Consider the following 72,089-nt stretch of genomic DNA (forward strand, 5'->3'; position numbering starts at 1 on the left):
GATTGCAACAATAACCATAATTTTCAACAATAGAAGTGTATTTTGAATGACTGTATTGATGTGCCTCATTTCTTTCTAATGGTACCCTTGTGCATCTTTTTGACTGATGCATAGGTTTTTACACATTTCTTTATTGTGATATAATTGTGTCATGATGAGGCATTTGTATTGCAATGTATCACAATAATCAAAATCAATACTGGTGATTGACTTGACAATTGTGACCCTACCGCCCCCGTTGATACTTGTAGCTTAGATCTCTAATGATACCAAATGGATCTTTTTCACAGCAGACATTTTGGCATGTCACAGCAGGAAAAGTACAGTTGTAATCAATAACAACTTTATTCCATTTACACCAGCAGTTTCAGTTCCCTGCTATATTGCATGCTGGTTTACTGTCATATCTTACTGGGACATTTGATGGAATTGAGCCATTGTTAATGCTATTAGTTCCCCCCAGTGCTTTTCCTGCCATGACTAAGTCAAAATGTCTGCTCTGCCGTCTACTCACCGTTGATTAAAACCGCTGCACGCCCACACAGGTTTTCACTTATTCTGTCTGATTAGACTTCTACTCATGTTGAAGATAGGTGGAGCTACGCTGGAATTACAGAAGCTCACCAAACCTCGCAAACCAATAAAAGTGTCAGGCACATTCTTTACACGCCCACATAGCATGAGATGAGGTCTAATCAGGCAAAGTGAGGGAAACACCTGTGTGCACGGACCACGGGTTTGTAGGACCTTTAAATTGGCTCCTGTTCAGATTTTACTCACGCTATATATCTTAAATTAAATCTCTTTCACTCTCTGGATCCATAATTTTTAATTAGTTTTAGTGAAAGATAGCATCATAATTTCAGACAAGAATGAACAGGGCAATAAAGCATAATGCTTCATAGTCCTAGAGGGCCCATATCCATTTGCACAAAAGTTCAAAATAAAAGCCAACAGACTGTGTATCCGACATTTACAAATGATGACCCCTGGTGTCATTATTATAACATCTCTGCCATGTTTGAACTGCTACTGCAAAGGAAATCCCTATACTGTAGTCAGCTTGGATTCTCAAATGTTCTAAAGGGTGGCAAATCTGACCCAGTTTTCTGGTGTAAAAATGTCTAAATGTCCATAGAAACTTCTCAAACTTCTCAAACTTCTCCTGCAGTGTAATCCCGCTTCTGTCCATCTCACTCTGTTTCAAGCAGTCAATAATTAAATTTTTTTATTTTATTTTTTAAATCTTTATTTTCTCAGCATCAATGGCATTATGTATGAGAGAAACATACAATGCTGAGATTTTCTAAGAATAACCTCTAAATGCAATCAGACACAAGTGACTATAAATAAATAAATAAATGTTTTTTTTTTTTTCTCCTTTATTTATTTTGTATGAGTTGTTTATTTCTTTGTTCTTGTCAGGAAAATAAATGCCTTCTGTGCTTTGTGGTTTCAGATCAAATCATACATATTCACAAACACCGACCCACACAAACACACACGCACAAACAAACACACACACGCACACACACACAAACACACACACACACACACACACACACACACACACACACACAAACACGCACATACATACACAGCAGAGAGCTAGGCTGATTGGATGGTGGACGGCTGGAGTTGTTATTACAGAGCATCCAGCAGAGTCTGGTTTGCAGGATAAGGACATCCTTACAGGGCATTTCTCAGTGTGAATGATGAAGAAACAGCCCCCTGTGTGTGTGTGTGTGTGTATGTGTGTGTGTGTGTGAGAGAGAGAGATAGAGACAGAGAGAGACTGAGAAAGCCGCAGAGAAAGTCTGAAAGAAAGGAATAGACAGAATGTGGACAGATGCATCAGTCTGCCTACATATTTTGGCCCTCAAATAGAGATCTTGGCAGTGCTTGCTAAAAGTGACTTTCCCCATTGGAATAGTTGGTGTCAAGAACTCGCCTGCAGAGAAGGAGACTGGAAAACAAGAGAGGAGCTCACAAGGCTTCACAAACTGTTACAGGATAGCTGCCAATAAACTTTGTTCTCTGCAAAGACATCTCCATCTTTGGTGTCGGCGAACAAGAGTAGGAGGAGGGCCTTTCAGAGAGAGACATGGAAGTGTAAACAAAGAATGGACACACATGGGTGATTTGTTTACATCTGGGGCTTTGTGAATGGGTGCCTATAGCAATAACTCCTCAGTATTTGGTCTAATTCTCACCATTTTTCAAACCACTGACAAAAGAGACACAGAAAACCACCTGTAAATGTGAAGGCCACCATCATATGACACTATGCAATATAAAACTAGGCCTATGAGTAATAGCAGGAAAAGACATCTTTTCAGGTGTTTAATACCTTTACAAGGACTTGGGTTCACACTCCCAAAGACAAAGGGAAGATTTGGAAGGAATGCCTCAACTTTTTCATTATAATATCTGCTTCACATGCAGTTACACACCTGATTTTTTTTTCCTCTCAGTGACGGGTTGTAGCAGGCAAACATCCCTGACATTTTTAGGCTTCCATCTCAGTAATGCAATCCACTCTCTTTCCACGAAGATCCAGGGATCAACTGTTGCAGCTGGGGATGAGAGGGCCCAGCAGTCGCCTCAGACATCCAGGATCAGAAACTCCAAACAGGGATAACAACCTCTCAGCATTCAATGTTTTCAATCAAGGGATCAGCTACTGTGACTGGAAACAAAATGTCCCAGACAGCTATCACACAGGAGTTGCCGGCAGGCAAAAGCTGGCACGACTAATATGGCTTTTCAGAGTGAAAATAGCCTGGTATTGTTCTCACCTTCCGGAAAGGTACAGGCATAACGCTTTTGTCTTGTTCATCTCTCAGGAGTCATGCTCTAATAGCTTTTCAGGCTCATATTGCTTTGGTAAGGGGGATTTAAAGTTGGTGTTTCACTACCCAGACACTGTAGTGATGGAGGCTGAGCTATTCATTTACACGTAATTCAGCATGAATCAAATTTATACCATCATAAATGTGATAAATTTGTGTCTTTAGATTAAATGGCATTTGACGCATGGATTTGAGAATTATCAAATTGCCTGGTTGGGGATTTATTAAAAATAACTCAAGGTACATGGACTGTGCCTTCTACAGCTCAAGTGCTTTCATGGTTTGCCAAGACTGCAGTAGCACCAAAATATATTGGACAGATAAACAGCAAAGCTAAAAAGTGTGACGAATTTGTCTTTAAATACAAGCTCCAGTTGTTATGTGGCTGCGTAAAACTGTGATAGATTTAAGGACATACAAGATGTGTTCAATTGCAACAAATGTAACAACTTTCATCCCCTAACTATTAATGTTAGTGACAGAAAGACATTCATCTCTTTTGGCTTATGCACACAACAGAATTCACTGTATAACAGATGAACTGCTGCATTCTGAACATCTTGCTCACAAATCTACATGCAGACACCCTTCTGCTTCTCCCACTGACAAAATGGTCATTTCAACATATTCAAGTCTCAAGTCTTAGATTACTCGCTGTTGTTTCTCCTCCTTGCACAAATCCTCTGGGTGGTTTTAATAGACAAATACTTGTTACAGAGGTGCTCGGCATCGAAAGTGAGCCCTGCACAAAATCCACCCTGCAGGAAAAATGCTGCCACCTAAGCCTCCGTCAAAACCCAGGGAAAAATATGGACGTGGACCAGCAGATAGAGCGTCAGCGAGGAGACATTAAGAAGAGTTTGATCTCATTTATGCCCTCTCTGTTCTGTGGGTGATGAAATGAGGACGGTCTCGAGCTTGAGCGAGGTCAGTCCTCTCCTCTCCTCTCCTCTCCTCTCCTCTGCACCATTAATCATGTCTGTACACACGAAAATGAGCTTAACCCTTCTTCTTGTGCAGTGCTCTACTTCCACTCAAGGACACCTTGCGATAGCAGGTATAAGTTGGATCTCTGTGCATGTTTTCCTCCTCTATTTACAGCTAATGGACACCCCTCAATCTTGATCCAACTTGATTTAGTGATGAAAACATGCTCGATGGGGCTTCATCCTCCCTTATTAAGCCTGTCACTCTTCCCTGTGTAGCCTCTTAACAATTAGCACTTCCATAAACCCTTTTGTCAAATGCTTAATAGAAAAAAAATGAAATTGAGGGACTTATCCTTACCCCCTTGAGTCTAACATAATTCCACTGACAACTAAACTATGCAAGGGAAGGCTGGGTATATAATATAATGTATATGCTTATGAAAAAGAGAGAGAAGGAAATAGAGAGAGAGCGAGAAGACGGTGAGAAAGAAAATAAAGACGCCGAGGGAGGGAAAGAAAGAGAGAAAGAGAAGTAGGTAAAGCATGAGTAAAGAAGAGAGAGGATGGGAAGAAGAAAATGAGCTTGGTTCCCTTTGTGGCACAGTGCCTCACCACTTAATCATCCCCTGGTCTATAAATAGGCCTTCACAGCCATGGAATATTGGGAGATTAATGGAAGAGAATGGAACGCCATAATGCTCTGAAGCTTCAACACTTCTGTTGTACTTCAGTGGTGCAGATTTCATTTTACTTCACCACCACTGGCAGAATTTTTCCTCTTCAGTTTTATCATGAAAAAAAAATAATAAAAAAGTGAAGAGGGAAAGTTTAGCAGATTGCATCCAGTTTACTCCCTCCCTCCCTCCTCCTCCTCGTCTCTGTCTCTTCATATTTTGCCTACTTCAACACAGTCTTACTGGAAGACAGACATGCATATTCGAAGCTAAATAGCAGCAAAGTATATCATTTCTCTGCCCTTATATATATATAAGGGCAGAGAAATGATGCATTGCCAGCATTACCAAATCATCCAAAGAGCACAAGGTTTTCCCATAAAAGAGAGAAGAAAAGCTTTCGTCCCTCATTTTACATTCTGGGCAATGCACTGCAGTTTCTTTCCAGCACCTATCACAAGTGTTCATCTCCTGAGGAAACGTTGATGGTGTTGAGGTGCAGCAGGAATCACCTTGTATCTCCCCGCTCCCCTCCCTGTGTGTGTGTGCGTGTGTGTGTGTGTGTGTGTGTGTGTGTGTGTGTGTGTGTGTGTGTGTGTGTGTACGTGTGTGGCAATGTGTTTCTGCATGTGTGTGTATGTTCGAGGGTTTGCAGGAGATTGTGTGGGTGCAGGCTCACATCAGGAGCGTTTGACTTTGAGGGAAACATGGCAGAGGCGTGATTTAGGTCAGAGAGAAGTGAGTGAGGTTGTAAGGACACCAGACCTGCGCTGAAAGCTATCACTGCTACAAAAAGGAAGAATGTTAGTTGAGAAGGAAGAGACAAAACACATGCAATTGCACCTGTGCTTGTTAGCATTGCCATGCATGTTTTGTTTTTTTTTTTTTGGTACAAAAATTTAGATTCACTGACTTTTCCACATTTCCCGCATTGCTGTTGAACAGCAGTGCTATCCAGCACCTCCTACTGTCTGTATATCGTATCATTTCCCACCATCTGTTGAGAAGACATATGTCTGCATTACTCACACCAAATCACAACTTCATGTAAGCCTGTGAGCCCATTAGTGCCGTCCTAATAAGCTCTGTAGAGTGGAAACTTAATGAGAAAAGAGATTTGCTGTTTATCAGTATTTTTAATGCTGGTGATTTGTTTTCTACAGTCGTCATACAAGATAATGATTTCATAATAACTATAAAGAAAAGATCAACTGATAAACCACCTAATAGGCCCTTTTTCCACCAAAGATAATTTGATAATTTGACGTTGAACTCCATGTAGCTGATTTAGTTTCAGGGTCCTGGTGTCATTCATGCTGGCTCACCATCACATTGGGCGACTTGAATGGATCAGAGCCGTCGTTAACGCTATTAGTAACACGGGTGCTTTTCCAACTATGACAAGTAAAAATGTCTGCTGTTAAAAAAAACAAAAACAGACCTAGTTCTACATATTTCTTCAATCAGGAACAGTAACAGAAGAATAGAAGAAAAGAAACATCAGAAAAAAATGAAAGTGATAAGAATTGGAACGTCTTCTCTCCCCATCCCTCTCAGCATTCTTCTTGACTTTTATCACTGCATGGGCATCCAAACCGAACTTTGTAGTCACGGCAGGTGTTATCTCCCTGGTCCTTTTTGCGGCACACAAATCCTTCAGTTGGATTGAAGCTGAAAAATGATTCCCAAGTAGTTAATAAATTAGAAAAAAATTCAAACTGATTTTTTTTTTCTTGTTTTAAAATGGGGCTCATTGCCATAACCCTTCATTATTTTATTCAAAAATAATTTTAAAATCATTATCTGGTTTGTAAAGGTACTGCTGCTAGGTTAAATAAAGATGAAATCTACACTTATCTATTCTTATTTTGCTCTTAATGTGAGGGGTCAGTTCTTTTTTAAATGTGAAATATCTCAAATCTAATAATCAAATCACAAATAAGAAATAGCAATACGCTGATACATTCATTCGTTTCTTCCTCCACAGAACACACAGACCATATTTTCTCAGTGAAAGCAGTTAGCACAAGAATAAAGTAAGGCACAGCTAGGTTTAAAAGTTTCAGACATTATGTGCCTATTACCCAGTTTCCTCATGGGGCTCATTAAAATTTCATCTTATCTAATGTAAATGTGCATCTACAAAGTTCCCATTCTCTGTTTAAGCAGTAGCTCCAGGCAGTTTATCTTGATGACTTGGAAACTTTGGAAAAGAAGTGTTAATGTTGAGAAGTAGTGATTGATTGGTTAGGTAAACTACTGCATGTAAACTTTTATGTTCTTCCCCTATAATGCAACTTACATAGAGAAGGTCTCCCCTGTGTCGAGGGCTGGGGTCATTGTGTCAGTGGTGACAGCTTCGATGAAAAGAGGGTTTTCACAGATTTCATCTGGGTTTTCATTCCTCAGGTCAGTCAAAAGCTCCCAGTCCCCGGTTCCACTGGGGTTGTCGCGGTCATACCACTTGGTCCAGCACACTGCGGGAAGCAATAAAAGACAGACAGCATTACTCTTAGTAAACTGCAAATCTCAAAAGCCCCATTCTAGATGAATGCTTATGCACACGGACAATAAAAGAGAAGAGGGAAATCCACTTTGCATCAGCAGCTTAAAACTGCATGTGCTCACACAGTACCTCCTCCGCCACAGAAAGGGGGATGGCAGCTGAAACGAACACGATAATCATTGCACCTCCTCGTGGCTTGGTCCCTCTTTCTGCAGACGAATCCTGCAGTTGTGTCCATTCTGACAAAAGAGACACGGAGTATAGTTACTAAATATAATATAATGGATGCATCCACTTTCTGTAAGTGCATTTTTTTTTTAGGGATGGTAATATCAGTATCTCTAAAACCACTATGAGTTTGTGGATTTGAGTGAATTGCCTCAAATTTTAATCAGCCCAATACTTTATAACCAAATACCTGCTAACCTAAACTAATGACATTGCTATCAGTTTATTTAGTGCTAATTAGTAAATGTTAGCATGCTACCACGCTGAAATGAGGTGGTGAAACCTTAAACCTGCGTTTTGTACCATTATCTCTCTGCGCATGTTAGCATGCTGATGTTAGCATTTAGCTCAAACCACTGCTGTGCCCAAATGCAGTGTCACAAAGTCTAGCATTTGCATGTTTTGCTTTATTAGTGTGTAGTATAAAACATATTAAATTATATACATTCAGTATCATAATTGCCAAATGACTAGACCGTCTCTAAATAGAAGAGAATTATGTCCAATTAACATCTGTGTATTGTACCACCTAACAATTGTTCAGATGAATAAATAGTCTTGCTGGGTGTGTCTGATGCTCAATGTTTACCAGGTACATGACTGATCAATGGCAAAGAATAAAACATGAAAAGTGGAAACATTGGAAATATTGTATTTGGTCTCACCAGGTCCACAAACACATACAGTGACAATAATACTGTAATATAATAATAACACTTTCAGTAGAATAAAATATGAATCCCTACATAAAACACATTTAACTGTATCCATAGAGTACTTACTTATGAATCACATCCCCTGCTGCACTCACACTGAGCCCGGATAGAGTTCTGGCCTCAATATCTATTGGGTTAGCGCAGATCTTTCCTGGGTTCTCACTGCGAAGTCGGCCGAGGGTTTCGAAGTCTCCATTTCCACTTGGGTCATCTCTGTCAAACCAGTCTGTCCAGCATCCTGGACCACGGTATGTAAATTGAGATAAATTGTAACAACATGACATTAGAAACCTTTCTGTAATTGCACATATTGCAATTTCATCTAGATGAGTAAAATTTACAAAAAAAAGATACTAAGACAGATGCAATGAAAATGTAAAAACAAAAGGTGTAATCTTCTTACGAATGTTGGTGGGATAGTCGCAGGGGCAACCTGAATTGAGTCAAAAACAGACAAACAGAAAAACAAATTAACAAATCAGACCTATACAAAGTGAACTGCTGAGTGGTTTAGTTTGTGCTGTAAATGTCAGGATTGCAACTGAAGGAAATCTCTAACTGGACAAATGAAAATTCTTACTTTGGTAACACCTTTCAAGAAAAAGAAAAACTTGCAGCTTCAAAAAAAACACAGCAGTTCAAGTGCTGCAGCACCTGATTCAATATTGACATTCATTCAGTTTTCACAACAGTCAGAGCATTGCTCTGCTGCAAACCATAGTTTCAAAGGTGTTTCCACACACATATTATACTGCACACTGGGTGTGAATTTGATCACACTATCAATTTTTATCAAAATACAGTGAAGGCACTTACTCATTTGTGAAAGAGCTGGTGATTCAGAGTCCTGCTGGTTGCTCTCTGGTAAAGGTAATCAGACAGATGTTATGTTTTGTGATGGTGAACAGTGCTGAGAGATTGCAGTGTCATTAGTATTGTGCAAATGATCATGGTATTGCATTTATTGATATGAACCTACCAAAAACCAATCCCGCAACAAGGGCAACAGTTAACTGTAATAGAAAACAGAAATTTAAAAGGTTGACAAACTGTAGGCTACATATACAGAAATTACCTAATGAATAGAAAATGTAAAAAAAAATGCATTTATGTTGAAAAACTGGAAATATGATACAAAAGGTCGCACATTACCAATGTGATCATGACTGCAGATAAAAGTGGAACTTCAAACTGTAAAATAAAAGAGAAAGAAATGACTAATTTTTGCATTATCAAAATATGTTCTTAAATAGTGTATGAAATAAAAATGAACAGTATGTACTGAGAAAAACAAATATAACATTTTTCCCCCGTTTTTTATATTTAACAAATCAGAATTTTTAGTTGGAATATTTTCCAGATTCACAAAATGTCACTTTATGTAATAGCAAACTAAATTACAAGAATATGTTGGAGCACATTACAAGACATGTGTTAGAGACTCACCCGAAGAAGCTCTCAGCAGGACAGAATGACTGTGTGAACCTCTGCCTGGCTTGTTGCATCTCCTTGCCTAAATATATATACACCTTAACACACCTTAACATACCTTAACATACCTTAACATACCTTAACATACCTTAACATACCTTAACACACCTTAACACACCTTAACAGTGGAGATGGGCGCTGATGAACACACCCAAAGAAATTCTAGAACAAGATATGTTTGGAAATAAAACACAGGTTTGAACAGAAAAATAATAGCGGGAGATGAGATGTACAGCTCCACATACATGGGATGCATACGTGTTGGTACACAATAGGTTGAAGGGACATATCCTGTTTCTAAAATCTGTGAGTGGCTCATTTCAGCTCCTTTACCGTAAAACAAGCTCAACAGATAGTGTGGTCAACCAGATCATATCCCCTAAATCAGTAAAAACAGGTTAAAGGCCCCACATCCTCACAAATGTTTGAAGTGTCGTTGAGCAAGCTTTAGACCAAGATAGATAGATAGATAGATAGTGGGCTAAAACAATGCAAAATCCCACATCTTTCAGACTGAACACCATTTTCATTTTCTGAAGCTGTGATGATAACGAACATTTACAACTGGAGCAGTTAGCACCTTCTTGTCCTTTACAGAACGGTGGGTGACAGCTGAAACTGCACAGCTGCAGTGAATTCCATAATCCAGACATAAATTTGGCTTCCTCTTGGCAGTTAAAAGCATCTGTCATGCTATCGCTGCAATTAAAAAAGCATGATCAGAGTGCAAGTGGCTGACAGGAGTTAGTACATAGCACCTACACTCTGCACCAGTAATTATTCTAGAACCTGTTTAGGTCTGGTGGTTATATAAGGAAGATAATTTGTCTTGTAAGAACAGAACATTCCGATGCCCATTTGGGTACATGAAAGCTTCTTCTGTTTGAAGTGGTAAACTGAATTTGTTTTGTTGTTCTTCCTGTGTTGTCCATGGACCAACCCAGATTCATTTCATACCAGTCAGTCCAACTCTTCGACTGAACAAGCCGTCACAGTGAGACAGAACAAACTGGAAACAAAATAACAGTGACATACTGTCAGTGTAGTCAGTAATAAAATTGATGGGGTGAATATATTAGCCTAAAGTAGCTTTGTAGATGTGGAGAATCAATAGCATTCAATGGGTGTTGTGTTTCTGACCACGTGATGAAGTTCAGTATTTGAACTCCTTTTAGCTCTGTGTTGCTTTCCACCAAATATCTGGCTCTTTAGTAGCTATACTCCAGTGTATTAGCTAGCGGTGTCTGCTATTGGTTGTAGGGCAGATTCTACTGCTTTTACTGAAAATAGTTGTCTGATGTGTCTGGAAATGATGTTTACGAGAGCAAGAGTAAGGCTACATCCACACTATTGTTCCAGATGAGCTTTTAGTTCCATATCAGAACTTATCTCCATCCACACCATCACACCTGAAAAAGTTCACTGGGTATTTGCGTTCTGGTGACAGCTACTACTAGCAAAAATAATCAAGATCAGTAACGCTTGTAATTTGTTATCCATTGCTACGTCCATACTACTACATTTTCATTTTAAAACGCATTTCTTATGCTACATTTTTACATCCCGTCCACACTACTCCGATGTTTTCGAGCACTCAACCAGGGAGACTTTTGGAAACGCTGCTGGCCCCATTTTAGATTGAAAACTCTGGGGTTGCGTTGTAGTCCGGACAAGTGAAAACGGAGACCTTTGGAAAAGATGATGCAGACACCCACAGTCGCTCCCTGATTGGGTCTTATCTGCCTCCAAGTGGTGAAAGCAATAGGATAATGAAGTACAAGCGTTGCTGACCATGCTGTCTTTGCTAGCATCTGTTGTGCAGTTAAATTCTGCATTTTAACACTGCAGCTGAAAATCTGCTTCCTGTTCACACTGGCTGACGTGTGCCTTGTGCATGTGGCTGATAGGAGTGAGTGCATAGCCCCTGCACTCTGCACCAGTAATTATTTTAGAAACTGGTTAGGTCTTGTGGTTATATAGGGAAGATAATTTGTCTCATAAGAACAGAACATTCGGTTTGGGTTGGGTCTTATCTGCCTCCACTTCAGGTGATGAAAGCAATATGATAATGAAGTACATACATAATATCTTTTGCAACAAATTACCTGCAGAGTAGACAATCTGCTTCCTGTTTACACAGGCTCACACATGCCCAGTGTATGTGTTTGTATGTATATGCTCATGTATGTGTTTTCAGGTGTGAGACTCTGGACGGACAGACATTTTAGATGAAAACGTACTGGTATGGACGTGGCCCACATTGCATTCACCACAGTTGAGGCTAATAAGACTCAGAGAGGGACCATGAGTGTCTATCTATGTCATTGTTTCCAAAAGCCTGCATTTCTGCCCATCCAGACTAAAACGGAGTTTTCAAACTAAAACCAAAACAGTTCCAGCAGCGTCTCCAAAAGTTGTGTAAAAGTAGCGTGGGTGCCAGGCGTAAACATGGCAAAATAGATTGTAAAACTAAAACGTAGTAGTGTGGACATAGCCTGAGTGAACCAAACCTGGAAAGCAGATGTAAAACCAAAACAGTGATTTTTTGACACTAATAAACTCCATATAGCTGAGGGAAACTGAATAGTCAAATAATAATTCCATGTGGATGAGCAACACCTTTCACATTAAAGAAGTTAATTTTTATCACTGTTAATGTACTGTAAAAATATTGATTAAAGAAGCTTTGAAAAAATTACTCTCAGAATCTCTCACTCACAAATAATTAGCAAATGACCCGCAAATGACTGAGGCATCACAGAAAAAGTAAGAGAATCTTGTTCTCTCATTTATCTAAATAAAAACAAAAGTTAAGCTGTAAAAATTCTAAAAGGAAGAGGAAAAATGTGCAAAATCGATAAAAAGGCTTTACATGCCAGGGACTGTATTCTCTAGAAAGTTGATGTACTGTGAAAACAAAGTAAAACAGTTTTTCAAAAAACACAGTTAATCTCTCATTATGTGATGCATCGTGTCAAAAAGGTTTCTTCTAGAGCCCCAGAACTCTTCGGGTTCCCGCCTTCTCGTCTGTTTTTTCTTCCAATCCTGATTAGTACATGGACTCGTTGTTGTTACACATACAAGAGCAGAGTATGGTTGCCCCTTTTTCAGTGTCCATCGCCTGCAGTGGTCGTGTGTGCGCTAATTAATTGCCCTTTGAGAAGAATGGCTACCTCCTTCTGTTCAATAGCAGCTGGGGATAGTCTCTGTCTGTTCATACATCAGCATTAAACTTTGTCATCTGAAGGGGCTGGCGTAATATTTTACACTAAATTGTGCTTTGGACTGGATGCCAAAGTACAAATGACAGCATGGTGTAGACTCATTTATCATCCCCCCCTCCCCTCAACATACACACACCTCCCTCTATCTCTCTACCCCCACACCCCCCATTCTCTCCCCTCTCTCTCTCGCTCTGTCCCTGTCTCCATGGAAATCATTGGTGCCTCCATCCTCCTGTGGTGAGGGAGCTGACTGCAGACTCTCTGTTGACCATCAGCCCCATTTACATGGACAGAGCTCTGAGAAAACGCAATTTTTAGGTGGCATCTTCAATACATACACACGCTTACTTTCTCCTCACTACATTTATTTCATAGCACCAAAGACGCAGATGCCCTCCACTATCATTATGCAACTCTAATGCAATTAATGCAGGGAGCAGTGTGATGGTGAATATGATGCAGTTATCAGTAAGCGTGTGGAGGTCGGGTGATGAATGAGTGTATACCTTAGTAGTCAACACTGATTTGTACAAGGGCACTGACAAGAAACGATCTTCATCTTGATCCTAATGACTGAGATAATTGTAAGTAATTGAGGGGAAAAAAACTCATTTGATTTTTGTTTTCTTTTTGTGTGTCTTGTGCATGTGCTACATTACACTCTGCTTACTATAATTCAGTCGTCTTACAGCGGTTTTTAAGTAAAAGTCCTTGCCAGATAATGAGCTATAATCTCACCTTTATAAGCTTTATTGTCACTGATGCAATTAGGCTGTATTGTCACGCAGCACTTAAAATAGACACCCCTATTGATGGTTTGAAGGTATATTTATTCAAGAAGATGAAGTGTTAGGGATAGTTCAGCCAAAGTACGTCATGGAAAATTCACAGGCATGCTGTCAGCACTTTGCATATGAACAATTTCTTTTGTTCTAATGGAAATTTTAAAGAAAAGTTTGTGGATTAATCAGATCAATATGGGCATTGTTTCTGAAAAAACGAATTAGTTGTTAACAAATGCTTAAATTTAAAACTTGTACTAACTGATGTTTCTTTCTTTCTTTATTTATTTGGCTATTTGGAGGCAGTGGAAACGAACTGAGAACATTAACACCTTCTAAGGTGGCAAGTTTGTTAGCAAAAAGGTGCCTTTTCACACATCCAGCAGACTTGGGGCAACATTAGCATTCATTTACAGTTGTGCTTCAGGTCACCTGGACAATAGAAGTCCAACATTCGGTCTCCTTCCAGGTCTACGTTGCTCTCCACCAAATCCTGAGGGAAATATCTGGCTCTTTAGTTGCTCAATGCTCCCCTATGTCTGGCTGGTTGCTAACTCTGTCTTGGTGCTGAGCAGGCAGCATACAATGGGTTTTTAAAACTTTTTTTTTTTTTGCTGAAAACAGCTGCCTGTTGCAGCTGAAAGCGGCACTAATGAGAGCAATGCACCAACACATTAAGGTTGAGGGCCTGAAACCAAAACCATAAGCAGAAAGTTTGCTATACAACTCCAAAGAGCTGAGGGAAGACAATTGTCTGTGGGTTTGTCTCAATGAGTGACATCTTTCACATTGATATGAAAATATTGATTATACCTGCTTTAAATGTATATGTATGTGTAATGTATAATTTATGCACCATAAACAATATTCCATTCCACCTTCAAATTCCACCTTCATTGTAAAAACAGAAATGTCAAAGACATTTGTAAAAAATATTTTTAAATACAGCATGCAACATAAAATGTGTCAATATATAAAGTGTCATATAACAGGAGCTAATAGGTTATAATTATATAATAGAATCATTCTGCTTTATGCGTTTTATCTGCTGCCTTTAATCTACTCTATAACCTATATCTTATTTCTCATTTAAAGTGTCAACCCAACTGCTAACCCTGAACTAACGGCTTAGAAAAGTACCAGCCCTAACCGCACTTTGACAAATGTATTCACTGCAGAGGTCCAAACCTCAGGCAGCTCCCCATTAGAATAAAAGTAAAAGCACACACAGACATACGCAGCACACCTCTGTATTTATATATTTATTACTGAACATTGCAGCTTCGTCGTTGCTAAAAGCAGCAGGAAGGTACAAAGCCGTTCGTAATAGCTAATACGTGAAATGTTGCTCGTATACAATATGTACAAAGACTACTATGGTATAACTGCTGTATGTTGTAAAACGCATCTTTGACCTTTCAATGCTCCGCACTCACCTCTAATGAAACTGGCTAAACTGGCTGTTTAGGGGGTCATAAACTTAACCATAGCATTAGCGAACCACTTATACAATTGGCAAGCACTATTGCTGCAGTCACTTACTGACAGTACAAAGGGTACATTTGAGATAGGGTTAGTAATATGTGTTGATTTGGACTGGTTTGTTTTCCCATGAGCAATCTTGCTTGTAATTACTTGTGACAGTGTTCCTGGATGTTAGCCAGAATCATCATGACCTAATAACAGCTGATTGCTATTTATAAATAAAAAGAACCTCATGTTATTTTCACAGCATTATGTTGGTTTGAGAGTTTAAATGTTATTATAATCAACAAATTGAATTTAAAGCTAAAGATCAAAGTGCCGTAATGAAAGCCCCTGTGCCCGTATCTGGTCAGACGTGCCAGTGACGATAACCAAAAACTGAAAAGTCTATTTTGTCTGCATACACATTACATCCTTTGAGAGGAGCTTTGTCTTCACTATCCAGCTGTTAAAATTCCATGCAGTAGAAAGTGGCCCGAGGATAATTATGTAAAGTAGAGGTAAGAAGATGAAAATGTGCTAAGGGTTTAATTATCACTGGAAATGAACTTCACATTGCATAAAGGCAAGAAAGACAAGGCACTTATGAGACACACATTTGATAATGCGCCTTTTAAATGCAGCTCCCTGTGTCTGGCACATCTTGAGGTCGCACAAAATGTTCATCCACTGATATGTTGTTGCTTATTTATTGGTATTGCTTATTAGTGTGTGCAAGCAAGAGGTCGGCGAGACACAGGCTTGATTCAGATTGTTAGCAGAAACGACAGCAATCGTATTCCAATTTGGAGAATGGTGTTTTGTGATCATTTGCACATTATTGTTAAAATGTATTTTTATGTTTGCTGCACATGCAAATTGGGACTGCAGTAAATATCTGTTACATGAACATACAGTGGGGGGTCGTTTTTATTGATGCACACGTTTATTCCAAGAGAATTCATGCCATAAAATATGCATGTGTGTATTTTCAGGATGAGGAGTGGTTGAGTGTGTGAGGACTCATTGATATTTTTCTCAGGCCAGCAAAAAATCCTTCTAGACCCCCCGGTGACCCGCTCTTTAAAACATGCTGTATACACACACATGCGTGCACTTACAAGAACACGCACACTCACACACACACAACACACCACACACACACACACACACACAACCACACACACACACACACACACACACATAGACACACAAACCTTTTATTGCTCTTAACTGCACCTCTGTGTGAAGTGCGTCTGTCAGTATAGTGCTCTTATACGTCATCATTCGTCTTGCATCCTGACAACCATTCAATCAAACACTGGCCTCCGGGATTGAGCCAGAACCCTTCTCCACGGGGATGACTGTTACCATGGTAACTGTGGAGGTGTGCGACCCACCACCAAGCTGGAGAATGCAGTGTTTTGTTGTTTTTTTTTTCACTGTGAAAACATCAACTTTGTGTTAGTTTATCTGTCTCTCCCTGTTTCTTTCTTTCTGTTTTTTCCCCCTGTGGAGGAGTATCTACCTCTGACACACACACACACACCCACAGACACACACACACACACTTACAATTCTGGGGCTTGTGGGTAATCGTGATGTGTCACAGGTGTGTCAGAGAACAAGGTTTCTCCCATCAGGTGTCAGCCTGGAAAATCTCCACACTAGTTATCCAGCAAAGGCTGCAGAACCTGCCGCAGCAGCATATCCATACGGAGCTGTCCAACATGGACATGCAAAAGACAAACTGTACTTTAAATATAACTGAGTAAAGACGCATAAGACAGAGTGCACACGCTTTTAAAAAACGTGATTATAAGGTAGAGTAAGTCTGAACCATGGGTGATTTGACCAGATTAAGATTGTACAGCCATGCAGCTTTTAGAGGTTGTACGTGGTGCGTTAAGTTATGTGCAGTAAGCAGGAGTTTACCATGTTCACCATCTAAATTTAGCATGTTAGCATGCTAATTAGCTCTAATCACATTGTGCAGCTGACGCTGACGATTTTGCAGGTGTGGTCATAAATGAAAGTTTAAAAAAAAGGAAATTTTTAAATTTTGACCTCATGATAGTGATAGGTGAACAGTCACAGGAGTTTTATAAAAATGTATCCTGAGGCGGACATGAATCTGTGCCAATCCATCCAACAGTTGTTGAGACATTTCACTCAAACCCACAAATGTCAGCTTCATGGTGGCAAAAGAGGAAAAGTCAAGAGATCATCAAAATCATTAGGATTTATCCTCTGGGAACCATGAATGTCTGTAGATGATTTCAATAGTTGTTGAGATATTTCAGGACAGAAGACATGGGCCAACTAACCAGCCGACATTGTATAGACCAATGCTGGAAAAAAAATTAAAATATAAGCTATGAAATGAATTCAAATAAAAATAACTTTTCAAAAAAATGTTTATGCTAATACTATAATAATTCTTTCAAAGTTGCATTCAGTGATGGATTGCATGTCTGAGACTCCTCCCCAGTGCTGTAGTCTGAATCTCTGCTGCCCCACAGCAGAAATCATGCAGCATATCTTACATGGAGCCTACTTGCTATTTTCACTTGACATCCTCTTCTCTCTGTGAGTAATTAAAGAGAGGGTTTGGGCACAGACAGTGACAGGAGGTCCGCTGAGATAGCCAGTGGTCTAATTAGAACCGCTGTATCTCCATTCTCCTTTAAAAACACTAGTCACCTCTGCTTTTACACCAGCTGTGATTTCAGCATCCTACTGCAAAATGGGTGTTTAATGAAACCCTCTTTTGCTGCAGGAGTTTTACGGGTGCTGAACAGCAAACAAAACAACACTCAGGAGAATTAAGGTGTTTTTTTCACTTCAGTGTTATGTCTGAAATTATGATTAATCACCTTGGAAGAGGAGACTTGTAGCAAACAAGCTGCGCCTCACTCTCAACTCACAGACAGTGAAAAAGAAATGTGGAACAACATATGGTCACTGCTCGCATGGATGCTGGTTCATCACTTTGTGATGTTTCATGTGGTATGTAACTGATAAAATATTAACGAGGGAGAATATTTATGCATGTGTTTTCATTTTTACCCGACAGGCTTCTGTTGTCAAGGAAGTGCTCTGAACTGAGTCATTACGCTGGAGGATCATGTTTATTCAGCTTGCCTCTGTATTATTTCTCATTCACAGCCCCTACAGTGCCTATGCTTGTTCACGTTCAACGGCTTTACAGTCAACTGCCAATCTGTACTCCGTTGTGCGGGGCTTGCCTGCTGACAAATGGCCCGGAGGAGAGGTCCAAGGAGAGTCCTGTCAGAGGCAGTCAGCCCTGTGATGCTGCAGCAATCTGAGGAGCTATGGGGGGAGGGAGAGTAAGAGACTCGGAGGAATATATATATTCATGGAGCCTTAAAAAGTTCTTAAAAAGGCACATCCATAGACAGACGTTCAATCAATCTATGTCAAAATGTCCTTCAACAAGATGCTGACAGAAGATGTATCTGAAAATGATTTGCAAAAAAAAAAAAAAAAACTGATAGAAATCCTAATGGATACAGGCAATCAACATACAGCACTACAACAAGAGGAAAAGATACAGTATTATCAGTGACTGCCGTAACTCATAGTGGGCCTGCTTTGGGGTTAACCAGTGCGCAATTGAAAAGCCATCTACGGCGGCTTGATTTACAGTTTTACTGGCTGATTATTCGGCACAAAACTGCTGAGTCTGGTTATGATCCAGAGGGAGAGACAGAGAGAGAGAGAGAGGGAGAGGGAGAGAGAGCGAGAGAGAGAGAGAGAGAGAGAGAGAGAGAGGGTTCATACATGAAAGAGACATGATGCTTGCCACAAGGGGAATAAAGTATCTAATGATCCCATAACATGAATTTCAGATGCATCCCCAGCGGTTGACTTCGATCTGGGGGGCATTACTGTACCTGAAGAGTTAAAGGGTAAGAGGCTCAAATACATTAGATGCTACTGACAAAGAATAAGCACATCTTTTACAGGCAAATTGTTTACCCACAATCAATGTTTAACTCACTGACCTGTTGTCAGATTGAAATGTCAATGATGGTCCCTTTCATACACGAAATGCAGCTTGAAATCCGACGACTTAAGCAGCAGTTAAAATATTACATTCAGAAATGCAGTGGTGGACAGGGATAAAGTAAATTCACATAACCACTCTATTTGAATACAGGTTTGAGTTGTATTGTATAGTTTTATGGTGGTTTCTATGCTGATGACAATACTGTAAAACCTGAACTCATGTACATGGCACTTTAAAAATGATAGTATTTTGATAGAGTACATTTTAAATTTGCCATCTATTGTTGCTACTTTGCGGCAAAGATTTTTCATACAAAACATAGGGTAAGTCTATTGAAAGATAATTTTAAATTGATGCTAAACAAACAGTATATACAGTCATTAAAAAGACAGTAGTTCCACTCCAGTTAAGTTAATGAGTCTTAATGAATATTGTATCAATATTGTATCAGTGGCAGCTGGTGATTCAACAACCTGGGAAAGACAGAAGGAAAACCAATCCGTGGTTATTTTACTCTAGTTGGCTACTTATCTCTACTTTTATGTTCAAAGAAAAAATTAAGCAGAAAGCGCTGGCATCATTGCTTCACACTCGTAAAAGTAATTCGTAAAAGCAAATGTATATGGGGTCAATAAATGCAGGGCACGCATACGGGTAAACCAGAGATGAGAATCTATTGTGGAGGTTAAATGGCAAACAATTCGTGATGGTTGTGCCCTGAGAGGGCACAACGGGAGGAGGATGAAATCCCACAACAAAGTCTATTTCTTTAGCAGCTTGCTTGGTTAATTTGGCACCTCTGCACCGAACAAAAAATAAATAAAACATTTGGATCCTTTTAAAAGAAAAAAGAAAACCATGTAATTGTGCCAACTGCAACAATATTATTCAAAACAATAATAAAAAATAATATAGAGGACCTAGAAAACAAAATGAATATTCCTCTTATATCACATACATTAAAACGTTGCAACATCCCCTACAGACATTTTTGTTTTCTCAATCATTTTTTTTTTTTCAGGCTGGTGGATTTCAGTCACCATAAGCAACATTTGTGCATGCAGTCATTTCATCAGCAGCCCTCTCATCAAAGAACACGTCTCTGGATGTCTCCTAAGACAGTTTGCTTAGCTCTGGGTCATTTGTGTTCAGGCTTCAGCTGCTTCAGAGTCTGGCCCTGAGGGAGCTGCTCGGAGTTCACTGACCTCAACTCTAACGGCGCGGGGAACACGAGGAGACAATGAAGAGGACTGTCAGCAATTACCAATCTGTTTCTTTCTTTTTCAAGTTTTGGCGTTTTCTCTAGGATTTATTTGAGTCTGGTTTATTTGCAGCATTTTCTAACTGCCCTCCAAACTAAGAGAAAGTTGCCAGTGATGGTTATGCTTTGGCATTTTTTGGGATGTAACTGGATTAAATATGACATTTTTGCAAATATGAAGGCTTAAATTCAAGATTACAATTTATAAATTCATTGTCTGTTATTGGGATAATATTTGATAAATAGTAATATAATTGCAGTTGCATTGGTAACATTAGTCTCTGGACCCAACTTGAGAACACTTGACTTAGAGGTGGTGTACAGTTTTAACTTTATCTAGTTAACTGATCCCAAAATCCTTAAAATAACTTAAAAATCACAATAAATGGAACTATAAGAAAAACAGTTTCGCACAATATATGACCTTGTAATCCTCAGCTGTGACTTTTGACTCACTTGAACATCCTCCATGCCGTGCGGCAGTCTGTCGCCAATACCAGGTGAGCATGTTAGGCCGTGGGTTCAGCCCTGACAGCTGAGGCGGCGCAGCCCCCGAGCTCTCCATCTCCAGTCTCTGCTGTTGATGTGTCCTTGAGCAAGACACAGAATCAGTGAGAGTTAGAAAGTCACGCAGAAGTGAATCTCTCCTCTGGGAATCAAGAGGCTGCCAGTGAGAAAGAATTTACAAAATGATTTTGGGGACATTTCTGCTTCATCACATAGAGCTGAGTGAAGGGACAGGACATGGGGTTGGCACGTCCTACAGCAAGGACTCACATTTAAATCCATAATGTGCTGAGTACAGGGCTTTCACCTTAATATTGCTGTTCCACCGTGATATTGCGCATTATGAATCATTTCATTGTAAACATCCTGGAGTAGTGCTCCAAATTCCAGATTTGGTTCAACAGCCTGGAGTGGTTTGTGCTTTCAAAGCTCTGCCTTTGTGCAGAATACTACTGAAACTATTCTGCTGGGAAAAAGCACACACACTTGCAGCAATATCACAGTCAATGTTTTATAATATGAACAAGGCAGAAGAAGTAATACATCTATAAATCCTCCCTTTCTCCTTCAAACAAACGTGTAAGTACACAGGGACTCATGCACTCCAACGCTCACACGCACACTTGAGCACCCTGCTTGGCATGCAGTGCAACTCAATGATAGAAAGATGTCTCACTCCAGGGGTGCAGTATTGCATTGTCAGAGGTGTGTGACAGATATTAATGTCATGGAGGAACATGATGGATGGAATTCCTTTGTGATGTTGCGTTCTATCTCCGGCTCTGTCTTCCAGAGCCTGGCATGCCGCAGACAGGCCTTTAATGAGCTCTGGAAGCATCCATTTCCGCTGACAGCCCTTCCTTAGCGGCCTCTTTGCCTAAAAACGGTCTGACGGGCGCTGACTCCCCGGGAGATGGGGGAAGTCTACGACAGAACACCCAGACGTCTTGTACCCGACAACAGGAAACATGTAGTAAACGAGGGCATTTTTCTTTTTTCTTTAATAATGAATGAGAGTGTGATTGTGGCATTTTAACACATGCTATTGTATTCGGCGAAGGTGTGCGGAATAAGTTGGTTTCATGGGTAAAGCGGCACAACCAGAATCGGAAAGCACACATCCTATATGTCACTTTTCATTGTATTATCTTGGTCAAGCGTCGACATGACAGCAACATATGACAGAGCTCTGATTAAAAATATCATGACGATGGAGATAAAAAACGACACCACCTGTTCATTTATTAGAACCTAGATGAGTATCATTGTGTTTATCCTAATTTCAGTCTTCTATCTTGCTCTTATCATCACCTCATAATACTGAGGGTGAAATATGTTTACAACAGCATTTTCTCTATTATTCATCTGAGAGAGACTGTGAAATTGCTGGTTGATAGACGGTGTTGTTAATCAGTTCTTAATAAGTGTTGTCTGCACTGATTACCTGTCTATTCAATGAAAATGATTACTGACTAGAGGAAACTGAAATTCCTCTGCTGCTGACTGCAACCTGCATTTTCTTCTATGTAACAGTGGCAAGAAAAAGTAAACGAACCCTTCGGAATTACCTGTTGTTTTTTTTGAATCGCTCATACAGTGCGATCAATCTTCATCTAAGTCACAACTGTAGGCAAACACAATGCGCTTAAGCTAATAACACACAAACAAGTGAACCTTTGGATTTATTAACTGGTCGAACCTCCTTTGGCAGCAATAACCACAAACAAATTCTTCCAGAAGATGCGGATCAGACGCCGCACAATGTTCAGGAGGAATTTTGGGCCATTCTTCCTACAGAGCTGCTTAGGTTCAGACATATTCTGAGGGTATCTGGTGTGAAAATCTCTCTTCAGCTCATTCCACAGCATCTCTGCGGGGTTGAGGTCTGGGCTCTGACTCCAACAGGTGGATTTTGTTTGTTTGAAGTCGGTCTGTAATAGATTTACTTTGATGTTCAGGGTCATTGTCCTGCTGCATCACCCGGCTTCTACCGAGCCTCAGCAGGTGAACAGCCACCCTGACATTATCCTGGAAGATACCTTGATAAACTTTGGAATTCATCTTCCCCTGTTTGTGTATGGTAGACTCGTTAACAAGAGATGTTGCAGCTCCAAAGATTGCTTTAAGCCTTTGGAGTCGTCTTAGCTGGGCGCCCGCTTCTAGGGAGAGTAGCCACAGAACTAAACCATCTGCATTTATAGACAGTTTGTCGGACTGTGGACGGATCAATATCTACACTCTTTGAGAAACTCTTTGACTTTGTAACCTTTTCAGCTTTATGCAAATCAACAGTTCTTGATCCTAAGTCTTCTGAGATCTCTCGCTCTCTCGCTCTCTCTCTCTCTTTTGCAAGACCTGGTTCACATCAGCAGATTCTTCTTGTGAACAGCAAACTCTAAATATTTGAGTGTTTTTTTTATTTTTTTTATACTGTAAGTCAAAGTAGATGTAACCCAGACCTCCAATCTGGTTCCACTGACATTTGCTAACGCCTGACTCCAGTTAGCCGAGGGAGTCCAACATACACTGTGAATGTTTGACTGATATTTTCAATATGGACAAGAACAACACAATGATTTGTGTGTTATCATTTAAAAATTGATCTTATTTGTTTATTTCTGTAACTGAGAGATGAAGATCTGACTAAATTTATACATAAATGCAGGTAATAAAAAACGGGCTCACTTTCTTTTTCTTGCCCATGCTGTATCTCAAGCACAGTTAAAGGTATTGACTGGGTCTGGAATATAAACACAAACATATTTATAATCAGGGCAATCTTGCAGAGAAAACTTTTGTCTTTTGTTTTCATCTGGCTGACCATTATGCAGGTTTCATTTCACACCAGCGTAAGCAGTCAAACATTTAGAGGCTCCTAAAGGATTAAAGCAAAGTGAAAACTTGTCGTGAGTGAAAAAGTGTGTTATTGTTCAAAAACTCATGCCAGTGTATTATTCCACTGACTCTATAGCATCTTTATTCTTTCTGGATTTACTAAAGCAGCAATCTCTTAACTCTTGCCTGATCTGCTGCAGTTTTACAGTAAAACAGAGCTGACACCTAGTGGCAGAAATAGCTACCAGCTACTGGTACTACTCTCTTTTACCTTAAGGTTCTTTATTGATCCCAGTCAGGAAGTTCTACTCTTGTTTGCCATCCTCCTGGGTGATCAGAGGTCAGGATTAATTACAGATCAGCCCGCCCCCCCCTGCAGCTGAAGGGATTCAGCGTCTTATCAAAGGACAAATCAGCAGGGCTCGAGGACGCAAAGACCTGCTGAACCCTGGTTCTGTGGTTGAAGGACAACCCCCCCCCCCCCCATACAAACACATGGATGGAAATCAACAGTTGTGTTACCACTGCTACTGCTTCTAGCATTTGTCCTTCATTATGCTGTGTTTTGAACATGAGTTTTACACACCTTGAAAAGAACAAAGTGTCCATGACCACGACTGCACTACTCTGGCTGGCTCGCTCACAAAGAACAAAAAAGAAATTTTGCATGTAGTTGATAGCTGACAGCAGAGACAGAAGAGAAGTGTGGTGAGAGAGTGATGGGGGTGATGTGCAGTAATGGTCCCCTGCCAGAACTGAATCAGAGATGATGCTATAACAAGGTATGTGCCTCAAAGCATTACAGGCCATAGGGGCACCACTCAGGCCTAGTCTTTTTAGTTTGCATGTTTTTCTCATGTTTGACGAGTGTTCCCCAAAGTGCTCTGGTTTGCTCTTTGTTCCCACAGTCCAAAGACGTGCTGGTTACAAGACCTCGAATCAATGAAGTGCTCATGAAGCACAGACATGGACAAGGTAAAAAGTATCGTAGAAAAAGTTTAAGATGCAAATATCAATGAAATGTAGACTAAGGGATATACTGTATATCAGATTATCATTTTGTATTATTCTTATCCTGTTATCTTTCATTATCAGTTCATCATTCATAGAATCTTGATGTATAAACACATTTGATTCATGACACAATTATGAATTCAAAGTAAAAACCTAAATCACACTTTAAAAGTATGGATTTCTTAAACCTGTGTTCAGTGTGACAGGCCATTTATTATTTAATGTTATGGTGTTGAAAAGAAGAGCATTTACAAATATAACACAAGAGGGCGCTACAGCTCCACTGGTGATCTTGTCATTTTTCTCATGTGCTCCATGTTGCTGAACATCAACAAAGGAGTGTTTAAACAGATATATTGGTGGGTGGGTGGTTTCTGTGAACGAGCACAGAATAAAACTTTTTTTTTTTTTTTCATATTGCCACTGACAATTAGTTACCACTGCTCCAGCATTTTGTGTAGTCTGTGGTCAGAGAGAAGAAGAACCAAGCATTAGGAATTCCATGCCCAACCTGAGGATAGCCCCACGCTCAGCGGCGGTCAGTAAAGCGTACAACTATTTCCTTTCTGCAGGATATTAACACCTGCATATCAGTCCATCACAGGCCTCGCACCTCAACAAGTGAAATCATCCACTTCCTGTGAGCGCCCTCTCACTCACCTCCCCTGCTTTATTGTTCATCTCTGATGTGTGACGGCGTGCATCCGAGAATGTCTCTGTGCTGCACGCATGATTGGCAAAGAACCCCCCCCCCAACCCTCCGCACCCCAAGACCCCCACCCCACACACACCCCCAACCCTGTGGTGCTGTCTCCTCCAGGAAGTAGGCATTTCTGCCCAGTTCCTGTCTTCCTTGCTGACCCCTCAGTCAAACATGTGCATATTTACAGGCAGTGGAGCGACGGGAGACACACTTTAAATTCAGATAGAGGCTGAGCTTAATGGCTGCATTGGAGGGACAGTGATATCTGTTGATTTGTGTTTGATCGTAGAATGGAGACATAGAGAGAGGAGAGATTATAAGAGCAGGACTGGCGAGGTTGCCAGTGGAATCACCAGGTGAGAAGGGTTACAGACTATAGCCAAAGTAATACAGCTCTGTTGTTTTGTCTTTCTCATTCAAGGAATTGTGTAAATACTGGAGTCACTCATTCCATGTTGAGTTCAGCATTAATGGTATCAATTAGTAATCCAAGAACCAATCACAGTGAATAAGTTGAGGGTCAAGCCTTCCCAGTATCTGTGGACCACATTTCTCCTTCTCTCCAGAACCAAAAGTGGGCCCATCCTCTTGTTCCTCACCCGAGGAAGGGAGGAAAGGGCCCAGGCGCTGGAGGCAGGAGGGTAAATATTTGTTTTGTGGTCTCTCTGTTCTGCTCCAGACCTCTGTGTGCCTCTTAAGAAAACTTTCTCCCGCACGGGAGCAACCAAAGCAAACAATCCCACATCACGCCGTCTGGCTCACCGCGGACCCTCGCGTGTTTGTTTGTTCAAACAGCCGCCATGACAGACGGAGAAATGCTGGAGAGGAAGAAAAGTGAAGAAGGAGAGAGAGAGAGAGAGAGAGAGAGAGAGAGAGAGAGAGAGAGAGACAGGGAACAAGAAGTGGAGCGTAAGAGGAGGAGGAGGGCTGTTTCATAAGATAGAGGGCCGATGGAGGACTACATCACAGATGGTGTGCTTGTCCTATTCCCAAAAGCTTTGCTCTCTGCAGACATGGGTCAGACAGTATTTAAAAATATCTTTTAGCATATGCTATAACCTGCTTGGTGTCTGTAAAAGATGAAATGCACCACAGACAACAACAGGAAAGTGTCTGAGGAAAGGTTTGCTTCCCTCTCACTGACAGCAGTGTTTTTAGGATCTTTATTTGGGGGGCGATCATTACCATGATGCTCAAAGCGGGCGTAAATAAAAAATCTTGTATAAGAAATAGTAACATCAATAAAGTGCCTGACTGATTTGTTGTAAATTAGTTCACAGATTTCATTCTGAAGCTTTTCATGTGAATAATTTGGATAAAAACTAGTATCTTAAGGCAACTATCCATCTGTCTGTGTGTGTGTGTGTGTGTGTGTTTGCATTTATACATGTTTGTGTGTGTGTATGTGTGTGTGTGTGACTCTCCCCTCCCCTGAGCTCAGGCCCATTTTGTTGTGTGTGTCAGGGGAGCAGGGAGGGGGGGGGGTTTGAAGGAGCAGATCAGAGGACGCTGTAGAGGCTCACTGAGCACTGGGGTGAGATTAGCTCCCTCACAGAGGAATCAAACTGACCTGGGAGGCATGCCATCAGAAGGACAGATGGATAAGAACTATTGACCTGCTGACCTGCATCAGATTCTCACTAACTCATGCTAATTCGCATGCAAATGGGTACAAATGCCCGCTCTGACTTCTTCTCTCAGTCTCTGTGTCGATTTCTTTCCCTGTTTCTCTCCTTTTACTACTTCCACTCATATTCCACAACACACACTGTGCATGCGTGCAGGCATACGTACATGCCGGGCCATATAAACACACACGCATTCACAACAACATGCAAACACATTCTCCCTTGTGGCGTGCCCTCATGGTGGTCGGTTGCACTTCTAAAGGCTTAATCTGTTGGTCCCACCTCCCTGGTTAAGAGAACAAAGGCCCCTCTCCCCTGACACAAAGGGAGCTCACACACCCCTACACACACGTCCGATTTCAGCCCCAGACGGACCACCCATCCTTGAAGACCATTGCCTCACACAGAGAGCGTAGACAGCAAATGCGGGTGTGTATCAATGACAAGAGTGTCAAGGAACTCTACTTGCGTTGCTCAAGGCATTAAAGTCTCTTTTCCATTTTTCCCAGAGTGGGCAGTTCACACACTCTTCGGGGGCATTTTGTTTTTGTGGTAGAAAAGGCGATCAAGGGACACCATGTTGAGGAGTCCCTGGCAGGCTTTGATCTGAAGGTTTGCTGGGATATGTGGTCTCCGTGGCAGAGAGATTAGATTATCTCACCACTGAACAGAATTATCGCCTTTGTTGAAAAGAAAAAGATCGGATAGGCAATTCTGTAAAGAGCAAAGAGCAACAACTCACAACAGCCACTTTAAAGGTCAATAGATGCTGAGTTGGAATACATTAGTCATGCTTAAAATGATACAGTTTGCATCCATGCAGCCAATAACAGACTGTTGTTTTCTGTGTTGATTTAGTTTTCGCCGTGGTATTTTTTAATATAATTGTACTTTTCTTTGCAGGCTGATGTCACAGGGAGGTTACCATCCCTGGTCCAGTCTAAGCAGCCACCTATATGATGTGTTTTCATAAATGCTAAAAAGCATTGCTGGGCCCTTTTAAAATAGAAAAGCAGTTAACAGCAGCCAACACAAACTTGACAATATATTCAGGAAACCTCTTACGATCATCAGGTCAAACAAAAGTCTGCTCACTGAAAAGCTTTTTCCACATTTTGTAGCTGAAATAAATAATATACAGTATATATATATATATATATATATATATATAAAAAAGTTTAATCTTAAAAGCAATAGTTTGGCATTTTGGGAAACACAACTTGACACATTCTTGTGTCTGTATGGTAAATACAAAGCTACCGCCAGCTAAACCTATGACAACCAGGGGCATTGGCTGGACTGTTGACCATCAGCAGCTGAGCCCAGATTCTTCTCCATGAAGAATCCATACTTAGAAATAAACTGTTTCCATGCGTTTCTTTTGTTGTATGTGAGGAGAACACTTTGCCTTAAAAAAAAAGGGAAAATTGGAGAAGGAAGGAAGGAAAAGTTTGGATTTGATTTACCATATAATCTGCCCATGAATATTCCAGCCACTCGAATATCTTAAACCGAAATGAGCGTCATATCACCTACTACCATTATCACTTGGCCTACAAGATGGAAAATCCTCAAAACCTATCTAAATCATTTATATTCAGTGTTTATTTCCTAATTTAATGTGACATCTCTTGCGAATGAGCCAATAACTTTTTAAACTAACTAATGTTAGCTAAGCTAGTAGCCTGAAGTTTTATTTCATGGAAGCACTGGTTAATGTACGCTATGACATGATAAGAAAAAAAGTTGGATTTGTCATAAAACTTGCATCAGGTGTTGTTACAATTTTTAGAACGACCAGACCAATAAAATATAAAACTTTTTGGCTATGTAACACAACACATGGCTAGCTTGGTGACGCTAACCAAGGGGAGGCACAACAAAGCTATTAGCTATTACTCATTGCTAATGGTTTAGCTGGGTACAGTTCGATGCAAATGATGTCAGCTATATATAACTTATGCTCTGCACATAACATGATCACGTAACTTGGAACTCATTTACATACCTTGCTTTCCTGGCTCAGCATGAGAGAATATTTGTGCTACAGCTTCAGCCCCTTTACCATTAAAAAATCTGCATACATCCATTTTTTTCTGCACACTGACTAACTGTGTGAGCTCGCATAACCTCATCAATTATCAAGTATTTCCACGAATGTTCATGTAAACCCTCTCTGATCGGTCTTGCCTCTGTTCATTGGAGGTAAAACGTAATATTTTTCTAGAGAACTCCAACAACAACAATCTGAAACTGCCTTTAATTGCCACTGTCAGGAAAACCTGCCTGACATGGACCATGGGTACACTTTTACCACATGCTTTAAAACATTCTTTTGCTTTAAGTGTCTTTACAGAATCTGGTTATTTCTAGATGTCCATGTGTGTTTTAATGGTTGGACCAGCCTTCCCAGCAGAGCTGGGCTCACAGGATGGATATTCCCCCGTGGATCATGCCAGTGTGTGCCATCAGCCTTACTGCTCCATTGGCTGAGTGACTGCATTTGTTTGAGCTGAGCTTTCTTCCCGTTTACTCACAGCCTCTGCCGAGTTGCCAGCCAGATCTCCATAATCCGCAAACAATTATCATATTTGCCTCAGTGGACGACTCAGGTTTTTGTTTACTGATTCAAAATTAACAATTTACACAGCTGGGTTTGTAGCGAACACCTTTCTTGGCTGGCGGCGTTCCATCTGGAACCAGAACAGGAGGGCTGATGTTTGTAGTGATAAAAAATGAAGTAGACATACACAAATGAGTCTTTGGCAAATTGAGAAAATATTGTGATTTTTTTTAATTTAAATAATCTTTGAAATTTCAAGGATATGAAAGTAAACACTAGATTCAACAACTGAGCTTTCACTTGTGTGTATGTGTGTGTGGTATAGCAAAATGAGCCAGAAGAGAAAGTAGATGCTGTTATTTCTCCTAAAAAATGGAGCATAAATATCTTTGAGAATAATCAAACAGCCCAAAATGTTAAAATGACTCATAAACAGAAGAAACCTTCCCAGAAAATACAAGAGAAGTTTACAGGTTGGAAAGGTTGGAAAAGTTGAGCAAGTGGCTCAAATTTGAGTTTATTTATATTCATGAGCTGGCCTTTTTCTGTGTCAGCTCGTGAGCAATAATCACTTCCTTGTGTAAATGATGTTAAATGAGGCGTAGTTGCAAAGGTCATGAAACTGCCAAAGCACAGAGAGAGAGTACAAGATCACTTCTAAAAGCTCAGGCTCAAAAAAGGCCCTTTTGTTTATCAGTGATGTAAACTCAGTTCCCGAAAATCAGAAGTTGTAAACTGTATTTTATGACTTCACATTTGCTCGTCAGAACATGAATGTATCAGTTCACAAGTTGTCTAATTTACATCAGTGGATCTGAATGGTTACATTCCAGGTGTGGTTTGGTATTAATTTGAATTTCTGGTACCTGTGCCAATACTGACTTTCAGCACTGATACCAAATTAAAATTTTTTCCGATACCTTACTTTAAGTAACTACAACGTTATTACAAACAGAAGCATCAACTCAAGAACTCTGACTTTAAAGTGAATACATGTGATTGATAGGTGTACTTCAGTTAGATACCCTACTTTGGGCAATATAAAAATGTAAATGAACCCTTACACAGAACTTGTCAACTAGGCCTACATTAACAGATAAGTTTATCTTAAAACAGAGGAGTTGTTAGGGCTGTCACTTTATATTCAAAAATTCAAACATTTGTTCAAACATGGGGTAAAAAGTTCATTTTGGAGCTGTAATAACCTTCTCCAAATGCAGGCTGCAGTCTATATAAGCGCATCAGATCATTTGAAGCTGTTTGCCTTGTGATCTCTATCAGCTTGACCTTTTGCATACCCTATTGACCTATCAGTAAACTAATGATAATGCAGTGTTGTTTTGTTATGAAAATGGAGGAGAATAGCGAGGAGAGCCGCCCTGAGCGGACAATCACGACACCAAAACATCTGAGAAGCAGCGTCTGTAAGTATTTTGGGTTCTGCACCACTGATGGCAAAGTCACGAATAAAGATAAGGCTGTTTGTCGACTTTGTAAAAGTCAGCTGCCTTACTCTTCAACGACAACAAATCTGCGGACTCACCTTCTAGCTTACCATTCCACCTAGCCAGTGTACAGCCTTGTCAATCGACGAAAATAATGACGTGTTGTGGTGTTTTGGGGGAGTGGGCGTGAGTGCACAGGGGAAGGGGCGCATTCGAATTAATGTGAACGAATTGCAGGTCATTTCGAATTCATTTGATTTAGATTTTTTTTGAAAAAGTGACAGCCCTAGCAGCTGTACAAGATTTCTCTCCCTTAGAATCAAATTATTAAAATGATCATCCAAATGAGAAAATAAAAAGACAAGACTACGAATTTCACCAAGGATTTAGATGCCAAATTTTGATACAAGCAGTTTTTGATGCTCACGCCGCATTTCGGCCCAACACTACTTCTAGAATCTCTGCTCAAGTTTATAAGAGTCAAGTTTATTAAAAGAGTCCAAACCCAAATTCAACCCCCAAAATTATTTGGCTATGAGTGTTTGGATCCCCTGATCAGAGGTTACTCTGCCACCACACTAATCATTAATTTAAGCTGGAGCGGAGTACTGAAAGGCTGTGAAGTATTTGTTGCTTGTACCTTTACATATAAGTCCATGTAGGTTATTTAAATTCACTGGGACTCACAGTACTGCAAACTCTCTGCCACCTACGGGCCAAACCAAGCTGTAAATGTATTTGCCAATGCCGTTTGGCCAACTGTGAAAGGGGAAAGGAAGGATTTGGACGCTGGATGTATTGGACAACAAGTATCAGATTGCCAGCTACGCTGATGGTGCCAAGTCATAAATTTGGCTGTAACTGTTTGGCATGCAGCACCCCATATCAACCAGCAGATCTGTTGCTTAGGCTTTGAGATTATGTAAAAACATGCACTCACTCTGGTCTACTGAGCTGCCGATAGCTGAAATTAGGAAAAGGAGGAAGGAGGCATGGCGAGAGAGAGAGGCAAAGAAAGACGGGAAAGAGGAAGGGGTGACAGCAAAGACACAGAAAATTAAGAGAAGAGAAAATGAAACAGCATGAACCAAGAAATAAGCAATTATTAGTGACTCCATCGACCTATTCCACTCCCTCACCCATCTGTCTCCCTTCTTCACAGAGAAAACACTCCGTTTTTACACATGAACACTCATGTTTCCCTTATGTTGTCCATTATTGCACCAGCAAAGCTAAGCTCTGGTGAGTCACACTGAGATCTGCTTGGTAATTGCAAAAGAGAACTCATTCAACCTTAAGTGTTCATGACTGGTCATTTTAAACGACCACTAGCTTCTCTAAATCACATACCTTTCCTCCATCCTTTAATCCTTGCTTTTCTGAGGCCTTTGCTTGTTGATGAGTTTGATATAGTGTTGGTGCCATTCTCTCTTCTCGACTTCATCTCCCAGATATGAGTGATGGTGGTGGAAGATGGTTGAAAACTGCAACTATTTAATTGCACCCTACTTAACTGGTGTCTGACAGTGTGGCACCACAGCAGCATGTGAACCCTTTATTCTTCATTGACGGTGATAAGTATACATCAGCCTGTCAGAGAAATGGAGATGAGTGATGAGGCAGGCTGCTGTCTCCCCCTCCAGTTATATCTCTGACTATGCTGTAGGATTATTTCAAGATGTCAGGAGAATCTGTGGGTACATCTTCAGGAGTGAGCTAATATTTTTACCAAGGCAAAAAATAAGGGTTTAATGAAATGACAGAACATGTCATTACTCTCATTCAACAAGTTTGAAAGAGGAAGGAAACTGGGGGATGGAGAGGAAAATGTGTTTGTCTTGCTGTATAGTGTGGTTGAACTAAATGGTAATTTTTTTAAGTCGTTGCATGTGTTATAACCAAACGGCAACCTCCTGAGCTGAAAAATGAAGCCAACACGATAAAAACAGTTCCTCAAATGGGCACTTTAGCCTGGCTCCAAAGGCAAGTCAATCCCCATGAGCTCCGATGTTAAAATGCCCAAATTTACAGCAGAAATAAACACGTTTACAGCCTGGTGCAAAAAAACTGTTTTGGTCTCTATAGCCAATTTCCCCATTCATGGCAATGATTGATGGTGTGCCGCTTTGAATGACAGGTGGGTGAGTGTATGCTTGCCACAAACCCACATGCACCGAAGTCTCAGCTTCACACATTTCGTTGCCGATATTTGGATTAGCAGGGAGTTCGGCGGAGTCAAGTCAAGATGGCGACAGCAGAACAGCCCACTCTGAGCTTTAAAACCACTCTTCAGAAACCTATGGGTGACGTCATGGAGGCTATGTCCATCTTTATATACAGTCTATGGTTATGAGTATGTATTTTTTTATTTTTCACGTGTCATTTGACACCACACAATTTATCTACTGACTAACCCCTAACCCTAACCACAATGGCGTTAAATGACATGGAAAATTTACAATGCGTAGACATAACACACGAAATGTCCCTCAAATGGTATGCTATTTCAATTCTGTAGATATACAACTTTTGTATCTTTCATCTATGACTGTGTCCACTGACTCACCTTCTCCATTTACTCAACGCCTGTCCAACTAACCAGACTCTTGTCATCAAACGTCGAGTAACTTTGATTTTTATTTCTTTGGGAGGTCGATATTGTTGGTCAATAAGTGCTGTGTACTCTGAGCTTCCTGGCTACCTCCATTGCTTTCATAAAATATGAAGCTACAGCTGCATCTTAGCTTAGCATAAAAAAGTTACTAACACTACACTAACACTAACTTTAGTGTGACTAGCCAAGAAATAGTCCCAAACACAAACCCCTGTAAAAACCACAAATTGTCATTTGGTTTTTGCACAGAATTTAACAAACCAGAGGTGGATGTAGGTTCATATTTAACAGACAGACACCACTCACAGTGAGAGTGTTGTCATTTTTGTCGTCTGACTCTAAACAAGAAAAGTGATTTAACGTATTTGCCAAAATGTCAAACTAATCCTTAAAACATTGGACATCATCAGCTCTGGGCGTTGCTGCCAAAGACTGTGCGGCCGAAGATTCAGGTGTTAAGGAACACTCGATAATATAATTTGGAAAATATGCTGATTTGCTGAATTATAAATTCGATAAAATGAATATTAGCTTCACTTCAGTGGATATGTCCTGGAGATGTCCAGGACATATCCAACATCCAAGAGTGTGGATGGAAAAAGAGACGCTGTGGTTTTGGGAAATGGTTTTCATACTGGAGCCGTGTCCTGATCAACAACAGCTGGTCCAACAATAGTGTCTGCTGAAGTCCTCCGCACAGTGAAGATGCCAGTTTTGCACACTTAACACTGCAGGAAAGCCTCTAGGATGTGTTGGTGGCCATAGTTTGCTGAGTAACAAAATAAATCATCTTAATAAGACAGTTTTGGGGTTGTTAGTTGTTTTTTTGTGCTGTCGATGGAGTCTGAGTGTCTGCCTACAATCTAAAAGCTAAAAACACCCTGAACCTATGTATTTTATCTCTGTGGACACTGAGATGAAATTGAAATCATGTTATCTGACTGTGGGTAAGACGGCAAACATATTTTCCAAAATGCCAGCATGCGTATAAGCTTTATGTTTAGTGTGACGCTGCAGGAAAAGATTTGCAGTTCTGCGGATAAATAAAGGTTTTCAATAGGCTGCTGGCAAAGACTCACGCTGTTTACTATGACTTCCATCCCACGCGCTGATTCTTGGCTGAGGCTTCACCCTGAGAGATTGGAAGATTGATTACGGAGGCCTGAGTGGGTGTCTCATGTAAATACATGCTTGTCTTCTTCCTCATCACGACTATTCCTCAATCCAAACCAATGAGCCACTCTTTCCAGGAGCACAGTCTGTTATTTTCTGGCCCAATTGCAGGGTTTTCATGCCTTTCCGTGTTGCATTCCAAGATAAAACGAGGTGACACTGACATCTCTGTGCACTCCGAGTCTGTCTGTGAAATAGAGCATGTGAACTTGGGGACCGCACATCTCCAATTCCCTCCAGAAATGCCTTGTTAACTATTTTTGTGCATGTAGCAATTAATATCTAAATGTGGTTATAAGTTAATATTACATGGTTTGATCGGTTAAAACCATTCAAAACTGTATCTAAACAGGCTGAAAACATCCAGAGCTATGATTAGTCTTGTGATGGGCATATTGTATGGAAATTAAATGCTAAAACAGTTGATAAGAGTGTGAATTAAATTATACGTTTTGTTTGAATATTTTTTTACTTTTGTTGATGATATGAAAGCTTTCACTGAAACAGTTTTAATTGGATGAAAGCAGAACCACTGTTGGATGAAAACAGTCTTGATTTTTGACAGCCACCTCTGTGTCGTGACTGCTGTTAGTGTGCACACTTATTGGCTTCTTATACATTTTTAGCATAACAGTAGCAAGCAGGGAGGAAATACTATAGTTTATAGCAGACAACTCACTGCCTTGACGAGAAAGTGGCATCATAATGAGTGTACTAGCTTAAAACCCATATTAAAAAGAAAACAAAATCCCCAAAAATCCCTGTTATAAGTTGATTATTTCTAATTTTCTCATAAAAATTTGGTAGTCCCACTCCCGTAGTGTTGATGTCAGGGATGACATCGCTGACACTTGATCCGCAGGACAGTTTATTCTTTATGAGCTGGAACAAAGTCGTTTCACAGGTAATGACTCATAAATTGCTCTGCATACTCTAAACAAAAAAAGGACCTGAATATTATGTTTACAACTATTTTTACTATCAGGCAAGGAGATGATTCTAATAAAGTACAGGCCATCTAATGCAGGAATTTTAACCTGACAGCTGATTGCTAATCTGCAGTATGGTCTAACTGAGGCTGGAAGAGTTGTTGCTGTTGCTATGAAATCTATGAAAATCAGAATTTTATTTCTTAATTTGAAGTGTTTTGAAATTGACATGGAGAGAGCAGCATCTGTCAGGTTAGTTATGGAACTATTTTCTTTCTTTTTTCCTTTGAATCTGATTGGACATGTGACAAATGTATAAATTAAACAATTTTTTCTCTTATTTACCAGAAAAATTAAAGTTGAGCTACCAGTTACTCAAGTAAAAGAGCTTTCATTAAAGTGAGGTTTGAATTAAGTTTAGGTACATTTACGGTTTTGCTCATTCCTCAAAAAGAAAAAAAAAAAACCTTTATTGAAAATGACAATTTTACTCAGAAAACATCCAGATATTATCTTTGCAAATTCTGCTTGAGTGTATCTTGAGGTGTACTCTTAGAAAAAGTCTATTGAAATGTTCAGGTTTGGGAATAAGGGTGGCACACTGGACTTTCTACTTTTTCTAATGGCCCCAGAATCACAACAACCACCCCTGCTGACAATCATGGCTCAGCAAACCTGTGCACACGAAAGCAATTTCTGTGTAAACGTGGCCCTAAAAGGACATTAGAGTGCTGAATATGCTGTTGTCTCTATTTTTTGATGATCAGAATGTCAGTGACAATCTACTGTTTGGCCTTTATATTAGCTGATTTTCACACTTTTTGATTGTTTGTTTCTGCTTGTTACTTTGCTCAGCCAAGTGTAAAAAAATCAATTGAATAAATAGAATAATGCTGATACCGTAGCCGTGCAAAGCATAGGTGTGACTAGAGGGCAGTCTTGGCTTTGTCAGGCGAAATGTAAAGCTGGACGGTGTGTGTGTGTGTGTGTGTTCCAGTGATTTATTCAGCTCCCCTGCTGAATGCCATGTAGTGGCTGGACACCCTGCTGGCTGCAATGACAGGCTCCATAGCAATCTGCCAGACACACAGCAGGAGAAGACAAGCTCCCAGCTTCTGCTCTGTGTCTGGAGCTGCATATCCATCCCATTTCTTCTCCCTCCAACATCATCTCCCTCTCGCTCTCTCTCTTGCTCTCTCTCTCTCTCTCTCTCTCTCTCTCTCTCTCTCTCTCCAGCTCACCTACTTTGAGTCAGCATTTGCATCTTTTTTTAGCTTACGGTTATACAGTCGCAATGTTTGATGTATCACTCGAGTTACACGCTGGCCTTTGCAGCAACTTCTAAATTGTGACTAATTATTTGTTTCTGCTGCTTTAAAGGTGCTGACCGTATATCACTGTCAGTCATCTGTAAGTATGATCAATTTAAACACACAGCAGGGTTGACAGCTTCCTGTCTGTATTTTACAGTCTGCACTGTGAGGCCAGATTCAGAGGGAAATCTGTGGTTTGTTTTACGGCACTTCTGACATAATGCAGGAACAATTTGACAAACTTAGTCCAATGATCAATAATTTTACTTTGGCCATTATATGTCTTGGGTACGAAGGACAATATATTCTCTGATTAAAGCATCAATTGGAAATGGAAAACACAAAATGCAAAGAGAAATGCAAACACTAATTCATGTGAAGAAACCTTGAGAGCACTATGGTTGTAGAATATAAAAGAACCGAAAACACACACACACGCACACACACACACACACAGGCGATCAGTTTAAAAACAGTCTGACCACTGACACGTTCATCCTATTTCACCATGGAAAACATAACGCCGGCCTCTTTGCCTCCGCTCTGTGTGCGTATACCCTTCCCCATCCCCTCCCCTCAGCCCGCCATCACTCACTAACGACAGATCAGTCGCCACGACCATATGTGGTGATGTCATGTTCCTTGAGAGTGAGAGGGATGGGCTGGTTGTGTCCATCTGCTCCGGTTTGCGGAACATTCCAGTGCTTTAACATTTGCATGGCTGTCAGATGGACAATAAAACCTAATCTCTCTCCACTCTCCAATAGAGAAAAAAGAAAGAGAAGAAGAAGCTGCTGTGAAATAACAAATGTAGGAAAAAGGAATATCTCTATCTTCTTAAACTGAGCACATGGAGTATATGTCTTGATCTCATGCTTTTATTTGGTTTATTTTACAAATTCAACACAGACATTTAGTTCCTTATGAGAATGAGAAATGGACTGTGGTGATATTTTTTTAAAAAGGGCCTGAAGTGCAAATAAAACAGCTCTGTCAAAACTGTCCAAAGCACATATAAATTGCAGGGATTTTTTTTTCTTCCTTTTTTTTATTGTCAACACACTAAATGAAAATAGTATTTATCACATTGAAAACTGAACTCACTGCCATCCAACACAAATGTCAAGCAGTGGTAAAAAAAAAAAGAAAAAAAGACACATTTACTGTAGATCTTAATGTAGTGTTGACACAAGACACGTTACTGCATCACATCACAGTGGACGATGCCTGTTTTTATTTGGAATAAAGCCTGGGCAGCATATATGTCACTATTGAATGGTGCACAAACACACACACACACACACACGCTCATATATCCCCTGGGATGCATCATCACAGTGGGGGCTGGGTGGGGTAGCAACACAAGCCTTACACCTCCTCTCCTGCTACACGTGCCATGGAGCAATTACCACCATTGAACTACTCGCCACCTGTTAACTGCCATGTAAATATTCATCTGCAGCACAGAGAGCGTTTCAGCCTCTGGCCGGCATGAAAATGATCAGTCCAGTAAATCAACCCAGTGACAAGTCAGTGCAGAGGGACGCAAAAAAAAAAAAAAATAAAAGGTTAGTGAGCTCATGAAATGTAAATGCTATGTTACCACAGAAAAACAAAGCGTGGGGGGGGGGGCTGCTCCTCCAAAGATTTGCATGAGGCATGGAAAAGGCTTGAAGAGTTGTTGCTGCTGTTGCTGGTTGCCTATAGTGCCTATAAATAAACTCTCAGAGTCAACATATTTATATACATGTGTTCTAAAAGCTTCTGAACAAAGTTGATAATGAAGAACACATCTCTCCTCCGAGATGTAATTCTCACGTGGAAGCATTTACCAGGAGGTGAATTAAAATGTAAATGGGAGCCATATTTGCCATAGCATCTCACAGCGTTAGGTACAGACTGGATGTTTACTATGTTTGGTGTCAAGTATAAAAGAAAGCGAAAGGTTGTTATTTGTCTTTCAAATGATTCAGGATAAAGAATTATGCTCTCATTTACTTGCCAAATAAAGTTTAATGAACTGTTTGTATACTATCACTACCACAATTACTTCCAAGGCTGTAGCCCAGATCTGGGGGAGGCTTAGTTTGCCTTCAAGCAGCATCCCAACCCCCAATTTCTGAATTATTTGGATTTTTCTTGATTTAATTTTTCATTCAACTCTTCATTTATATTTTCTGTGCGTGTTATTTCCCAACAAGAAGGTCTAAATACTGTTTCAAAGCTCTCTACAGTTTGCCAAGAATACAATTCTGGTGAAGAAGTGTTGAAAGCTACATATTTTTTTTATTTAAATTGGCTTTAAAGTGGTCAAATTTAAACATATTGAGACTGGAACCAGCCAATAAATTATCTGCCATATGTTCATTTTTAAACATATAATGTCAACTCCCCAAGGACGCCAAAAATCCCAAATTCTCAGACAAAAATACCATGTGTGACCTCAGTGCTCTCAATGGTACAACCAGTAATTTCAAGTATTCTAAAAAAACAGTCACTTTATATTAAAATCTTTTAAAATGAACTTTTATGTATTTGATTATAAATGGATCCAAATATAGGAAAACTGACTGAAAACTTGCCATGATCAGACTCTATTGTTCATTCTTTTTACCATAATTTAAATGCAGCAGTTTAATATGCAAACAGCCCACTGTGCTAAGAAAACAGAGATTTTGCAGTATAAAACTTAGAGGTTAGAGTGTACCTGCATTGCCAATATTACTTCCTGGGCTAAACAAGAGCTGCTGGATTATATAAAGGCTAATTAAGTTCCCCTATTCAGCTCTCACAGGCAGCATATAAGCATTGATAAACACACTATAAACAAGTTATAAGCAGAAGTGAGTGTTTGTTAATGTATTTGTCAACAGCTATAACTCCTCGTGTGGGGACACATACTGTATGTGTGGCTGGTCTATAAACAGATGAATAACTATATAGTAAAACACAGTTGTAATAATACAAAATATATCTTCATTACAATTGTTGACATTTACTGTGCAGCAATAAACACTTGCTACATATATTGCGATGTGTAACTACATTATGGTGTGTTATAAATGACTTATTAAATGTTAATATACGGGGAACTTTTTATAAGCTACGGTCTACTTCACTGATGTTGCGCTCTTAAACTTATTTCCCAACAGCTCTCTTTTATGATATGGCTTCCTCTGTCTGTGTGTGTGTGTGTGTGTGTGTGTGTGTGTGTGTGTGTGTGTGTGTGTGTGTGTGTGTGTATGTGCGCGCATGCATGCGTGCATGTGTATGTTTGATGCTATTTACCTTTTTAATAGCTGCTTTCTGAAAAGGTTGTATCATCTGTTTGACCAGTGATTTAGAGGTTCTTTGTTCTTCTAACTGTGTTTAACAGCTTTCTATTTTTATCTCCCTCACTGGGTTTTAAACTGCATGAAAACAAACAACATCTGTGATGCACGTATATCTCTTTATATAGGACACATATACCCAATGTCTGTCACTGTGATGCACTTTGGCAAAAACATGTTTGCTTTCTAAAGAGTTATATAAATGAAAAAAACTTGAAACGTCAGACATTGAATGCCTGTCTCCATCTTGATAAAGGTTGGCCGACTGTGTAAACACCAGGAACTATGATGTAAATAAGTCTGGGACTTTATCAGTCTTTTTTTTACAAAGTCTGACACGTTGGATTTTTATATATTTCATGCTCGTCACTCAACCGAACAAAACCAGAGAATGAAAAAAGCAGTGCTGTTTCTCGCAACATTTCACTTTTCTTCTGGAATTAACACCATCAAAACATGAACTGAGTGAAACAAATTAATCAGTATAATTTCTCCCTGTTGTTGTCCCTGCTGTCACAACACTGTGTTGTGAGGTCAAAACACGGACAGTCATTCTTCTTAATTATCCTAATCAATACGGGCATGTAAAAATTGCTTGGACTGCATCAGTGACAACACAGATCGGGAGCTAGAAGATCTTGACAGGTAATCCAATACTCTTCCCGCAGCCTGTCATCACATCTAAAAACCAAAGAAAAAAGAAAAAAAGAAAAAAAAAAGCTGATGTGAAAACAAAAATGAAAAACATGACCATAACTGCAAGATTGCATGAGTTATCATTGCACAAATTCCTGAGATTTTTAGCTTTAATTTGCTTCTTCATGTCTTTCTTGAGTCCAAGTCCCTGCTCTCAGGGTGCTCGTCTAGACACTGGGACACCCAAAACCTTTGCATGAGGATCTAAAAACTTGCACTGGCTCCAGCCCAGCACCCCACGCGATTCGTTAGGGGTTGAAAGTATTAATCCATGACCAGGAGGTGTTTTACTATGCGGTGTGTAAATCAATATTGCATTAAAAGAACTTGCTTTTTATGTCTCTCACAACTCTGCAGCTCATGTTTTATGGGCTTTGTGGTGTTTAGAGCTAGAGCTAACCTCTTAGGTAGAGCTCTAAGCCGCACATGAAAAAGATTGAGTGAACTTTTCACAGATTTGATTTCACTTTGTGTCACTGGATATTATCAGCCAGCAATGCCATCCAAAAACTGAAAGAGGACTAGTATTTGTCCATTTTACATACTTTGCTTCTTATTTACTTGTAACATGCTGGAAGTATGTTATCATGAGAAATGCCCCGCTCTGCCCTGATCCTGAGGTCCTGTCCCAATCATTTTTTATCCTCACAGCCTTTTCAGGGAATGAGACCACATCTGTCTCCGTCACTATTTACACGCTCTTTCACCATAAAGTACTCCGAGTCACACATGCACACACAGACAAACACACACACACACACACACATCCTCCTCCTATCTCATGCCTAATTCAAACCTGCCTTATGAGTCCCCCGACAGATCCACACAGAGTCAGCTCAACACATGCACACAGACATTCAATCACTGGAAAGCAGCGCAGGCCACATATAAATCCATCTAGTAAAGCATCTTCCAGACCGTTCCCAATGCGAATGAGATGTCCCAAAGCCTCATGGTGTTATCTGGCCCCTGCAAAGGCAAGAATGTGATCTATGCCCCCCTAATTGTTGCAGGGGGAGGTTTTATAAGCACACTGTGGATAGGCTAAAAGGCCAAATAAATCCTACCGCTTGTAGTTTGCTTATAAATCCTCACTTTCTGTCTTGTTTTGTAATTGTGGTGTCTTCTGGCGGCAGCATGAGGACAAATACACTTTGGTAATAATTCTTAGCGGCTGCTTTGTTAGCCAAGAAAACCTAAGTTTGCATCGTATGGAGGAATATGCAATAGCATATTTGGCAAAATACAATACAAACCTTAAGAATTATTTACAAGTGCTATATGACCTCTGCCTGAATGGCTGTCAATCATTTCTTAGCTTTCTCTCTCTTTCTCTCTTTCCTTCTTTCTTAATGTCAGTATAGAGTATGTAGCTCACTATCAAATCTGACCAGTCTTGGCAGGTCTGATATCCGTGCCTGCTCTCTACAGTAGCTGGTTAGTCATGTCTGACATCTGTGGGTCCCCACAGTCAGGGTGAATGCCAGGCTTAATAATGCACCAGGGCGGCACTGTCGGGGGAGGCACACGGCACTCTGCTCTGCCTCTTCTGGTTTTGCGGAGCTGAAACATGCTGCAAACATTTCATGCAAAGGCTGGGAAAAGTTAGCGACTAGCTAGGTGAACATAGTGGCACACAGCAGCTAAAGAGACTTTTTTTGTTAGGGGTTGGTGATGCTCTAAGGAGAATGAATGTTGGATTTACATTCATCAGGTGGCAAGAAACACGTTTCTAAAGGAATGCTAATGTTGCTAACAAGTTCACCGCATCAACTTAAAAGGTAATAATATGTCAATGTTGTGTTTACAGCTCTATTCCACTGCCAAAAACAATCAGTTATTGCTGGTTTGAAGGATTTTGGTTTCTCTTTCTTTAATGTACAGTATGTATTGTTGCAGCTTTTTGGCCAAAGCTCTGATGCTAAACATCAATTTAACATGAATTCTGAAGCTCTGATAAGCTCCTACAAAGTTATAAAAGTAAAATGAAACTGCACTTTGACTTTTTTTAAATCATCAAATCAAATTCTATAACAACACCATAACTTAATCAAATAAATAAATCTTCAGTTCCACCGTCTGCTCGGAGTAAACAGGAAGCCAAAAACATTTTTGACCCAATAGAGTCTGCAATCAATCCTTCAGACAGAATTTACATGACACCCGGGGTGCGAGTGTCTTAAACACCCGATGTAAAAGCGCCTGATGCCATGTTGGTGCGGCTGTCAGTGTGGAAGAATAATCTCCCTCCTTCCCTCCACCACAGGCTGCTGACCTCTGGCTGACCCCCGGGCCAGCGGCTGGGGTGTTAATGTTCACCCTCACCAGGGTCGCACCCAGCATGTTTATTTTATGACACAGGAGAAAGGACCTCAGAAGCGAGTGTGGCCTCGGCACATTGACCCCCAAACCCCATTAGAAAGGAGGCGACTGAGGTGTAAAGGCCCTTTACTTATGTCCGAGCCACATTTTTACACTGGTCTGTCCTGATAGTGTTGTAAGGCTACTGTTCAGCAGTAGCATAGACAAATAATGCTCCCATGAATGTCCCAATGAACAAAACTAACTCCCTTACACAATGCAGGGTAAATAAAGATGCTGGCTAAATTTTACTGGACTATTTTTCACCCCTAGTTAAAACATTAAATACCAAAGATTGCCTCAAAAATCCCTTCATATAGAGAGCTGCAGGAATGAGTCCTAAAACCCAGAAATAGGTTAGCATTTTAGCACTTCCAGTTCCCTTGCCACAAAGTCTATGTGTTTTTGAATGGGGTTGTGGTTATAGATGAAAGGTCTGTGGTTAATATAAGCTCAAGAAAGTTTCATGTTTTATTCTACGACATACATCGTAGATACATCAGTAAACACCCCAGTCATGATTTCTCTAAGCTTTAAAGTCTCTTGAAAAAGGCAGGTTGCAAACAAGCGGCTAGATGAGAGTACAGAAGTTGTAAGGGACAATCACGCCGAACACCAAAACCGATCCGCTTAGACGACCTTGTTGTGTTTATACTCATGCTTTTGAAAACTATTGCTAACTTTATAAGAGGACAGTCTTTTGTAGAAGAGGTAAGCTGTAAATCAAACTGTTGGAAGTTAAGTAGTGGTGAAGCCATGCGACCATGGTGTAGTAGTTCTTTTATATCCTGACATTAACTTTTTACTTCTGGCGATTGTACTTAGGCTTCAAAAATCATAAAAGTGGTGTTCATTTGTGAAGATTAATGTGCTGAACAGAATGTGTAAGTATCGTAAACTTTTGTTTGTCACAGAGCTTATTTTCTGCAATAATCCAAAAGCCAATGGAAAAATCTCATTGGCTTTTTGTCGAGGGAACCAGGCTGATGTTAACTTCTGTGCTGGCCTACAAAAATACGTCATCCCTGCGGCACTCTATAGCAGTCGTCACACATTTTCTCACAGATTTGACTGATTAAAGTCAGCGTTTGCCTTTACATTGTATATTCACTTCCCTTCATTTTAATACAATTCAAATCTTTATTGTTCCATAGAAGGAATCTGGTTTGCAAGTGTTTTTTGTTTTTTTTTTAAACACAACCATGTTTTATACTATGCAAACATGTATCAAAGAGGGTAGAGGCTGCTGAGCCATGCACCAGTGCTGTTTTGCATTTGTTGTCATGCTGTGAGAAGAAAGCAAAAGAAAAAAAAAGACAAGAAATCTCAAAGTTGATCAAGCTGTCAGTATACAGCAGTCTGTATACTTTTCTTTTTATACTAGCATCAACATCATCAGAATTCCTGTTGTGGCTAAATGTTTGCGTAAGTATGCATTTGCATTTATTTGAACATGAATGCATGAGTGTGTGTGTGTGTGTGTGTGTGTGTGTGTGTGTGTGTGTGTGTGTGTGTGTGTGTGTGTGTGTGTGTGTGTATGTGTGTGTGCCAGCATTGTGCACGCATCACTCGGGAGAGAATCCGTCAGCCACATTTCCAATTCCGCTCAATTTCAGCAAGAATCTCAGTAATCCCGCTGAAGAGCCGCGGTTCTCCCACAGTGACATCCCATAATGGCACTAACACCAGAGTGGTGGGCACCCAGTTACGACTCCCAGGCTCCATTCGGCGCACGTTCCCAATCCCCCAACCTGTCTGTATGCAAACAGAGCCCCCCCTCAGAGGAGAACACTGATCTGGCAGCCTTTCACTGAGCCCTGTGTAGACATATTTAATGCCTCAATAACCACTGCTTAAGACAGAGTGATGAACGCCAGGGGCTTTCATTACCACGAGAAGTTTATCCGTGTGTGTGTGTGTGTGTGTGTGTGTGAGTGTGTGTAGGTACAGTATGCACCGAAATAAGCGTCCCACTGTTATTTACCCATTGGGAATGTCAAGCTGTTGTTGTTTTAACAAAAATACATATGGCGCCGCCTCTTGTTCCACCAGGAGCATATGGCTTCCTGATTTGCTCTCATGAATTAGCACAACTAACCTGTCACAGATGCTACTAATCTGTCTTTCAGCATTACAAATTTATTTTGTGCTTAACATTTTACAGCTTACTGACAGGAGACGGAGATATGTGAATGTGCAAAAGTCGCGGTGATCAAGGTCAAATATGAAAAGCAAATAGAAGCAGTTACAAAATCAAACACAGTTTGATTTGGCTAAAAAAAAAAACAAAAAACAAAAAAGCTATTATTTGAATGGGACTTTCTTTAACCTCTCAGGGCCTTGTTGCCATGTTCCTGTCAGTGCTGGGAGGTGCGGAGGCAGCTGGAGAACAGGGTAAATACAGTCAGAAATGTGTCAGAGCATCAGTGCTACAGCTTATTGGCTCCTCACATATGTACACACTGTGAGGCAAGGCAGAGGCATAACCACAGGTACACAAACAAATATGGATTGATATGCCTGTAAAGTCTTGAAAGGCAGAGGGAAAAGATAAAGGGAACCCACATTTCTCGTAGGACACAATAGAATGCTGTGGAATAAGACTTATATCTGTGTTATAAAGACAACTATCAGCCTTCAGGCACAAATCTTACTTTACATTAGCTTCATCTGCAGGCTGTCTCTGTTTTTCTTCCACTTTGGCAATGAGGACAAGGAGACCCAAGAGGAAAGTCTCTTTCTCCCCAGACACTCATCACCCAGAGAGAGAGAGAGAAAGCGAGAGAGAGAGAGCTCGTGGAAGGATCAATTTGTCTGCACAGGAAACTGTGTAATGTTAATCACAACTTTAATTTGGGCCGAATTAGCATTTTGATGAACTTGTGGGGCTGACTCATGTACTCTAAGCACCTTCAAAAGCAGCGCGCACAGAGGAAATGGCAGTGTGGTTAATTAACGCTCACACACAGCAGATGGGCTTCAGTGAAGGGCCTGGCAGAAAGAGACACAGAGAGCGAGAATTGATGGGAAAGAGTCACTGTTAATGGGAAAAATAGAACACAATATAAAATTTCCAGCCATCACTCTCCAGATAAAATGGCTGGTTCAAAACCGACAGCTAAAGAAAGCGGGGAGTACTAAAAAACATTTCAGTCTTTTAGGGAAAACAGAACACAAAGAGTCAGTAATAGCTTACAGAAGACACAACTGGCAAATCTTGGTCAAACATGCAGCCTGTTTACATATGCCCAACCGTTTCAATCTCGGAGCACAGAGTGTAACCCAACATGGTGCCTCAGTCTCATTGCTTTTCACTCGTTCTCTGAAATCTTTTGCTAACACATTTAGAATTGACTGTCAGGTTATTTTTCTATCTCCTCTCCGTCTCTTTAACATCTTGTTACCATACGTCCTCACTCCTGTTAGACGTGCACTTCTTCCCGGACTCTCCACACAGCTTTATGTCTCTCCCACACGTGTATAGACTCTATATGTCTTCCACCATTCTCACTCCCGATAAATACTGTATGATACAGTATGCATCTAATCAGGGTGTTTGAATCTGTACTGGCAGTGTGTTAGTCCGTGATGAAGTTATCTGTGAGGGTATAAAAGAGGAAATAGGAGAGAGAGGGGAAGTGGAGGAGAGGTTATAAATAGGTGGATCTCCATGGCAGCATAGGCCCACAGACAAACTAAACTACTGAAGACATGGGGAAGGCCGGGGCAAAATTTAAAACCTACAGAATGATTTTGCAGGTTTAAGCTCCGGTGTTTACTTCACATTATTGCAGATTATTTTCCAAAGTGAACCCTAATGGTTTTTTTTTTTATTTGTTTGCGACTTTTCAAAAAAATTAATGTTTTCAATATCCTGCAGATCTGCATAATTACCAACAATTTGCAGAGATTGAAACTTGAGTTGAGTGGTTATGTCACTGTTGTGTGGCAGTGTGTAGAGTTTGGAGCAGGAGCTGGACGGCAGCAACCTTTTAAGGTAAGAACTTTTTTTTTTTACTAAATTTGTGCTACACTATTCTCGATGTCCATGTTTGCTCTTTGTTTGTCTCCCGGGTTTGATTTAGTTCATGAACACAATGCGTTTTGGCAGATCTCACATCAGTTCTTGGGAAACAGTTCCGATGAAAAATGTACCTGGCGAGGTCTGAGTATTATCCTCAGTAACAAATAAAACATTTCTGTAACACGTGGCAGCTGTGACTGTGGCAATTCATTTTTGAAAGGTTTAAAGGGTTACTTCGTCAATTTCAAGCATCACATCTGGTTATAAGTGTAGGGCAGTACTACTGTGTATGCAAAAAAAAAAAAGAAAAAAAAGAAAAAAAAATTGCATTCAGCGATAAAGCTAATGCTAAATCAGTGAGTACTCTTTATAGCAGCAAAAAACAAAAAAAAAATTGAATTCCCCTGCATTCTCTTTAGTGGAAAAAAAAATCTGAGATGGAAATTGTAAGACTTCAAAATCTGAGGTTTCTGTTTTGTTTTTGCTTTTGTTTTTTTTTCCACCACAGCAAATTCATATTAACTACACTGTTACTGAAACTAGTGGATCAAGTGCTGAGTCTTGAAATATCAATCTATCTCCAGAGGTAAGTGAGAAGATGTTTGTTTCAAGGCCTATAGGTTTATGTAAGTGAGATCATAAAGAGTGTCCAGAGTGTCAGTATCAGGTCCCATCAGGAGAAATGATGCACCACGTTCCTCGCTGAGTACCACTGACAGTGTCTACCTTCATCCTCTCACCTCCTTCCCACCCTTTCCTCAAATCCTTTCCCTAAATAACCTTCACTAACCTGTGTGTGTGTGTGTGTGTGTGTGTGTGTGTGTGTGTGTGTGTTGGGGAGAATTTCAGGCCTGGCTTCCCACAGCGAAGAATGATTTGTTTAAAAAAAAAAAAAAAAAAAAAAAACACCATAAAAATGGAAAGACGAGTGAGACTCGGGTGGTGGGGAGGGAGGAGGGAGGGGTTGGAAGGACACCAAAGCGGGCTCCCCTGTTGTGACAGCCTGCGGTGGGGCATTAACAGGAGGTCCGGCAGGGTAAATCTTCTACCAGCCTCTCTGAGCGTATACCCTCGGAGAATTTCCCAATCCCTGACAGGCTGTCAGTCACTGCAGAGGGAGGGCACTGCTGAGAGGAAGCTGCTTTAAGCCTGATCTGCACGTACTGAATCTCCATTAAAGATTAGCTTTTTATGTGTAAGAAGGTTTTGTTTGGTTTTCACGTGGGAAAAAAAAGAGGTCTAGAGCACCAAAATGTGGCAAGAGCAATGATTGTTTCTTTCAAGAAAAATCAACAAGTTACATGAACAAACCATGGTGACCTCTGACCTGTGGGTGGCTCCTGTAAGAAACAGGAAGGGGAACGAGAGCCAGTGATGAGGGATTGGTCACAGACAGTGATGTGGGATAGATTGGAGAGCTTGTGTTCAGCTTCAAAGGCATCGCAGGAATACCTCCTCTGGAAACATCAGCTGTGAGGGATGCTGCAGCGTGTTGTGTTTGCTTTAAAGGCAGAATCAGAGACCAGTCAGTATGTGTGGGGGCTGCCCTTTAATTGCCAATGCGTCTGTCTGAAAGGGGAAAATAATAGAAAGGTATGGCCTTGTGGCGGTAATTTTTAGTCCAGTAGAAGCCACTTAGTTAGACACTCTCTCTCTATCTCTCTCCCTTTCTCCCTCCTTAACACACACACACACACACACACACACACACACACACACACACACACACACACACACACAAAGAAGAAGACAGGGAGAAATCTGTTCCCAGGCAGCAGGACAGTCTCAAATTATGGCAGGATGCAGCATCAATTTAAGGGCTAATTATGTGCGTAATGAGCTCACCGTCATGCGTCCGCGCCCCCGTCACCGCGCCCGCTGCTCTAACGCCCCCCCCCCACCCCCCACCTCCCACCTCCCCCACACACCCCTCTAAGCCCCCACACCCCACACACCCCTCCCTCCTCCTCCATCTGAGCGCCTGGTATCTAATTAAAAAACTACATGCGCCGCGGCGCTCTCATTTGATTCACACCATGGAAATTAATCCTCAGATAAACGTGTTTGACGGACACCAAACTATTGCATGAGCACTGGACGCGGCACATTGCTCTCTCAGTCGGGTGTAAACTGTTTTGCATTTGGCTTTAAAGCAAAAAACAAAACATAAAAACCAAAACACTTCCAATATAGCTCAAGACAAAACTGGTTAACTTGACTGGAGAGCAAATTTGGCAAGAGGGTAAATTAGAAATATCATCGAACACATGTGCAGGAAAATCATGCAAACTCAACCTCAACATTTTCATTTCGAATGTAAAAGTTTAAGCCTGAACACCTCTGGGCATGAAGCTCCGTTTCCAGTTTCTCCGTGTTTAAGCGCAACCAACAACAAACCCCTTAAATTTAGACGAGATTCTGAAGCTGAAAGGTTCTGAGTCCAGAGGAGGCGCAGTCCACCAGAAAACAAGTGAAAGATGTAGTGTCACCAAGGAATACAGGTGAACAGGTCCGTGTTTGGGTCAGCTGTGTGCAGTATGTACAAGATGTTAAGAGCTATGATGCTGAAAGGAGGATTTAAGGCCTATTTAACTAAGACTAGCAGCATGAGAAGAAAAACACTGAGACATTTTTTTATTTATTCCTCGGTTGTGTTTGTGGGTTTTTTGTTTTTTATGAGTAAAACCGTCAGTAAATCTGCACCTCTTCTGCTTATTTCACCAAATGATGTGTTGAATACTTGTTGAGCTGCGTTTTGACCAGTGGATGATGAAAAAAAACAACTTGTGTCATGATTCAAAATTTCTGGATTTATTTCATCTTTTCAGAGGGAATAAAAGCAATTCCACTGGAGAAGTCAACACTTATTTTCCATCTAAGTGTCCATAAGAAAACATATTAAATTAAAATAAACTGATGAAAATTGTTTGATGATTGTTTAATTTAACTGCGTAAATAAATGAATGTTTTTCTTTTTTCTGGAATAACAACTGCTTTAGTTTTAATCTGGATATCTTCTTTAAGTAATCAGCAGATGAAGGTCTTTAGAGCTTTGATTTAGTCTCTCACCTGCACATTTCCCTGCTACGCTATTTTATCCGGATTTTTATTTTTTTATTTATTTGAGCTTGATCCGTGATCTCCAGGGTAATGACAAAAAGACAACAAGATCACATCCAAGCTCACTCCGGGCACGGCCAAGTGTCGCTCATAGCCTACACCTTGCCGTACCAAATTGACGCCCACGGCAAGCGTCCAATCACCAAACGACTTTCAGCGATTCTATCCAATCAGAGCGGAGTGGGCACGCGGTGGGCGGGTCCCGTGCTGCTCCAGAGAGGGACGTTGAGATAGTTGAGGAGAGGAGGCTTGTTGGGCACGAATGCCACTCGTTGCGCGTCCTTATAATTTGGAGAGGTGTATGCAGCGCACGGCCCGTTCGCCTTTCCAGGTGGAAATCCAGGAGGAGCTGAGACCAAACTTAACTGGGACGACTGGTGAACCCGGTTCAGGACAGGTGAAATTCCCAGCAGGCTGCCTGGTAAAGGCCACAAGGATCGATTCTGATGTGGGAAAATACAGCGCGGGTAGGAATACTGCGAATGTATCTGTCTCAACAAGTCTGTCAACTCCTGCTGCATGTCAACAGTTAGATAGGTAGATTTTCGTATATAAAAAAAAAAAAAAAGTTTAGCGCGGTGATTTTATGTCACTGACGTTTTTTTTTTTTCCCCAACGCACGATTCAGGAATTGTGTTGGATCAAATGTCATTTCCTCCATACTGCAGCTCTGATCAGAAACATGATGCCTGCCTGAAAATCCTTCTTTCTTTTTTTTTTTTTTTAAATTCATTTGATTCCTGAAGGAGCAGAAACGCAGTGTGCAGATTTATTGTTTTTGTGGATTTAGACTAAACATTAAAGACGTGTAAAATGACTGTTAGCAGTGTGGCCTCCAGCAAAATCTATAGAGGGAAAATGTCTGAACAGTATAGGATGGGTTTGACTCATAAAATTAAAAAAGAAAATGAACATGAGCCACGCATGTATTTCTGATCTACAGCCTACGTCTGTATATCTTCACGACAGTAAATGATTGTGTGGGAATTGTCAGTGGTGTTGTTTCCTGTTGCACGTCGCCTGTGTTGTTGCTGCTGTAACTGTTGCTGTCTTGGTGGTGATGTTGTGAATAGTGTTGTTTTCATATTGCGGCCATTGTTGCAGCTTCTCGTCGTGATGCCGCTGCTAAAAGCCGAGCACACCCTGGCTCATATATATATTCATCAAATCAGACTTCTGCTTTCACTGATGACTGATGGGGAAAATCCATGTATATTCTATAGGCTATAGGCTCCAGAGTCAGCTGCCTCTGACATGCCGGTGTGTATCAGACACTTAGCTTACACATCCTGTCCGGTGTTGGTGTGAACGCAGGCCTCTGCACATCTAAATGCAACGGTGCTTTTTTCCTATACAGCAATAAAGCAGTTTTTGTGTGTGTGTGTCCTACAGGTCATGGATGAACACCAGCGGCTGCACCGAGGAGGTTAAACTTCAACCAGCTGAACGATCACTGACCAATCAGGAGTTACCAGGGATATTCACGCATTCTGGATTCAACTGTTTATTTTTATTTATTTTTTTAAAGAAGCTTTTTTTTTCCTTTTTTTTTTAATTGATAAAAAAATATATACAATGAAAAGGAGGCAAAGCGGAGAGGAATCAAACAAACAGCTGATTTGAATGAGCACCGCCGTGTCACACAAGAAGGGTATAGCTACAGTGAAAAGGCTCCGAGATGAAGGAGAAATCCAAAACGGCCGCAAGGACTAGACGGGAAAAGGAGAACAGTGAGTTTTACGAACTGGCCAAAATGTTGCCTCTACCGTCGGCCATCACCTCTCAGCTGGACAAAGCTTCGATCATAAGACTGACAACGAGTTACCTGAAGATGAGAATTGTTTTCCCTCAGGGTGAGCGATCAGCCCTCTCAAACAAAACACCTTCAACTTTTTTTTTCTCCTTTTTTTTTGTTGTTGAAAATTTTCCTTTCAGCTGTGGAGCCCACTTTAGAGAAATTACAGACTACCTTTTCATATTTATCTTTATTACTACGCCTATAATTAACGAAGTTGCAAAATATTGACGACCCACTTTGATCAACGTGTTTGCTGTGATCATAAGATCATAAAGTCGAGATTTTTAAACCACAGAAAATAAACAAAATTATAAGAAAAATTACAGCAGGTTATATGAAAGGCTAAAGTAGCCTATCATTTCCTTATAATATGCTAGGCTAATATCACAATATAAATATGTTTTAGTGGAGGCTCACACTCCGTAGATTAGTTTATATAAAATACCAATACTATGGTTAATAATAATTCAAGTCCCTTTAGCTCTGAACAATATTGTAGTGACGTTATGGGGAATTCAAAATAAAATGAAATGACATTTAGCAGCCTATATGTCACTACACCCGCGCTGAGGGCCCACAGGCTCACTTAAAGCCACACACAAATAGGCCTAAATAATATGATCGCGATTCCGGAGTCCTCACAAATGGATTATGATCGTTTTTAATTCAGTGTGTCCAAAGGAGGCGATCTGCCACCATCTTTTATACAGGTCTCTGCAGGCGTCTCTGACTGCGTGAGTGAGAACAAGATGTACCAATTATAAAAAAGGCACTGCAAGGCTTCTAATCACCTAAAGCCATGTAAGCAGGAGGCGCACACACACACACACACACACACGCACACACACACACAATCATACACAGCCTCTCTTGTAGAGGAAACAAATGCTAAAAATGATCTCCCATGAAATCAGATGATAAGCTCATGTTTTTGCTGCCATGTATACTTAATATAACAGACAGGCCATGACATGTAACATAAAACATTATCAAACAGACTAAATGAATATATATATATTTATACAGAGCGAGAGAGAAACATTTTTATCATTAATATTTGTAATATGTAGTATCATTCATCTTTTTATGTTAGTCCGCCATTGTCTCCATCCTCTCATCTGATGGCATGGTATTAGTCGACATGTCCGACAGCAGAGACCTGTTTTTATTTTCATCTACAGCAGGGGAGCGGAACACCTCATTTATAGACGATACTCAAGCTCCACAAGATTTCTGATGAAAATGAATGAATTTCAATGAGAAACACTGGCCACTCGTTGTGTTGCATTTACATTGGAAAAGAGCGACCAACAATCCAAAGATGGATATTTGATGTTGGGTTTTTTCTCATAGAAGACAACGACCATCACTTGCAATAGGCCAACAAAAATAAATAAATACAATTTTTAAAAAGCTAAACATAAATTATTATTATCAATAATAATGGTATTATGATTCATTGAAATTTCTATTAAAGTTACGTCATCTCTCCAGCCTATATTACACCAGTTATAAGAGGCACGTCGCCTGTAACTCATGTCTCCAGCTGGTCCAACATGTGAGAGACATGTGGGGACGCTGTAAATGCTTTAACACTATAATAGACTTTTTCTTTTCTTTTCTTTTTTTTTTTCTTTTTAAATCAGGCTCTCCTCTGGCTTGAGGTTGCGTGTGTCTGTGTCACACAGAGAGATAGAGACTTGCCTTTTTCAGAATGCTAATAATAAGAATACAATTAATAATAATAATAATAAATATAACAATAATAGATATAACAATAATAGTAATGTAAAATATAACAATAAAATATATAATAACAATAATAATGTAGATTTATGTAACAATACTGTATAACCAATAACTTAATACTGTATTATGTTTTTGCATTATTAATATAAATAAGAGCCAGCAGTCAGCAGCGTTGTCTCACTCTCTCCAGGTCTGGGTGAAGCTTGGGGTCACGCAAGTCGAACAAGATCTTTGGACAATATTGGACGAGAGCTGGGATCTCATTTGCTGCAGGTACATTAATAATTGTTTAAAAAACTATTATTGATCAGCTTCAGGGGGAAATGGTCGTCATGACGAATAATTTTCAGAGGTAGTAACAGTGGCCATGTGGTTTATTTACAGACGTTGGACGGATTCATCTTTGTTGTGGCTCCGGATGGGAAGATAATGTACATTTCAGAGACGGCGTCGGTCCATTTGGGACTGTCTCAGGTCCGTTTGTGCAATCACATTTATTTATTTCATATATATATATTTTTTCTTTCTGAGTGTCTGTTAGTCTGATAGCCTGTCCTTTAATACTAATTTAATACAACATCATGTTGATGGTTTCTAGGCAAAAAAAAAATAGCTTCAGGAAATCCTTACCTGGTAATTACCTGAGTTCATCTCAACAGGTAGAGTTGACTGGGAACAGTATTTATGAATATGTCCATCCTGCCGACCACGACGAGATGACAGCTGTCCTGACACCACATCAGCCCTATCACTCACACTTTGTCCAAGGTAAATTACATTTCCTTTCTGGAGCTCTCTCCATCGTACGTTTGCAATTTAATTACGACTCGTTGTGCCTAGAGCCAGCACGTGGCTAAAATAGATGTTAATGATGTTGCAATATATCAATGAAATATTTATGCATGTAATCTGCACCAGTGTGTGCGTCTTACATCGGCTAGAACTGCAAAACAGTTCCTGCAGAATGCATTTTGAATCAATTAAATCGCTTTATATTTTTACATGCATCTTTTTTATTTATTTATTTAACACTAATAATGCATTTATTTTGTAATCATTGCATATTATTATAAAACGCCTCCATGTTTGAAATAAACAAGTGCGCCATCGTGGTCTATGAGACTATGTATTTCAATATGCAGACAAATAGCGACAGCCTGCAGTTCTTTCCCCCACTCATGAGATTGGAGTTTATGATTGGACTCTTATTTAGCCTGTTATCGCTCAGTCACAAATATCTTCCCTGCAGAATATGAGGTGGAGCGTTCTTTCTTTCTGCGGATGAAATGTGTGCTGGCAAAAAGAAACGCAGGCCTCACCAGCGGCGGATACAAGGTAGACCAGGAAGTTTTGTCACCGACAAACCAGTGTTTAGTTAACGTTTTATTAATTAACAAAACAGTTAGATGCAATTCATTAATTCATTAATTTTAGTATAAAAATATCAGTCACTAGGCCTGTGTTTTATTTCTATCTAAGAAAAAAAAAAAGATTCCTGTGAGTCATTCTGTCATAAGGAATTCAGCACAGGAAGAATTGGAATATTGTTTAATGTTTATATAATATTTACAATAAATAAAATAACAATTCTATATTCCAGTTGATGGATATATAAATTATGCAGTTTGCTTCTACAGTGTTAATTTTGATTTACTACACCCTTTAGAAAAGGGGCATTTCATAATGTGTGTTATTGCTGTATGACAGGTGATCCACTGCAGTGGCTACCTGAAGATCCGTCAGTACAGTTTGGACATGTCACCTTTTGAGGGCTGCTACCAGAACGTGGGCTTGGTGGCTGTGGGACACTCTCTGCCACCCAGCGCCGTGACTGAGATCAAACTGCACAGTAACATGTTTATGTTCAGAGCCAGTCTGGACATGAAGCTCATCTTCCTGGACTCCAGGTAGACACAGATAAAAATATTTAAAAAAAATAATGCGTTTGTTAATGTAATGTTTGTTAAAAAAAGAAAAAAAGAAGCTCTGAAACACTGCTTTTTATCCCTGCAGGAATACAGGCAAATTTAAAACATCCTTGAATCGCAAAGTGTATTTTTAACATCGCTGCTTAATTCCCCTCCAGGGTAGCAGAGCTGACAGGTTACGAGCCCCAGGACCTGATAGAGAAAACTCTTTACCATCACGTCCACAGCTGTGACATCTTCCACCTCCGCTGTGCTCACCACCTCTGTGAGTTACAAGCCTTCTCTATTATGCTTTTTACAACAGACCCTAACTGCTCAGACAACCTGCTGCAGCCACCACGTGCTGACAATCACACTTACACACAAACATGCATGTCATTAAATACGGTAATCTCTGTTTTCTCTCCTGCTTCTTTTTATCTCCTTCAGTGCTGGTAAAAGGCCAAGTCACCACTAAGTATTATCGTTTCCTGGCCAAGCATGGTGGCTGGGTCTGGGTCCAGAGTTACGCCACAATTGTCCACAACAGCCGATCCTCGAGACCTCACTGCATCGTCAGCGTCAACTACGTCCTCACGTGAGTCTCAGTACAGATTTCCATCCCAAAAATCAGAGGAAAACTTTTCTAAAGAGAGCTACTCTTAAAAAACTAAAGTTATATGACGGATACTTCCTTGAGACAAATTCATACATATGAATCCGTTGTAATATTTTATGTAAATCATACATTTCAAATATTAAGTTATTACATTTATTGCATTTCATACTAAAATCCCTGAAATTACAGAATCATCATAACACACGGTTTACGAGGCAATACTGGTCTAAATGCAGCTGCATTTTTAATGGTGTTTGCTGAGGGAACAGCATTGAATATTTAACTAGATTAAGTAAAATCATATCATACACTCTTATGATCCATGCTCGAAGCTCACTCTATGATATGATGGGTCTTTGTCTCTCTGAGAAATCCCTCCCTTTATCCCTCTGCAGCCTCTCTGTACAAATCCACCAAAACACTGCGGCTACAGGGCTCAGGCAGTTGTGTGTCATGAGAGCACAAAGCACACTAAGGCCCTCTGAGACAGCAAGACAAACATCAAGGTTCAACCCCATCAAAAAACCCCTACTGTCACCATCGATCTGCAGTCTAAGGAAAGCTGAATCGATCAAACGGTGAACTAGGAATCAATAGCTATCTCATAGCTGTAGCACATGTTGGATTTTCCTTGTTAGGTCTGGTTGATCCAAATGTCGCTTTTCCTGTGTGTGTGTGTGTGTGTGTGTGTGTCTCCTTCGACGTGTGTGATGGTTTGTGTGTGTGAGTCTGTACGTGCATGCATGCATATGGCAGCACTCCAAGTATTGATTCTTTCAATGCAGTAAGGAGAAAACAAAGTAACTACATTAAAATGACAGTGAATTTCCAAACGTGTAATTAGGTTTAACACCGAAGTAAAAAATAGATGAATAAGAAAAAAACAACTACATTTAAAAAAAAAAAAGACAAGCCGCAATTCAATCACCTTGTCCCAGCAGCATTTTAACCCAACAATAATCCATTAATGAATCATGTTTGGAGGTTGGACTGGTGGCGCATTTCAGACATGAGGTGCTCTGACATTGACCCTGAGGTGGAATTCGGCTAACACAGCTGAGTTTGCACAAAGGCCCAACATTATTGGCTCAGACATAAGTCAGCTAGGGCACAGATAGGATGCAGAACCAGCCACCGCAACTATACCTGCAAGAGCAAATAACACTCACACTGTGTACTGGCTATCCAAACACAGCCTTTCCCCTAAGGTGTTGTACATAAAGAATGGGTCATATTTAGAGTCATATTAAAGAGGCTGGCTGTGCAGGGTCAGGGATGGGCCACAGGGTTTAAAATGCCAGGCAGCTGCTATTACATACTGTTGATGTGATAAGTTAAGAATAGGCTCATGTTTGCTGAACACTTGACACAGGAGCCTTTTCACTCCCTCGACAGTGTCACTTGGATTGAGTTCAGCCACAGGACAGTGGGTTAAAATGTCAAAAGATGGTGCACATGCTGCATGCACGTGCACAAATAAAAAGCATTCAAAGACTGATATTTTTTTGTAAGATGCTTGCAGAGGTGATTCAGTGCAGAGATAGTGTGCACATGCATGTGTCTGTGTGCACATTTACTCATGTTGCTTTCTGGCAATGGTTGTATGGCATGAAAGAATGATTAACTTTCCTCAGGTTGTCTGTTATTTTTCTCAGAAGTGGGGGGGAGCTTAATCTCTTTATCTTAAACGTTGTTTTCACTTCTCATAGTCCTCACATCATTCACATCATAAAAGTGGGTTTGTAAAATACGTCTGGCTATCTATATTCAATATTGGCCAAGACGTCTGCTGCAGACTAATTACTGATTATCTCGCACTACTACCACCAGGACTGTTGAAGAAAGAACGACGGCGCTCAGATTATATTGGGAAAAAAAAATGCTAAAAGGATTCAGACATTCTGAATTAACTGGGAAAACTGGAAGGTTAAAGGTGAACAAGTAAAAATATGGCCTCGCTTAACATCGTTCAAAGTGTCCTTGAGCAAGGCATGACCATCAATACTTACATGAAGCTGCTCAGTGACCTGCAGCAGACATAAAGCAATGTGAACCGAAACAGCAAAGCTAGCAGCTCTGTGAGGTTCTACTTAGCATAAACGCCAGCATGCTAACATGCTCACAACGACAATGCTATCATGCCAATCTTTAGCAGGTATAATGTGTACCACCATTTTATACGGGTGCTGTACCTTTAGCACACCTTACTCATCTTTAGCCAGTCAGCATGCTAACATTTGCTAATATGGCTTCACACAAAGTACAGGTTGTTGATGGGAATGTCATTAGTTTTGAAGGTATTTGGTCACTTTGAAATGTGAGAGGATCTTCAAAGTCAGTAGGGTTCATCATTTGGGGGACATGAGAATCTTTACAAAATTTAATGGCAATTCATCCAATTTTTGTTGAGATATTTTAGTCTGGACCAACATTGCTGGAAGGTTTTTTAGCCAGTGACGGCTAAAAAGTCACAACCTAGATAAATATAGGTTAAAATTTTTATTCTTATTTATAACATATATTTTGTTTGTGCCAAAAGGGACACAGAGTATAAGGGAATGCAGCTGTCCCTGGACCAAATGAGCCCCACCAAGCCAGCCTTCCCCTACACCGACAGTCACACTGAGGACAGGAAGAGCACTAAGTCACGTCTGACCCAGGCCAAGGCCAAGGCCAGAGTCTCACCCTACCCACAGGTAATAAACAGTATGGTTTGTAGAGCTAAATCAAGAAAAGAGACAAACTCTCTGAACCGTGATTTTTTTTGTTTCCATCCAGCAGTTTTCCGCTTTCAATCCAGAGCGTTCAGAGTCAGACCAAGACAGCCAATGGGGAGGAAGCCCTCTGACAGACTCAGCATCTCCTCAGCTGCTGGATCCCGGTGAGGCTGCAGAGGCATCTTGTGCCTACCGACTGTATCCAGACTCTGGCTCCCTGTGCTACAGCCTTGGTCTATCCGAAGAAGATCTCGCCCATGCCCAGGCACATCCTCACACCACCACCTGTGATCGCGTCCGGTGCCAGAGCGGCCGCTACTTCCTAGGAACCCCCCAGTCGGGAAGAGAGGTGTGGTGGGACGCCACGCGCTCCGTGCTCTCGCTGCCGAAATCCTCGGTGGAGAACAGCGAAGGCTACGAAATCACATCCTACCATGGAGCCATTCACGGTGAGGTGTTAGGGTTGAGACCACAACCATCTGTCTCTGAAAATAGCTCTGACCTAGCTTCTCCTGGTAGCTGTTTTCCAAATGTTATTATGGGACATGCTAAGTTGTTTACGCCGTCTCTTGCCAGTGTCCCGATTGCTACCATCTGTTCAAAAATTGCCTGAAACAGAAAGCCAAGTTATTTCACATTTCACATCCTCAAACAGTGAAGCAACCCCCACTGTGCTTCTGCCAAGACATTCCCTCTAACAGACCACGATTCTATATGCATTTAAAGCAGAATTACACATTACATGTACAAACTCATGGTTTTAGCAACTTAAATATAGATGAGAAGACAAGATACAGATCTTGTTCAGAGCTTTTTAACACACATTGTGAATCCCGGCAGAAGGGATTCAATTACTTATTAACACAGTGTAATTTATTTCTTTTCCTGTTTTGAAATGTGGCCTTTGCACTCTCCGTACAGGACGGGGCCACTGGGATGAAGACAGTGTAGTGAGTTCACCCGACGGAGGCGGGTCCACCAGTGATTCAGGAGAGCGTTATCACGGCGACCACTTCCGGGCAAGCCCTCGAGAGCCGAGCAAGATGGAGACCCTGATTCGTGCCACGCAGCAGATGATCAAAGAGGAAGAGAGCCGTCTGCAGCACAAGGCGCCGCTGGATGTCTCAGGGCTCACCAAGGCTCACAGCCCGTGCTTCAACTCGCTACCCCACCACTCACAGCTCACCATGCCCAGCGTGGTGTGTCGAGGCCCGGGGGCCCCCAGCATTGACCTCCCCTCCGAACGCCTCCATCACCGGGACGGCATCAAAGTGCTGGGCCCCCATGACAACGACGAAAACACAACCAGTCCTGCTTCTTTGTCTCGTCTCAGCAGCCCCAGCTCTGATGGGATCCCCAGGTCGGGCCTCTCTCTCACCAAAGACTACATGCAGACGGATCTGTCCCCCCACCCTTCACAGCCCCAGGGGAGCCCGCTGCTCTATCCAACCCAGGAGAGGCAGCAACTGGACAGGCAAGCAGCCTATGCTTTGACTGGGTACTCCCTGGAGCACCTCTACGACCCGGAGAACCTGCGGAGTTACTCGGGACTGGCCTGCGGAGGAGTCCAGTATGATGTGGCGTCTCATGTGAGGATGCAGGCTGAGCAGATGCAGGGACACAAGGCCACCTCAGTTATCATAACCAACGGGAGCTGACGATATCTGGTGCAGACAGATCCTGTTCTCTAAATGAGGATGTTACAGTATAAGGTGGTGCTGTATGCACATGCAACACTGGCCAGGTGCTTGATGGGAAAGGCGAGACAATGAAAAAAGAATGAAAGGTACCTGCACAGGGTTGATGTGCTCTCTCTGGCTCATCCAGCACAATTCTTGTCCGTCAGGCCTGTGTATCATAACACTCTCTTTCTCTATCATCACAGGACGATTTTCCAAGACACTAAAGGACTAACACTCAGTACACCACCCAGCACAGGGCGGAGGTTTTCTCCATTACATAGGAATACAGTGTTATTTTAATGTCAGTGAGCTGAATTCCCCTCCCTGCAAAGGCGACCCAAGTTTTGAGTCTGGTTAAACATCAAACCAGTGTTTCTGTTCCAAACGTCTTACGCATCATTGGCCATGTGAGTTAATCTGTCCTGGACACGATTTCCAAAGGCAGTAAGAAAATGTGTTGTTCCACTGCCCCTTCACCTGAAAACTCCATTGCACAGAGCATAATGTTTGACACATGAAGTGCAACATGGGAAAGGCGAGCAATTCGCTATTGTAAGATGTCAATGTTTCCTGGTATTTATTTGTCAGTGGGATATTTTCTGTATGTGTCATTTCTTTCTGTCCAAGTAGAAACTTTACTGGTGGCATTAAATTAGTTTTGGTGTTTGGATTGCACCAACATTAGATAAAAAAAAAAAAAAATCAAGTGGAAAAAACAGAAAGAAAAAAATATATCTGATATGTAAAAGTGTAAAATATGCAGGTCAACTTTAAACTCTTTTAATGTGTGTGTGACATGGCCTCACTTAGAGCGCAAAGAGAGATTACAAAACTCATTTGCAATCTTCCCATGGCCTCTAAATATAGGCATTGTATGTATCGACTTACAGTTGTGGCTGAAATGATATTGTTTACATATCAGAGTATAATTTTTCCTGTTTTTACCTCACCTAACCTTTACCCAACATATTAGCATATGTAGAGTATGCTTTAACACCCTTAAATTCTGCTCCACATGCAAAGAAAACTATTTGTTTTTTATCTTGTTTTGTCATGACAGCGTAAAGGGTTAAAATGATTGATACCAACTTATCTAAAATATGTTGAATGTTTTTAGTTTCTTATTTAATTTATGATGTAAATATCATCACTCAATGAACTTTTGGACAAGAAGTGACAAGATTATTTATTAGTTGGTTAAAAAGTCTCTTAAATCTGAATACAGTCGAAAATGAATAACTTTTGTCTGTGTTGATTTTTGTCCTACAGATGTTGCCATCAAAAATGTTTTGAATGACAGCACATACTGTTGCTACCCCCAGAAACTGCTCATTTAGACATACTATAGATATATGTCGGATGTGTGTTGTTCACCCATCATGAACATTTAGGGCAGGTTTGTACAATGCATTTTGAGATTTATAGATATAAATATAGTTTTACATTTATATACATATACACAGTCATTACGTGTCCAATCCAACACAGAAAAGACACAGCTATTTATTAAATATAAAAAAAAATCTAACATAATATAAAGGCTAGATGTAGGTTAAAAATAAATAAATATACAGTATAGACAACCTTTAAAGTTTAAGGCCATTTTTAAGTTTTTTTTTTTTTTTCTGAGTTTCATCTTAAATTATTTTGACAAAATAAAAGCATTGTTAAAAAATATTATTAAAAGACCAAAACTGACAATGTAAAGATGTCGATCTTTAAAACTAAGCCACAAATATATAGTTTCATTTTGGAAAAGGGCTAACTAATTTCTTCAAACTGCAGGGAACTGAAGTTTTAGCAAACATTACTCAAACAGGGGTAATAGTCCATTTGTTTGGGACTATTTTCAGCTGCGGATGAATACACATTTGGTGCGCTGAGAGCATTTATGGCACCAGGATGGTCTATTTTGGGATTAACTCCAACTACAGTGGCCATGGTCATTTTACTGAAGGAATATATGACCATCAATGCAACAAGTGTGACTCATTTATGTGTTTTTAACAGTTTATGAACAACAATGGAGCTCTATATAAATTATATCAGGCTTTAGATACACAAACAATACTTGTTAGGAACAATTCATTGTTGCTTTTGGTTATTTCATGGGACTTGTTGATATAAAAATATAGAATATCAAAAGCCTTATAGTAAAATTTTTAGATATACCTGGCAATAAGTGAATTAACAGAGGGCATTAGTACAAACCTCTAGTACAAGAAATTAGTGCAAATCATTACAACAGCAAACTGCTATGACTGCCGAGCTGTCACATTTTAAATGCACTTGCAGCAACACGTTCCCTCTGTTGGAGCAGTTGAACTCGCACATTTAGCTGCTCCGACCTCTGCTCGGAGGCAATTTCTCTGCCATGTATTTTAATGTATGTAAGTTATTCACATGTAGCTGGAGAACTGGCCTGCCTGCCTGTCTGAGCTGAGAGGGACCTGGACACAGTCTGGGCCTGGATGCAGAGCTCCCATCACTCACCACTGACATGGCCATGTGATGGTCTGCCAGATATCACTGCTGCTGCCATTCCAGGAGGTAGAACGCTCTGCTGTTGACATCAGCCATGGTTTAGGAAGGGTGTGTGTGTATGTGAGAGTGAATGAGTGTGGGTGAGTGTGTGTTTTTTGCTGAGATACTTCAATAATAAGAGGCCTATTTTTTTCTAAACACTGGGGGTTTTGCCTGATGTGCCCTGAAGGCTTTCACGTGTAGAGTCGGCTACAAATGCAGCCAAACACTGGGCCTTTTGCCCAGACTTTGCACACTTGCATACACCTCCCCACCCACATCTCCCGACCAGCCCCCCCCCCCCATTCCACCCAAGATCCTGTCAATCCTACCTCAGTCCTATAGAAAGAAACCGGCTATTACAGAGCCTCAGAGTCCGCAGGAAGCTGCAGAGTTGTGAGCCAGTAGAGGGGAAAATGAACAGTTTTCTCACAGATTTTGAGAGGAAAAAGAACATATAATTAAGAAAAGCAGAAGTGGAAGAAGTAATTAGATCGTTTACTCATGCAAAAGTAGCAAGACCACAATGTAAAAATATTGTGTCACAAGCAAAAGTCCTGCATCCAAAACTTGACTTGAGTAAAAGTATTTAAGCACTATCACTACAAAATAAAAGTAGTTCTGCAGGATGGCTATAGTTTCAGACAGTTTAATGTTGTAGCTGGTCAAGGTGGAGCTAACTGGAACTACTTTATATACTGCTGAGTTGTTTCATCTGTAAAAATCATCGTCTTTTATGAATTGATACTACATTTTGGATGCCAAATCTAAACTAATAAGGCTCCCTTTATACATTATATTTAGTGGTTCTATTAATGATTAATAAATGACTCACTGAAGCTTTGTAGATTCATATCCATGAATCTGAATAACTTTTGGGTCGCTAAGTTGTGAAATAACTCTGCAGAGTGTAAAGTAAAATCTAAACCTGTGAAGTGACTTGTGACAGTAGCTGTTAGACATAGTGGAATAGACAGTAGTAATTTGGGGAGTTGGGGAACACAGGAGAGACCTTTCTTAAAGAACAGCTGAGGTATATTTGTGTTTTTTCTTTTAGGAGTGATTCAAGAAGTTAGTGGAGGACAGCAGATATTGGGAAGAGAATCATTTCAATCAGGAATAAAACAAAGGATCGTATGATGTCACTGCATGAACAGATGTGTTATGTTAATCATTTCCTTACTCTCAGGAAGCAACCATAATGAACCACAGTGCTGCAAAATGAAAGCATCGGCAGTTAATTTTACTACTATGCTACTGAGTGAATCAGCTTTGTTTGCACCATAAGGCATTAGCAGTTAGAGGAGATAAAAGGTGGCTGGCTGTGTCGTGCAGTCGACTGAGAAAAACTATAGAACCGCAAGGGGTGTGATCCCAGGGTTTCACAACTGCAGTGAAGGAGAAATGGATCCTAACCTCGCAAACGACCACAGAATACAAGGGTGCAGGTGGCGAGGCTCAGAATATCCCCCGAACGTCTATGTGATTGATTTCAGGCCCGGGATTGAGGCACGACTGCATATTCATACATCAGTTGAAGTGTTCTTCCGCCAGTGCCTCTATAATTCAACCTGGCACTTAGTGAAGAGTCATCCTTATGGAGCAGCTTCAGACCGGCGCAGAGGAAAATGTTTCAACATGTTTTCTGTTCTATACGCACCTCTTTGAGCGTGAACTGACATTTTATAATTGTTTAATTCCGCTCACATCTTTTTTTTTTTTCTTTCTTTTTTTTTTTCCAGCCTCAAGTATTCAGCCAAGGAGCTGCAGCTTCTGGATGTGTTGCGCCAAAACACAACTACAAAAGTGTGAAATCAAGCAAATATCGTACACGGTGCATGGAAACATTCCCCATGCAGCAATAAAGCGCCAGTCAGCCGAGGGCAAAAGAGCTCAAGACCTGGGAAAATCATTCAACCATGGCACTTGGTGACACCTCAGCGGCAGAACTCACTGCACCAAAACACATTTAGATGTTCTGATCGGATGGACCAGGATATTGAGGTCATGTGGTCGATCTGATTGGCTGAGCCGGGAGACTGAGGGCATTTTTGCAAAGAAGGGAGGAAATAAGGTTTCTGCTGCTTATAAAACATGCAGTTAATTAACGCAATTTCATATATTTTAGGTCTTTCTCTTCAAATTTCACCGATTAGGATTAACAATTCATTTAATAAATCCCATGAAAAGACCAACACCAGCAATGTGTCACTCAGTACTTTCCGTCTTTCCCTGGCCTATGAGCGCCCTGAGGCTCCAAGCCTCATACAGAACGTAAATCTTTAAAAGCAGGTCACAAATATAATATTTGATCTTTAAAAAAGGGGAAGTCAAATCCTAAATCAGCTGGGCCTTAGCCTATAGTTTTTAGCAAACACAATTCTAACAGGTGAAACCAGTGAATTTATTGAGGACCACTTTCAGCTGTAGATTTCTTGTGCCAGTGAGTATTTATCATAGTTTTCATACATGGGATTCCTTGACAATAAGAAATACATAATACACAATATCATCAGACTTACCCTTTAAATAACATAGCAAACACAAATCTAAATGTTACTATTGTCCGTCATTGACACTGTTTGTTTTGTGTTATATAAAGTCACTGGCATGACCTAAATTTACCACATTTAATAAGTTGATTACTGTCAAAAATACAACCAACAACCGGTGACTGATGAATGTCCATCTCTGATAGCGTAAACAAAGCATTAATGGTTGGCTCGCTCAGGTGTGATGATTGTACTTGATGTTAGGATTAGACCAAATTCACTCTAATTTGCATGGCCAACAACTGAACCGTGTGAAAGCGCCTACATTGTTTTAAAGCCACAAAAACACTTAAACACTCAGGCCAGAAGAAATCCCACAAATTTAAGAATGAATTATTTTTTTGTAAGTTATCTTGATGGAACTTTGTGTTTTAAATCAAAATCATAGGGAAAGCATGATCATTTTTATAAAAGCGTAACAAAACCCCCTTAATTTAAAACTCACTAATCTCTCAGCAATAAGGCTATTAAAAAGACTACAAGTACAATATCCTGAGCCCCTGTCTCACACACACACACACACACACACACACACACACACACACACACACACACAGTGTCTACCACACACACACAACCAAGGCTCAGACAGTGTGAATCTAATGCCCTCCAATCCTGTGAATCCCTTTGTTCCTGATTTCACACTTGATTTGCCCACAGCTTGAGTCTGGCTGGTATCAGCGCTCTTCTCACTGCTTTCACTCCTGCCAAATCCACAGAGCCACACAGGATCCATGTCCCCTCTCTCTCTCTCCCTCTCTTTCTCTGTGCTCTCATCTGCCATTGTTCCTCCTAACATCTCTACGAAACGCTCTCTAACTCGTGCCAAAGAGTTTGTTTGTTTGTTTGTTTGTTTGATTGCATCTCACTCCATCTTACTGTAAACACCTCATCAATCTGCCAAAGATCAGATCAGAGTGAATTCTGACGCCGTCATGTTGAGTTTCACTTGATTTATGCTGTTGTTTGAGATAATTTCATCATGGTGATGTGTAAGCACAATAAGTCCACTGGATATATGTCTTTATCAAATGATTTCCTGTAGAGGTGGAGGGATAATCCCCTGGTGCATTGACAACCAAACCACATGCATGCTACAAATCGTCCATAAATCTTAAGATTGATTCAACACCTCTCATGAGAGGCCTTTCAGCCGCTCTGTTTTGAAATCTTCTGTCTCTAAAGCGGCACATCAGCCGGGCTCTTCTACTCCTACGATCCCCTCTAGCACTCGTACCGAGCAGATATTGTGACAGCTGCGTGAGGGGAAGGGAAGGGAAAGGGAGGGTGAGGTGGGGGGGCAAGAGGGAGAGCGCAGGAGACGGACAAGGAGAAAGAAGGAGAGAGGAAAGAGCGAGGAGAGAGTCCCTAGAGAGAAGGTGCCGGTGCTCCACAGCTCCAAGCCACCGTCTGCATGCCAATGAGGAGATTCCCCTGCAGCAGCAGCAGCGGCAGCAGCAGCGGTGGTGGTGGCGGTGGTGGTGGAGCAGAGCAGCAGGAGGGGCCGGTGCTGACACTGTACCACTATAGTCCTTGATAGTCACATTACACACTCCTCACAAAGGAGACGAACACCAGATGGATTTCTAGAACAAAACGCTGAGAAATGATCAAATACCAAAAAAAAAAAAAAAACAAGAAAAAAACCCAAAGTAACTGTAAACAAGCTGGTGATAATTATCTCTGTGTAACAACATAATCCAGATTATCTAATTATTCCAATATGACTTTCCCCTTCCTCATCAAAGGGCAAACCTATAATAACCTTTTGCTATTATATATAATCAATCAATTAATGTTCAGTGTATTTCATGATGTAATTTGCTTTGTTCCCACTTTCCAAGTACAGAGAGAGTTTGCAAAACCAGTAAAAAAAAAAGCCAGAGTGAGCTGCGCTTAATTAAATTTTTGCAAACTTTATGTCTACATTGAACTTAGCTCTATTTCATCTGATTCTTTTGGGCAAAGAAACTGGTTGTCCCTGCCTCCTCTAGGTTTTGTCAGTAAAACTGTTGACTGGAAAGATTCCTTTTTTCCTCTTTAACTATGAGCAGCAGACACCAAACCCTGCTGTTTACTTGTGACTGAGCAATTCTCATTAAAAGGATACACTTTTTCAACTTTGCCTTGAAACAATAGTCAGGTGCCAACTGGAACACTGGTAGAGGCTTTGCCCACTGTATTCATTTCTCACAACCATTAAAAGATGCCTACCTGATGCGTTTTTAAAGCAAGTGATGGGGACAAAATCCATAGTCCGCAGTTTTGGTGCAAAAATCTATTCAAAAGTTCATGTGGAGCTTCACATGAACTTGATTTTACTAATCGTCAAGGCTACACATGAAGTTTTGAAGACATTTTTGCAAAAAAAAAAAGGAAGGATTGAGGTCTGCCATCGCTTACACAGTGCGGACAGGAGGAATGATTATAGCAAGCAAAACCGCTTTTAATGTTCATATGGGCAAGTCCCGTTATTTGAGTTCAGCCATTTATCTGCAAGAACGAGAGAAACGCAGCACCCAGAAACCGGTTGACTGACAGCACGTTTTATGCTTAAAAGGAAACGTGTGGGTTTCCTCACTCTGTTTTCCACTGTTAATCATGTTTCTCTAACAGTACAACACCAGTCACATCCGTAATCCTGGTGCCAACAGCAGCACGGTGTGTAAGAGCATTAGCAGTGTGTAACCACCTCCTCTCTTTCCCCCCCTTGAGAAGAATTAATAACTAATTATGTCAGGTCACTCGTCCAGATGGTGGCATCAGATGGGCCCAGTGTCTGAACCTCACCTCCAACAAGCACCTCTGACCCTGACGGCCACATCACCCCTGGCAACATGGACTCTGAGGCCCGCGCCGCTCGGAGGATGGAATTGGGGGATACGTGAGGGTTTGGGGTGCACATAAAGAAGCGGTGAGGGGGGTACGAGCTGGGCGTGTCTGATCAGTGTTGGATGGCTGCCTTTAAAGCTCCATGAATACAAGACTCCCTGCCGGGGCCCTGATCTCCACGGTCATGATTCTGTTATTACACGCCATGTTCCTGTGATGGGCAGATGGCTCAGAGCATCGGCACATGCATTCACACGCATTCAACACACGCCGGGCCCGTCGCATCAATGGACACAACCTGATACTCCCCTTTCTTGTCTCATTAGGAGGCTATAGAAACATAAGAACATAATAGGGGGGAATTAAGTGCCCGTGTGGATGTCAAAGGGGGACGTGGCAGAAGATTGGGACGAGGGCTAACAAGCGCATGGCGCGCTCCCTCAGCTTTGTGCAGTGATTAGTGTTTTCGACAGGGCTGACGGGTAAAAGACAAGCCCTCCGGGACAGAGCAGCTATTAAATGGACACTTAAACAGCCAGGAAACTGACAGCAGAGAGAAACAGGCATCAAAAGCTCCTGGCTGATAGGAAAACTTGTGGTATGCATGTCATGTGAAAGAAGACAAGGGTTTAGCATAAGGATACAGATAACTTATACATGTCCGATATCACACACAGCGTCAGATTTACAGTGTCAGTGTTACACTGCTCTAAAAAACAAATTGGCTTCCATGTCGTGGTTAAAAATATCTAAAAATAAAATATGTTCTGATTATAAAATATCAAAGGCATTAATTTTATGATATTTGATATTATATTTCAAAATATGTCAAAATGAAAGAAATTTGACAATCATACTGAAAACTGTAAACTTAAGGAAAAAAAATTTTGTACATAGATTTTTGGGGAAAAAACAGCAAATAATGAACCAAATAAATGTTTTTTTAAACCGATCTGAACACGTTTTACAGCTTACGTCCTTCCCTGTTTGAAAGATTTTGCTTTTCATTATGTCCTCTAAAAAGTCTTTTACAATTTGTCACATAAAAGCCTCCTAAACTCTTGAGCAAACAGGAACTTTACCAAAGCTCCCCTGTGCAAGTCTGCAGGACCAGATGATGTCTCTGCCCCGTGTTTGAGCAGGAGACAACGGGACAAAGCAGCTAAGAAGAAACCAAACAAAGGCACCTTAAAAAGGATTTAAGGTGTTTAACCACATCTTATTCATTCGGCCTCTTTTTCTTCTCTCCTCAGGAGAAAAAAAAAAAAGTGGTGGGTAAAGAATCAGGACAAAAGCAGCACTCCTTTCACAGCTTCAGTGTGTGGCAGTTGATATCATGTATATCACACTATTGATATCACTGCAGCTTGAGCTTTTAAACACTTGGCTAATCAAAGAAATTATGAATGGCAGTAAAGAGATTGGTGGCTATCACTCACTCAATTAAAGTAAATAGCCTGACATGTGTTGGACACCGATAATTAGTTGTGAAAAGGTTCATCATTATCATTACACCATTACTTTCTAGCATTCTGGTGCTAAGTGTCTAACAAGATTAGCCTGCCAGTCACGTTTCTCCTCTCAGTCCAGCAGACAATGGACAACTTTACCAGCTGGCTGCTTTTTTGCTGTCGCTTCTTTATGGCCTCTCAAATTTTGCTCATGTAGAATAGGATAAGAAAGGATAAGAAAAAAAAGAGAAATTGGCAAAGTCCAGTGAAAGCTATGTATCCCCTAAATTTGTGAATCTTCTATTTTACAGAAAAACTGTTGCTTTATCCACTGAGAAAATTGTCCCTAATATCAGCTGCCAGTTTTTCAGTTAATCTTTGATGCAGCCTGATACAACAGTCCTGTAATAAATTCCCCCCTTCATGTAGATTATAATGCTCACTTTGTGTTGGTTTTTCTATTATTCATTTTATATGTTTTCATTAGTCTAAATAATAACGCAATATACAGAATCAACATCTTTCTAAAACAAAAACTATTTAACCTTCATGAGGGTAGGATTTATTGTAAAACTGCTGTATCAGACTCCATTAGTATTTGCTAAGTGTACCTAATAAACTGGCAACTGAGTACACTTCTTAAACTAAACTATTTAAAAATCCACTGGACTGGCCTGAAAACGCAGTGTCATAAAGTTGAGAACATGGCAAGCTGATGTTTTGGAGATGCATGGTTTTCACAGGACGGCGTCCAAATAATATTTCTAAATAAGATGTCCACAGTTTGAAATATGTGAAAGTATTACCAAGTGGTGTCATGGCATAGACATGTAACTCTCTTCATCGTTTTCCTTAGAGAACTAGATGATCGTGAACGTCACCGGCACAATCATCTGAATTGTTGCTGTTGTTGTGAAACATCTGGTGACAATTTTCCCTCACAAATATTGAATAATAAGAACATTTCTATGCTCATCTTACACAAATACAGTGTCCTGAAAGCAGCATTTATCACCCACTGGTAATTTAATTTGACAATGTGACAAAAAAAAAAAAAAAAAAGACACAACAACACGATTAAGGAACACGACTGCAGAGGTTGTGTACAGCGTATTTTCCAGCCGTCATTATTCTCACAGTTTCCACATATGTTGCTGCAGTGAGCCGCAGCATCAGAATGGAGCCCTGTCACTATGTTACAGCAGGAATCTGATGATGGCCTCTTCTGAGCACCATCTGGTAGCACTTCTCTTACCTGTTTGAAGAATCAAGAAAATCAACCCATCATCTACCCCCACGCAACCACCCCACCCCCACCCCCCGCACTCGGACACACAAACACACGAGTCATATGTACACATGTGACATGCACCTGCACGCGTACATACACGTGCTGAATTTCATCCACACACACACTTCATATAAAAGATGCACACTTTCCTCCTCACTGCCAGCAGGAGTGTGCTGTCATTACAGCTCTCTAAGGCCTCCTATTAGCCAGTGCTCTGTAATCACTCTGGTGATATATTAGTACAATGCATTGATTACCCCATAATCCAATCACTCGCCTGTTATTGATCTTTTATAGAGCGCCCCCCAGACAATAAAGCTGTAGCCACAGACTGTGGGTCAATATGCACACAGGGAGAGAAGTCTCCTTGCAGCTAATTGGCTTATGAAATAATACAAACATTTTGCTTTCTCTACACCAGCAGAAATCAATGCAGAGCTTAGCTGGTGCATTCAAATCAATTGTCTTGAACCACATGTCTCACTTTTTTTTTTTTTTTTTCTGTTTCTGGACTTGAATTCTCCTTCATGCTTTTAAGCTTTTTCACTCAA

At 40.6% G+C, this 72,089-nt stretch overlaps 2 protein-coding genes across 3 annotated transcripts; one reads left to right on the forward strand and one right to left on the reverse strand.

The window, feature by feature from the left end:
* Positions 1-6,008: 6,008 nt before the first annotated feature.
* Positions 6,009-22,631, reverse strand: LOC111236861. Its single transcript, XM_022765741.1, has 7 exons — positions 22,393-22,631; positions 20,617-20,750; positions 8,309-8,338; positions 7,972-8,143; positions 7,091-7,200; positions 6,758-6,932; positions 6,009-6,126 (listed from the first exon to the last, which is right to left on the reverse strand). The coding sequence occupies exons 1-7, from the start codon at positions 22,629-22,631 to the stop codon at positions 6,009-6,011; spliced, it is 978 nt and encodes a 325-aa protein (XP_022621462.1).
* A 28,112-nt stretch (positions 22,632-50,743) lies between these two features.
* LOC111216458 (single-minded homolog 1-like) lies at positions 50,744-62,143 on the forward strand. 2 transcript variants are annotated; one of them, XM_022737993.1, is made up of 12 exons: positions 50,744-50,884; positions 51,810-52,270; positions 54,155-54,237; positions 54,349-54,438; positions 54,624-54,732; positions 55,214-55,299; positions 55,672-55,871; positions 56,051-56,157; positions 56,322-56,469; positions 59,030-59,186; positions 59,269-59,656; positions 60,129-62,143. In XM_022737993.1, the coding sequence occupies exons 2-12, from the start codon at positions 52,096-52,098 to the stop codon at positions 60,863-60,865; spliced, it is 2,280 nt and encodes a 759-aa protein (XP_022593714.1). In that variant the 5' UTR covers positions 50,744-50,884; positions 51,810-52,095; the 3' UTR covers positions 60,866-62,143. The 2 variants fall into 2 exon arrangements, with proteins under 2 accessions (XP_022593714.1, XP_022593715.1); XM_022737994.1 differs by having other exon boundaries at positions 59,272-59,656.
* Positions 62,144-72,089: the final 9,946 nt, after the last annotated feature.

This window comes from Seriola dumerili, unplaced genomic scaffold (genome assembly GCF_002260705.1).
Source record: "Seriola dumerili isolate Sdu_G_001 unplaced genomic scaffold, Sdu_1.0 BDQW01000025.1, whole genome shotgun sequence".
NCBI lineage: Eukaryota > Metazoa > Chordata > Actinopteri > Carangiformes > Carangidae > Seriola > Seriola dumerili.

Excerpts from the sequence above, each read along its gene's own strand:
- LOC111236861 (XM_022765741.1), bottom strand. The coding sequence starts at position 22,631 with ATGACCCTGAACATCAAAGTAAATCTATTACAGACCGACTTCAAACAA. Across the intron at positions 6,933-7,090 it reads CCCTTTCTGTGGCGGAGGAG|TGTGCTGGACCAAGTGGTAT; the intron begins GTACTGTGTGAG and ends TGCTTCCCGCAG. Across the intron at positions 6,127-6,757 it reads ACAGGGGAGACCTTCTCTAT|CTTCAATCCAACTGAAGGAT; the intron begins GTAAGTTGCATT and ends ATCATTTTTCAG.
- LOC111216458 (XM_022737993.1), top strand. The coding sequence starts at position 52,096 with ATGAAGGAGAAATCCAAAACGGCCGCAAGGACTAGACGGGAAAAGGAG. Across the intron at positions 54,733-55,213 it reads TCACTCACACTTTGTCCAAG|AATATGAGGTGGAGCGTTCT; the intron begins GTAAATTACATT and ends TCTTCCCTGCAG. Across the intron at positions 55,300-55,671 it reads TCACCAGCGGCGGATACAAG|GTGATCCACTGCAGTGGCTA; the intron begins GTAGACCAGGAA and ends GCTGTATGACAG.